Genomic DNA, 56,216 nt, shown 5'->3' with positions numbered 1-56,216 from the left:
TTACCCCTGACATCTCCTCTGTACCTACTCCCCAGCACTTTAAACCTGTGTCCTCTTGTGACAACCATTTCAGCCCTGGGAAAAAGCCTCTGACTATCCACACAATCAATGCCTCTCATCATCTTATACACCTCTATCAGGTCACGTCTCATCCTCCGTCGCTCCTAGGAGAAAAGTCTGAGTTCACTCTGTAGGTTTTCTATGTTTCTATGTTAAAACACTAAACCTACTTGTGGAGTGTGACTGAACAAAAGGCTCTATGGGATCAAATTTCAGTTCACAAGAAGAGTCATTAAAACTAAATGTTGACCATTAAAAGTCTTTTCAGTATTAATGAAAACAAAATATCCTAAAATGTGCTGTGTGGAGAACTCATGCTGTATTTTTTTGCACAGCAAAAGTATGTAGAATTTCTTACATGAGTGTTGCATGCATAAGGTTTGTGAATTTTGGTCTTTTGTATACTTAAGCATTGTTTAACTTGCCCTAAATGGATGTCTCAAAGGGAGTCACTGCTTCAAGTGGTGTGGCTACTTTGCCTTTGAATGGCAGATGGCAGACAGCATTAGTCACCATGCTTCTCTGATCAGATATTTTCCCATTGGTACCTGGGACAAGAGTCAGCGTGGTGCATCCCAAACCTCCAAAGAACGAAGGTCTTCCCTGTGACATCAAAGTTTGGATAGGATCTGACAGCAAAGGAATCAACACTCTGCACATTGGACCAGAGGAGTCACACTTCGTGCGACACACAATGAGACATTGCAGAGAGGCAGGCAGCCTACTGTGACACATGGCTAGCACTGGGCAATTCATCGACTGGAAGCTGTCAGTGCTGAATTTGCTCTGGATTAAGGCTAAGTCTTCCTGTTGAGACCCGAACATCGATTTCAATCCCACATCATTTCTTCTCAGTGAATGAACAAAAAGGTGCTGCAAGAGTGAGGCAATTGAAGTCTTTCCTCTGTTTCTAATCATTTTTATGCATAAGCACCTCATATACATAGAGGATCATGTATTAGCACTGACCATTCTTTTCTGTATCTAAACTATCACATAACATAGCAAAACCTTATGCTCTGCATTAGAATTTCCAGCCCAACCAGTTTTAAACAATTTTTGGGTACATAATGCAAAATATATGCAGTTCCACAGAAAGACAAATGGTTATAGATTTCCTTTTCCATGATAAATGAAAAATGTTCTGGGACCTCATGACATGAATTAACTATTGTTTAGGATCTCACTTGAGACCATTTTCAGGACTCCAAGATCAATACAAGTTCAATCAGTATTGTATTGATCTTGGAGTCCTGGAGTCCTGAAAATGGTCTCAAGTGAGATCCTGAACAATAGTTAATTCGTGTCACGAGGTCCCAGAACATATTTCGTTTATCAGGTATCTTGCCTTTCCTGTTTGTGTCAGTGCTGGCCCATCTGATGTCACCCACTGTGGATCTGACTCAGTTTCCTCTCTCCACCATTGCTGCCCGATCGCCTGGATATTCCTGATATTCTCTTTTGTTTCAGATTTCCAGCAACACCCTTGTTCCACCTGTCACAGTTCCAACATGTTCTTCAGTTTATTTTCTCTCTCTAACTGACCTATTAATCTATTAACTGACTACATTTATGTTACCGGGACAACCTTGATCTCCATTCTGTCACAGACACTCCTTTTGTTTTAACCACTTCTCCCTCTCCATGCAATTTTGAAGACATTTGTTTTCTCATTCTTCTAGCTCTAATGAAGGGTTGTTGACCTGAAATATTGACTTTGTTTCTCACGCAATAGATGCTACCTGGCTTGCTGTTTCTGACATATGCTATTTTTGTTTCACATTTCCAGGATCTGCAATTTTTTTTTGTTTCAATAATTCAAACCACTGCAGGTAGAGTATTCAAGTCTGACTCTTTAAACCTTCAAGCTGAATTGTGCAAAGTTCTCAGATACTTTCCTTCCATCTTTTGAAGAAAATCAGAAAAAAATCTCAGTTAATTATCATGATTATGAAGAGGGTATGTATGGTATCTACAGTAGATATTTGTATATTTTTTAATTTTAATTTTTAAAAAAATTTTTATTTACAGCGTGGTAACAGGCCCTTCTGGCCCAACGAGTCTGCGCTCCCATTTTAAACCCAAATTAGCCTACCCATACGTCTTTTTGCAATGTGGGAGGAAACCGGAGCACCCGGAGGAAACCCATGCAGACACGGGAGAACGTACAAACTCCTTACAGACAGCGACGGGAATCGAACCTCGATCGCTGGTGCTGTAATAGCATCGCACTAACCGCTACGCTACTGTGCCATATTGAGATTAAGTCACTCGGAAATCCTTAGGTTGTAGTAGAGCTTCCCTTTCTTCAGTAACCATCCAGGACAGTGGAGGGGAGTTTTATCTCATATCGATGGATGCTTTCTGATCAGAAATGAATGGCTGGGGACAGTAGTGGGGAAACAACTTACTCATTTTCACAACTGGTCACATCTCTTATAAAGAGATGAATGTGTTTGCGCAGGGAACAAGTGGTTAGAACCATAGAAGAACCATAGAACACTACAGCACAGAAAACAGGCCATTCGGCCCTTCTAGTCTGTGCCGAAACGGTATTCCGCTAGTCCCATTTACCTGCACCCAGTCCATAACCCTCCAGACCTCTCCTGTCCATGTATCTATCCAATTTATTCTTAAAACTCAAGAGTGAGCCTGCATTCACTACATCAGATGACAGCCCGTTCCACACTCCCACCACTCTTTGAGTGAAGAAGTTCCCCTTAATGTTCCCCCTAAACTTTTCCCCTTTCACCCTAAAGCCATGTCCTTTCAAACTTATCTTTCCTAATCTAGTTGGAAAGAGCTTACTCGCATTAACTCTGTCTATACCCCGCATAATTTTATAAACCTCTATCAAATCTCCCCTCATTCTTCTGCACTCCAAGGACTAAAGTCCTAACCTGTTCAGTCTTTCCCTGTAACTCAACTCCTGAAGACCCAGCAACATTCTAGTAAATCTCCTCTGCACTCTTTCAATCTTACAAATATCCTTCCTATAGTTAGGTGGCCAGAACTGCACACAATACTCCAAATTTGGCCTTACCATTGTCTTATACAACCTCACCATAACATCCCAACTCCTATACTCAATACTTTGATTTAAGAATGCCAGGATGCCAAATGCCTTTTTTACAACTCGGTTTAAATGTATTTCAGTTGGATATGCAAATGTCAAATTAAAAACATACTATTGATGTATTCCATAATCTGGGAAAATGCATTATTGCTTCCTCTGGGCTAATTTACAGAAGTAAGATATAAGATTAACTCTCGAGTAACCAAAAGCTGATTTATCAGCTTTCGGGTTAACTGTACATGATTCTAAAACATCGCTTTGTCAGTTTTAAAAAGCCCAAGCTTTCAGGTTTAAAAGCCAACCTCCTGAGAGCCTTCAGAGAGTACAATCACTCAGAGTTTGACTTTATGTGAGCAGGTTGCATTAATAAAAGTAAGAGTGGGTTGAAAAGAAATCAAACTTTTCAAGGTTGTTGAAACTTATTTAAACAGTGGTATTGTGCTTCAGAGAGCCATATAATGCTGCCTACCTTTATCTGTAGAGAGAAATATGTAGTTTTAACCATTGAAAAAAACTTGGAATGCATCAGAAGCTAAAAAAAAGTCCTACTGTGAAACAATTCGTAACAGAATTTGGAATTGGTGAACAGACTGCTTGTAGTTTAAAGAACTCGGCAGCTCTGATTTATGACACAATTACTCTTCTTTGAGTACTGCGAGTAGTGTGAAAATCAATGAAGACAACTTAAGGACAATGCAATGCTGGAATGATGGTTTCATACAAGTTCTTTTTAATAGACATTGAATGGGAGAAAAATTTAGCACTTTATCTGGACGCTGATGCAGTTTAAAAATATGAGATGGCATCTGTGAGACTAGCATTCAGAGGCTGAAGGTAAGTGAGGACAAATCAGCATTTGTGAGCTTCCAAGAGGAATTCACAGAAGTTATTGAAAATTAAGTTATAACCAGAACAGATTTACAATGCAGACAAAACAAGACTTCATTGGAGATGGTTACAACAAGTATTTGAGACCAAATAACATGCTTTGGGCCACTGTAGAAAAGATAAGTTAATATTCATGAGCTGTGCAAATGCAACCTGCTCACATAAAACAAAACTCTGTGTGATTATCGAAGCAAAAAGACCAAGCTCCTCACAGGAACTGAAGCCTCTAACATGTCCATGGATTATTGCAGCCAAAAATCACAGTGAATGGACTGTGACCATTTGAAAGAGTGGTTGGACAAGAAGTTTATTCATCATGACCAGGTGCATTTATGATTGAAAGACTGATCAAAAAAGGCTGTCCTACTGGTGGATAATGCCCCTTCTCATCTTCACAAATACTTCCTATATCAGAAGATGGTAGCAAATTTTACCACCAACCGTTGGAGCAGGGAGCAATTTAATATGTTGAAAGAATCTGGTTTATTGCAAAATTTGAAATACTTATGAAAGAAGCTGACTGTTCTGGATGTGATTTATGAAGTGGCCAGAATAAACCGAGAAACCAACCACGCAGACCAGATCAGGGAGCAAAATTTTTCCAGAGATAAGGAACAATAGCAACTTGGACGAGGAAGAAACTTCAGCAGAATCTGTCGAGTTAAAGGAAGCACACAAAAATATGAATGCAGTAAGTAGTGAGGACTGGCTAGCCAACACTTGTCACAGATTTGGATATTGGTTATTTTCTGACAACGTCATTGTAAGACGTGAACATGGGCAGACCACAATATTGAGTGAAAGGGAAGGAGAGGCGGAAGACCTGATTTTGCAGCATGGTGTTCCTCACCCTGTGTTCAGATGCCCTTTGGTTACATAAAGCAGCAAGACAAATATTGGGAAAAAAGACAAGTCAAGTAATGAAACAAACACAATTGAGTAATTCAATAAACAATATTCAACAAAGTGAAAATTGTGCCACAGTTTTGAGGTTGCATTATCTATGCTTTTGTATTATCCATGGAGGAACTCCTCTCCACTGTCCTAGATGGTTAAGAATTGATTACAAAAGAAATTTATAAAAAGTTCTAGTTTGGTTAATGTGTGTATTTTTGTACGTGTGTATATTCAGTTTACAAAGGGTATTATTCCTGCATATGAATATAACCTGAAAGAGAAGCTATTAAAAAGGAATTGTAGTCAGCCTACATCCATGTTAAGTTAAAGTATTGTCTTATTTGTAAAAATGTCAGTTTTTTCCCTGACAATGCAGAGCTGAACCTACCACTGTTGTGCAGCCATTAAAAGTATGCCAATGTGAACTGGGTCTGCAGTATTACAAAACTTTACTCAAGGTCATTTTGTCTCCAGACAAATGAAAGTACACTCTCTTTTAAGAGATTTTTTTAAAATCTTTTTTTTAAATTGCAGTGAATAAAGGATTTTTAGAAAGAAATGCAAATTGTATATGATGCTGACTTTTTGCTGATGAAATATATGGAAATGGAGAAAACATCTGATAGAAGCTTTGAATGTTTTTTAAACAGAATTCTGCCAAATCTCTGGCTGTAATTTAATCTCTGTGGTTTATTTAAGGCAGTGTGTCTTGTGTATATCTTCCATTAACAAATCCTTGCCAGAATGTAAGTGTATTTGACCCAGTCAGAGGCAAAAGTTCAAAAGGAGAGAAGTGATTAACGAGAAAATGGAGAAATTATCTTGTGACTGTGCTGTTTGAAGGCAAACAATTTACATGCTTTTTAAGAGAAACAATGACCCTAAATTTGCTGTCCAAGGGCAAAGCCTGTGACATTAAAGTGTTATTAAAGTAGAAATCCTACAACACCTTCAGATGTTCGTTAAATGCAAAAATCCAACCCCCATTGTCCAAGCTCCCATTACCTTTGTGGAAAGATCATTGCATGCAATGGTATGAGCTTATAGTTGTTGCATTAAGCTTGACACAAACAAATGCCAAATCTCACCTTGAATGTTTCACCAGGCAGAGTGTGAGGTTACAGGCGATGGAAAGTAAGGTCCTGCCCATGGACTGCCCTAATAAGCCTGACATGTTTTTGTAGCCAAAGGCCTTTTAACTGTTTGGAAATGTTTCTGATGACCAGAGACATTAGAAGGCAGCTGAAAAAAAGATTATTAATTAAAAATACCTGTTAAACTGCCCTTAATACATTCAGAACATGAATACAGAGTGAAATAAAGAAAACTAAATGAAAAGTTCCTTTAAATGAAGATTGGTGACCAATTCAAGTGAATGAGACCCTCCAGATGTGTCAGCTCTGACTGCATAAAGCTGAGGGGCCAGGTACAAGATGCACCTTCCAGATTGAGCATTGATTCAATGGTGAGTCCGGAGTGGAATGGGGGGTCAGATATACATTTATCTGACTTCCAGCATATTTCTGGCTTCTGTGCCAAAGTGTTCAGCTGCAGAAGTGTGGAATGTACTGCTGTGCACACTGCTACCAAACAGCAGTTCTCAGTGGAGTCGTTGGCTAGTCAGATGCGTGTTCCAGTCTCATCATATTAGACCGGAACATACCTTAGCTGCAAAGTGCTATAGAACATCTATTGGGCATGAATCTTTGTCCTTTTTCCCTCAGGTTTTAAAGGAAAACAGATGACTTTCCATTTTGTAGGGTTGAGGCTGTTGATTTGTTATTTGTGAATCACAAGCCCCCCAGTGAATTCACTTACATATGTTTACATTGAATGTACAGCACAGATTGGTCCTGTTGGTGTTTGCATTCTTTTCCTTTCTCTCCCTTTCTCCCCCATTCACAGTTTCAGCTCCCCATTGAAATATATCTGTTCCATTCATCTTAATAGAATAAATCCTGCTGGCAGTGGTAAACACCTGGATCTGCTGAAGGTCCAGTTTTGGAACCTGGTTTTGCTGTATTTACCCAGCACTAAGCTAGGGAATCCACTTCTGCAACTCCGTGACAGTCACTCCTGATGCAGGGTTGAAATCCTCAGTTGTATCAATGTCAGCAGAATAAGGATGTGAACATAGAACATAGAATACTACAGCACAGTACAGGCCCTTCGGCCCACAATGTTGTGCTGAAATTTTATCCTGCTCTAAGATCTATCTAACCCTTCACTCCCACATAACCCTCCATTTCTTTATCATTCATGTGTCTATCTAAGAGTCTCTTCAATGTCCCTAATGTATCTGCCCCACAATCTCTGCCGGCAGTGTGTTCCACGCACCCACTCACTCTCTGTGTAAAAAACTTACCCCTGACATCCCCCTTATATCTTCCTCCAATCACCTTAAGCTTTTATTGAAATGAAAGTTTAATACTTCAGTTTACATTTTTAAATTATTTTTATATGTTTGATATATTATATTGAAGTTTACTTTTTAAAAGAATGATGTACATCAATTTTAATGGCTTTTAATTGTCTCTGAATAAATCAGTTTTGACAAAAGCCAAAACTCCACACCCAACTTTGCCTTCTGCCATCTGCTGGCAGGGATTTGCAGAGCCAGGGGCCTCAACATGACATCACCGAGACCCAGTTCCTGTCTGAACCACCACCTGACTCCAGATGCTGAGTGTCATTGAGATGGGCCCTTGGCATTCTGCCTGGTGAATGCAGGTGGATGGAGATCAATGGCAACAATTCCAAATCTTTGGCCAGTTCCAGGAAGATCCAACCCAATGGGGCCATCTGGTAGCAAATTCCAAAATCTTAGCAACTCTTTGGGTAAGAAAGTTGACTTTGAACTTTTTTTAGGATAAAGTATTTTTTATTCTGTTGAAGCTTCTTCTGACTTACTACATCTGCCTTAAGAGCAAATTAAGTTAACCAACATGTCAAAAAAAAGGATGAAAATCAAATTTCTACCCATGTGTTCAGATAAATATAAAAGATGCAAGAGAAAATATCATTCTCAAAGAACTTTACAACCAATTCAGGTGTTTGGAAGTATACTCAATAGTAAGGCAGGGACCTATTAGCCAAAGAAGCTCCCACAAGCAGCAATGAGACAATGTGACAATTCTAAATTACATTCCAGGTGATCAAATACAATTCTAATCACTACAACACGTCTACTTTGGGGTTTCATGTAGGTAGGCAGTTTCCATAGAATTACATATTTAAAATGGGATCACATTTAATGTGGGAAAATACAAACCTCCCCACCTGACTTCCTTTATCGAAAAGAGTTAATTGCGTATTGACATGAAATGTCATATGTAATCAAACAAGTCCATCAGATATATAGCAGGGTTTCATTATAGTAGAACTATAGTGGAACTATCTCTTTTAACTCAACTGCTTCTGATTATTAGCATTTGCAAAGGCTTTGCGTACAGAACCCAGACATAGAGCCTATTTATTGTTGTATTTTGAATATAATAGACATGGATAGTCAAAAACCACATGGAGTCATTATAAGAAAAGACATGGTTAAAGGTAGCAAATATACTTCTCTCTCTCACACACACACACACATGCACACTCACTGTCTCTCTCACTCTCACTCTCTCTCTTTCCCCCACACCCCCTCCTCCATTCTTTCCTTGTACCTTGTAAATACATGGAGCCCTTGACCCTCCTATGGCAAACTGGGATGTTAACCTTTAGTTAATGTCTGTATATGTGGACCACAAACTGCCTCTACTCACTATACGGCTGCCTGGCTCCATTAATGGACATACAGTTAGCAACAATTTCTGCAGACATGACAAACATTATTTAAAGAACAGAGAATTCTCCTGATGTCTTAGTTGACATTTAACATAGAACAAACACTACCAACAAAAAATTATCTGGCCATTAATTCATTTCCACTTTCTGGAGTCCTACTGTCGGCAGATTGATTGCTTAGCTAACACGATAACTAACTGCACCCAGAAGATCATTCACACCATGAACTGCAGATTGAAACTAATTTATTAGTTGTGCAATTACCTGGGATATCCCAAAGCCTGGAGGGAAAATAGGCTGTCATTACTTAGTACATCAATTTCTCCTTGCAGTTTCTTGTACAGCGTATTTTTATTTTATAGTATTGTGAATAGCAATATAGTACAGTAATGTAGTATAGCAATATTGCTATAATCTAGTAATAACATGTAATAGTTTTACTGAAGAATAAGGAATTATATCCATAAATTAGGCCTTTCAAAGAAAAGCCTTGTGATTCTGAAATTATTAACACTATCCTGTCTATGTTTGATCTTTCTTTGATCCATTCACTAAGTCCATGGGCAATTAATCCAATGTATTGGACTGCATTGTTATAATCATTATTCCAGAAAATTTCTCTTGTTTTCTTCATGGCACCAAATTCAATGCCTTGAACACAAGAGAATAGGAACAGGAGTAGGCTACCAGGCCCTACTTCATAATGATCATGGCTGGTCTATGCTAACCAGATCCCTATAATCTTCAATGCCTCGATCTTTCAAATATTTTTCTATCTCCATCTCAAATATATCTAATGATCTGGGCTCCACCACCCTCGGGGGCAGAGAATTCCAAGGATACAGTTTTAAATGACCAGCCCTTTATTTTGAAGCTATGTTTCCTTGTTCATGACTTTTCCACTAGTGAAACCATCTCAACATCTACCCTGTTAATAATCTCCAAGGATCTCATATGTTTGAATAAGGTCACCCCTCACATTGTAAACTCCAAGAAATACAGACCCAAACTGTCTAGTCTCTCTCAATAGGACAACCTTTTCATCCCAGGAATTAGCCTGATAAATCTGCTTTGGACTGCCTTCAAAGCTACTATATCCAATATTCCAATGCTATACTTTAAATTAATTTTACTAGTTTATCCTTTTTTAGGTAAGGGGTCCAAGTGTGGCCAAACCCTGAGAAAACTTCCTTATTCTTAAACTTCAACCCCTTCACAAGAAAGGCCAACATGCCATTTACTTTCTTTGCTACTTGTTGGACCTGCCTAACTTTTTGTGACTCATGCACGAGAACACCTAGATCCCTCTGAGCTTAACTCGTTTGCAGTCTCTCACCATTTAGATAATAATCTGCCTTTTCGTTCCTCTTACCGAAGCGCGTGACCTCACATTTCCCCACATTAAACTCCATTTGCCAGGTTTTCACCCAGTCACTCAATCCATTTGTATCCCATTGCAGACTCACAATGTCCTCATTGCAACATGCCCTTCCATCTATTTTTATATCATTGAAAAACTTGGAAACCTTGGATTTTGTTCCCTTCTCCTAGTCACTAATGTAAATAGTAAACAACTGAGGGACAAGAACTAATCCTTGGGGTACTCCACTAGTTATATCTCTCCAGCCTGAAGAACCTACTAATTCCAAATTTCTGTTTTCTATGTGAGAGCTGTTCTTTAATCTATGCTAACGTACCTACTACAATACCTTGGACTCTTAATTTGTGCACCAGCCTCTTAAAGTACCTCTTGAGGTACTTTTAAGTCATGAAGGGTATTGTGGAACTGTCAAGGAACTGAGGGTCATAAAATGAAGATGATTGACAAAAGAACCAAAAATCACGTGAGGCAACATTTTTGATGCAGCTCGTGGTTAGGGTCAGGAATGCACGGCCAGAAGTATTAGTGGAGGCAGGTTCAACTATAGCATTGTAATGGGAACTGGATAAATATTAGAAAGAATTTCCAAGTCGTGGGAAGAGGATGGGGAAATGGGAACAGCTGGATTGCTTTTATGTGGAGCTGGTACAGTCTCTATGGGTCAAATGACCTCCTTTGGTGTTGTATGTATTCTGTGGTTCTAAGAGTTAACTCTCATTTGTGAAACTTTGCTTTGTGCAGTTTGGCAACAGTATTTCTCTACACTGCAATAGTGACTATCTTGAAAAATTGTTCACTAGATGTACAGCACTTGCTGATATATCAAGGTTGTGAAAATAGCCGTATAAATGAAAGTCTTTGTCCTTTTTTAAACTTTACTTCCAATAACAGGATGTTACAATCCAGTTTTGACGTGATTCTTTTTTAATATCTCTGATTTTCTTTTCCACTCTTTCCATTCCCATCATTGATCATAGCAAATGACTGGTCAGATCCTTGGTGTGGCAAGGTGTAAAATACATTAGAACAAAAACTCTTGCCATTGGATGACTATATCCAGCCTTTACTTTTATATTCATTCAACGGCTGTGGGTTTTGCAGGTTGAGCCAACACTTAATTGTCCATCACTGATTTCCCTTGAGAAGGTGGTGATGAGCTGCTTTCTTGGACTGCTGCAGTCTTTGAGGTGTGCGTATACCCACAAATACTATTTCCAGGATTTTGACCCAGCAACGGTGAAGGAACGGTGATATATTCCAAGTCGGGATGGTGTGTGGCTTGGAGGGTAACTTCCAGATAACTTTTATGCTTTTGCTCCCCTTGTCCTTTTAGCAGGTAGGGATTCATGTCCAACCTATTAATGCTTAATCATGTGTGCTATATAAATGAAACTGAATTGATGGCTTTGTGGCTAAGTTTGCGGATGATACAAAGATAGGTGGAGGGGCAGGTAGTGTTGAGGAAGCAGGGAATCTGCAAAAGGATTTGGACAGTTTGGGAGAATGGGCAAAGGAGTGGCTGATGGAATACAGTACAGGGAAGTGTGTGATCATGCACTCTGGTAGAAGGAATAAAGGCACAGACTATTTTCTAAACAGACAGCGAATTCAGAAATTGGAGGTGCAAAGGGACTTGGGAGTCCTAGTGCAGGATTCCCTAAAAGTTAACTTGCAGGTTGAGTCGGTAGTAAGGAAGGCAAATACAATGTTAACATTCATTTTCAGAGGGCTGGAATAGAAAAACAATGATGTACTGCTGAGGCTTTATAAGGCATTGGTCAGACCACATTTGGAGTATTGGGAGCAGTTTTGGGCCCCATATCTAAGGAAGGATGTGCTGGCATTGGAGAGGGTCCAGAGGAGGTTTACGAGCATGATCCTAGGAATGAAAAGGTTAACAGATGAGGAGTGTTTGATGGCTCTGAGCCTGTACTTGCAGGAGTTTAGAAGGATGAGGGGGAATCTCATTGAAGCCTACCGAGTATTGAAAGGCCTGGACAGAGTGGACGTGGAGAGGATGTTTTCAGTAGTGGGAGAGTCTAGGATCAGGGCACAGCCTCAGAACAGAAGGACGTCCCTTTAGAACAGAGATGAGGAGGAATTTCTTTAGCCAGAGAGTGGTGAATCTGTGGAATTCAATGCCACAGACGGCTGTGGAGGCCAAGTCTTTGGGTATATTTAAAGCAGAGCTTGATAAGTTCTTGATTAGTAAGGGCAACAAAGGTTACGGGAGGAGGCAGGAGAATGGGGTTGAGAGGGAAAAATAAATCAGCCATGATCGAATGGCAGAACAGACTTGAAGGGCCAAATGGCTTAATTCTGTTCCTATGTCTTATGGTCTAAAACAAATGCATGTCTTCTTAAGAAATTAGTTACATAACTTCATATTATTCTGAAATTTAATTTATAGTTTATTCATGGGGAGCATCTATTCATTGTATGTAGATTACACTCTTCTTATCTTTCAAGGGTATTGTTTTGCCAACCATGCTTTATATGCAATGAAAACCAAAGCAGTCATAATTCTATATTTACCAGGCCTTTGGGAATAAATACACTGGGTGCATTAATGTTCTATTAATGTCAGAGTTAAATCAGTTCCATTAATATTTTACTAAGACCTCACTAGCAACTGTTGGGTTATAGATCTCCGAAGATTCAGTGCAGATAGAAGATAAAAGTTACAGCAGAACTCTGGAGATATGCCATTTTCCATTCACTATTTTATCTCCTTTCATCCTATTGGCTGCTCCTGACTCAACATCCAAAAGATAGTGAACAGCGTGAGGTAAAAACAGAGCTCTGAATTTCCTTGCTGCCTCTGGAAATGATTATCGTTGTAATCCCGAGTGAATTGCAGTCACTCCTCGATGATGATGTGAAGGACTTTCAGGAGCTTATGACGGGCACCATAATGATCTCGATAAGTTAAATTGAATCGATGCATAATTTTATTTCCATTCTGTTAAGGAAATCAAAGGCTATTTGGTTTGGGCATTAACATGAGTGTGTCAAACAACTTTACTGTACAGCGGAGCAAGATTGAGGAGCTTCATGGCCCATTTCAGCCACTTCTGAAAAAAAATCACATTTTTCAGGTGAGTTACCAAACAACTTGATACCAACCACATATGCCAATATTGCTTCACGTGACCAAAAGCTTGACTGAAGAAGGAGACTTCAAGGTGTCTCCGAAGGGGTAAACTGCAAGGTTTAGGGTGGGAATTGCACAGCACAGTTCCAAATGTTGGAGTGATTAAAATGGGGGTGTGCAGGAAGTCAGTACTAGAGGTCACTACAGAATTGTAGTGCTGAAGGAGATAACAGAGCATGGACATGGAAGAGTTTGCAAACTTGGAAGGGAATTTTAAAATTGAAGTATTGCCAGACTCAGAGTCAGCTCAAAAAACAACAATAAATGGCTCTTCACTAAATCCTATTCACCCATCACCCCCTGTGCTCTCTGGTTTACACTGGATCCTGGCATGACTGGGTTTAGAGGAAAAGCTTCATCACCTTAAAGAATAAATAATGTTCAGTGGCATTATCCAAACGTAGATTAACATCCTGCAATTGTGGGCATTATTGACATTGTGAACCCATGTAAATCTCACTCTACTGAAGGGCCAGGAATTATGTCCCTATCTCTCTTCTCTCTATCCTGGTCATGAGACATCTGGTAATTTGTACCACAATGAATCCAAACACCTACAAAAGGCAAATTAAGAGAATCAAACCCAAAATGTTCCTGCATATTGAGGACAGATAAGTATTTCCACATTTCCTCAACTGTTTGCTGTGGGCACAATTCCAACTTGTGCACCATGGACACTATAAGGACCAATAACATGACAAAAATCTCAGGAACAATATTCAAGGCTTGAAGAATGTTGAGAGATCTGGACACAGATCTTCTGCACCATTATCTGAATAAAGGCCAGCTCAACATCACATGTTATAGTTACCACATCCCACACAGAGTGCAACAGTGACACTCAACTCCAGGCCAGATAAGCTATGGAGGGCTTGAAGCCAGAAGGACATCTTCCATACTTCGCGGTCATGATTCAACATTTTTGACAGTAGTATGGGCAACAACAAGGACTGCAATAGCAGAGAAAATTACTCAGATCTTGCCTGGCCTGTCTCATTCAAGGCAAACAAATTTCTAGCTGTAAGGAAGTTCATGTCCCATTTTGGCAAATTGCAGACTCGCTCACACCCACTATGACAATGAGAATAAATGGGAAAAGTAATAGTAAATGAAATAATTTTGGCTTTGACTGGAAGTGACAAAATAATAAGTGGTCTGGGGCCTTGTGGTTCATCCAACAACCTATATATTAAAAATTAAGTGAAAGAACTTCAACGAACATGATTCTCCACATGCATGCTCCTGAAGACTGATTAATCAACAGAACCTATGACTGAACAAACTGCTTCAACTTCTGTTTCCCACAGCTGTGCCAAGAAAAATGAATCTATCTATGCTCTCCTTCAGTCACTAGAGTGCATTGAATAGTAGCTTCATTAAATATATTACTGACATTGTTACACATTTGTAATCTTACGTTATTCTCTCTTACTGTTAACAATTTTTCAATCTCTTCATTCTCTAGGTCTCTGGGATCTTTTACAGAATTTTGATAATTGATCATTACTTTAGTGACTCTGATTAATGAAGCTTCCTTTTCAAAGTTTTGGTTTATAATATATTGCTATATAGGTATTCAATTCAGTATTATTATTAGTGTACCATTTGACGAGCTTCCTTTGCTCTACTGAAGTCCTTAATAGTTAACATCTTCACTCTTCTCAGTGTGCATGAACACATTTCATGCACATTGTAAATACATCACAAGTGTCCAGTATTACTTATTATTGAAATAGTTAGCGCGCTTTTACTTTTTTTTAGGATTACATTTAGAATTTTTAGAGTCTATTTAAGGAATCTTGCTCTAATATGTATGACACATATCTTCCAAGTTGCGCCTGCAACTTTTTAATGATGCTCTGTGTGAGGGATTTTTCTTTGTCATTTTGATTGGCAAAGTACTTGTATAAACTCTGTGAGCTATACTGGGTGAGTGAATTTGATCAACAGTTCATGTTCTCAAATCACTGAAAAAGAATCATGATTAAACATAATATGTTTCACTAACTTTTTTTTTCAATGTTTGAAATGTTAATGATAATGATATCACTGAGAAATATCTGAGGAGTGATTGCCCTTAATTTATATCCTTCATGCTGTTGGGCTCAGATGCACTTGCAGTAATAACCCACAGTTATGCTGTTCTGCCGTCATTTTTAACAGTTGAAAATAGTAAATAAAAAGCGAATGAAATAATAATTGCATGCTTAGTCTGGCTAACTGGTGGCCCATGTTGCTATACTATACATAAGGACTAAATTGCAAATTGTATGTGAAGTTAAAGTACCTGACTTAATAGCTTATTATGGCATATACAGTGGTATTTTTTACAATTTGCATCAATATTGAATATATATTTTTTAATTATGTCAATTCTTGCAAACTATTCTATTTTATTTTGCATTTGGAGTGTGATTTTCATTTCTGCTGTTTAAAGTTGACAGACAAAAATTGATGAGATTAATCATAGGTCATCCTGTCTGGTGCAAATGGGCCGGCAATATTGCAAAAGTGTTTGGGAATACTGACCTTGTCTTGCTTACCAGGGAATTATCAGATATTAGACACAAACCACCATCCCCTCATGCCTGATTCCTATTTTAGAAGCATAAGGGGGCCCGTGCATGTTCATTCAAGTTACTATTGGCATCCAGCCAAATGGAATCTCACAAACAAGGAAAAGCAAAACACTATGGATACTGGAAATCTGATATTACAAAATGGGAAAATTTGGGAATATCCTGAAGGTGAGGCATCATCAGCAGAGAGAGAACAGAATTAATGTTTCAAATTGACCTTGCAGTGGAACCAGAAAAAGTTAGGTGGAAGACTTCGTGGAGAAATTGGAAAGCATTGAAAATGTCCTACATCTAAGTGGTTCACGAAGCTCTGGAGATGCATGTTCAGTAGGCAATGGACATTGATACCCCTAGAGCTCATTGCCTGGAGTCAACATGTGAGCAATGCTGCAAGTGAACACCCTTAAGACAATATAGACATCTAATGTTTTGTTCTCAATGAGGTTCAGTTAAAAAAAATTCTCCCTGGACTATCTCGGCAGATGTCGTCTTCAATGAGAACTATTCTCCTTCCTCTTCTAGTAGCTTGTCCTAGTCTGGTCAATCTCCCCATCATTTTGCAAGGAGAATTTCTACCAATGCAGCAGTGCCTAGACTCAACTGGATTGTGCAAAAGCCTTAACCAAGAAATCAATCAGCTACTAAACTGCTAGTAGTTAACAATGAGTTTCAATAGTACTGGTAGTGTTTCCCTCCAGCTGCTGGACATGCATTCAGCCATGTCTATTCAGGAGAGAATATTAGCTCCAAAGCTGCAAAGGTGCATTAAATCAGCTTGTAATCTGCCTTGCAGTGGGCATTCAGTTCACGTGTGCTACTAATATTGTTCAGTGCAACATGCACCATATGATGAATACATTCTGTTGGTGTCATATTGAATCTCTAAGAGCTTTCTTACAGTCACAAAAGATATCCTATTTTCTTCTTCCCTCCCCCCTCTAAATTTAACTGCATATTGTTTGTTTCTGTTGCTGCTTAATGGGAATGAGTGTTGAATTGGTAAAAATATAAGAACTTAAAAAGTAGGAGGAGACATAGGTCATTTGGCCCTGAGATTCTGCTGTGCTATTCATTGAGATCATGGCTGATCTTCTCCATCCGTGTCATTTTCAGCACTGTCTCCACATCCCTTGATTCCCTTAATATCCAGAAATCCCTTCATCTCAATGGATGAGCCTCCATTGCCCTCCAGGGTAGACATTCTAAAGATTCACCCTCTACATGAAAGAATTTCTTCACTTCTCCAAAATGGCTCACTCCTTATTCTGAGACTGTAACCTATGTTTTTTTTTATCAGAGAGACTTTCCGAGAATGAGAGAAATTTTAAGTCCATTTTCTGTTTACATTTTCCTTATATGGTACAGTTAAGCACTGGAACAGACAACTTTGCCAGCCATTTCCTGGCATAACAATGTTAAACAGTATAAGATGGTCCTAAAACATTCCAGAACTTGCATTTCATGAACTGAATCTTTCTACAACCTTTCTGAGTTCATCAAGTTTAAACTTTCATAAAATTATAAAAATAGAACACAAACACATCAAATTTTAACTTTCCTTGTGCAAGCAGTAAGGAATTTGAGCAACAAATTCATGGTAAGGTTATAACTCTGGTATTTTTTTAATATAAACAGGCATGTTCACCTTTCAAAAATATTGAATCCCTTTTATTTTAAATGCCGCTTGTAACATTTGTTCCTTAGCTAAACCACACAAGGAACACTGTAGTTTACTTTTCCTTTTATTATCTTCCAAGATTACAGTTCTGCAGAATCTTGGCATTGTGAGTCTCACCATGACTCAGTATGAACATAAGATCATAATAAAAAGAAGCAACTGAGACACAGGGTGAGATTGGCCTGCTCCAGGTGTCGGAGGGTGGAGTTTTCCAAAGGGAACCCCATCCACTGTTAAAACCCTTTCCCTGTTTTCAGCAATCCCTCCCACCATTTGCTATGAGCTCCATCACTCTGACCTACAATCCTGCAATTTTTCCCTCATTTGCTCAGCCATGAGTCAGTGCATGGATGACGTAACAGCTGTTGACTTAATTGCTTAGAGGGAAGAAACCAGGACAACATTTTTTGAAAGTGAGGATATCCCATTTTTGCAATTATTTTGGTGATGTCTGATTTTGCACAAGGGCAAACTGTAGCCCACTATTCACACACCAAAAATGGGGGTATCCAATTTCTAGGGAATTCTATTTTCCCCAGTGGTGTTCATTCATGATGTTACATGCTTGCCTTTTGTATTTCCCACACAGATCAGATGTGCCCATGCTCAGTTTCCAATTGCTGCTATGGCTGTAGATTTCAACCATAAAAGCAATTATAGAACCTAAAGTTGTCATTGTCCCTTCTGGGCAATGAAGCCTTGGATGCCATGATTTCCACATCTCTAACTGATGTTCAAGGGATTAAGGAGAACTACCAAATGGTTCTCAGTCAGTGTGAAACAGTACCTTCAGGAAAGGAGCAGAAACTAGACAACAAACTTGGAAATGCATCTATGTTAAAAAATGTGTTCAAAATAGATCCAATGAGAGACAGCCACTCCAAAACTGCTCAACTAAATGTGTGGCAACCCAAGCATTATGTGTTAATAGGGAAAAATTATGATCGTCATAAATAATTACTTCCTACTAGATTAGCCATGCCGATTGGCTTAAATATTCTGTTTTTTAAACTGAAGTGAGCAAAAATAATTCCCATTCACTGAATGGTTTATAAAACTTTGAAGCAAATACTACAAAATGAGGCAGACTATCCCTTTTTTCAAACCCCACTGTGGAAACTAGAAACGACCATAAAATAGCATGTCTTATATTTCATCAGAGCGCAGAAGAAGGCTGTTTCGCTCATCAAGTGTATGTTATTCTCAGAGCACTCCCAACAGTCTCATTCCCCCATTAACCTCGCTTCAATTTATTCTCTGTCACATACCCAGCATAATGACAACACAAGCATATTTCACCAGAGATCGAGAGGTTTACTCATGGGGAGAAAGTGGTGAAATTCCTTCAGAACAGGGGTTGGGGAAGGTTTAACTATGGTCTTTAAAGTTATGGTAGCCTCATACAATGTTTTTAGCAAGGATCTTATTCTTTCAGCACACATTTTACTGACTTGGGGCCATAGATTTAAGGAAGAAAGATTAGAGGGGCATTGAGGAAAACATTTTTTTCACTGCAAGACTAGTGGAGATCTGGAACTCATTGCCTGAAAGGGTGGTGGAGGCAGAAACCTTCATCATGTTTAAAAAATAATTGGATGAGTATTTGATGTGCCATAACATCAAGCCTTACATCAGTGGTAGGAAAGTTATTGGAAGGGATTCTGAGATACAGGGTTCATATACATCTGGAAAGGCAAGGACTGATTTGGGATAGTAAGCATGGCTTTGTGCATGGGAAATCATGAGTTTTTTGAAGAGGTGACCAAGAGGATTGACAAGAGCATGGAGGTAGACATGGACTTTAGCAAGACCTTTGACAAGGTCCCACATTGTAGGCTGGTCCAGAAGGATAGAACACAAGGGATCTAGGATAAGCCAGCTGATACAAAATTGGCTTGGTGGTAGGAGTCAGAGGGTGGTAATGGAAGGTTGTTTTTCAGATTGGATGCCTCTGACCAGTGGTGGTGCTGCAGGGATTGTGCTGTGGACTCTGTTGCTTGTCATATATATTAATGATTTGGAAGGGAATGCAGATGGCAGAATTAGTAAGTTTGCAGATGACACCAACATTGGTGGTATAGTGGACAGTAAAAAAGGTTGTTTGAGGTTGCAACGGGATATTGATCAACTGGGAAAATGGGCAAGGGAATAGCACTTGGAATTTAACTCAGACAAGTGTGAAGTGATGCATTTTGGGAAGTTAAGTAGGGCAGGACATACACAGGACCCTGGGGAGTGTTGTTGAACAGAGAGACCTTTGGTGCAAGTACATAGTTCTTTGAAATTAGCAGCACAGGTAGATAGGGAGGCAAAGAAAGTGTATGGCATACTTGCCTTCGTCAGCTGAGGCACTGAGTACAAGGGTTGGGGGTCAGGTTATGGTTCTGCAAAACATTAGTTAGGCCGCACTTGGAGTATTATGTGCATTTTTGGACAACTAGAAATTAAAAACATGTAACAAGAATGGCATGGATTTCTTTTTCAAACATGGAAATTCATGTTTGATCAACTTTATTGAACCTTAGCAGAAATAGGAGATATCTTTAATGTTGTACATGTAATAAAATTGGATTTTCAGAAGGTTGATTAAGGTGAGGGCATGTGAAGCCAGGGGACAAGAAAGAGAAAGAACAACAAGCTGGCTATACAATAGAAAACCAGATAGAAGTGATGAAGGGAAGCCAGTCAGAATAGCAAAAGGTGAGACATGGTGCTCCTTTATCTGTCTAAACATGTGCCAGAGCAGAAATGCAGAATGTAAATGATTTAAACTGGGAATCAAAAATATGGTTTCAAGATTTGCAGATGTCACTAATTTGGGGTAATAGTTGAAACCAAAATGGTTTTGACAAAATTCAGGAATATATTATTAACACAACAGGCATGATGGTATTCAAATTTCAATAGAAGTTTGTGTTTCATTTGAGAATGAAGAATAAAGAGGTAACATACTGCTTGGATAACAAGTGCCAAAATGTTATTAAGAGACTCAGGGGAATATATGAACAAACTACTAAAAGTAGCAACACAAGGGTCATAGCAAGAAAAAAAACCGAACTCTGAACTTCATTTCTGGAAAGATAAAACTGAGAAGTGGAGAAGGTGTGTTAATCTTGTATCAGGTCTTATGAAACCACACCTGAAATATTGTGCAAAGGTCTAGTCTTCTACTACAAGTAAAGGATATAGAGGTGAGGCCTGGTTATCTGATCCAACAGGATCTTACTATATTTGTTAAATTAGTAGTTTGTAATGACAGGATTCATTCAATGAAGAAGGTGAGAGGAGGTTCAGATAGAACGTTACCTCCAAATATAGACCTGCTGCTTCTGTGATATAGATTTGACATACATAAGGTCAAAGTTAAATTATCAAACTACTATGTGTAGAACCTGCATCATACAGGTTCCATCTCTTTGTATCTGGTGTGAGCGTTCGAAAGAGTTCACCTTCAATGTTCTGTTGTAGGCAGTTCAAAAAATTTAAGGAAGGAGCATAGATCCACGGCTGGGAAGAAGAACTTAGGCATCAGCCCATTACTAGTAAATCAGTGCACTGGACGTGAACTTTACCTAGAAGTTCAATGGAATAGATTTAAAGATAGAGCAAAGTGAGCTCGTGCATGTTTAGTGCTAATGGTCGAGGATTAATTTCCAGACAAATGGTCTGCTAAGATGTCTGAATCTTCATAAGCAGTACTACTGCAAGAGAGCCACATAAAATAAGTACACAATAGGCTACTTCCTTTATTTTGATGCTAGTATTATCCTGAAATTGAATGAGTCACAGAGTTACACAGCATGAAAGCAGACCCTTTGACCAACTGGCACATGCCAACCAAGATGTCCATCAAATTTATGGTGCGGTATGACTTATTCTGAAGCACCATAGGCTTGAAGATGCAAAAGAATGTTCCACAAGTTTAAGGACAAGCCACTGGTCGCATCTACTCTCCACTCTCCCAGCATGCCTGTAAAGGAGGCAGGAGGAAGTCATTTAAATATCAGTAGTAGGCTCCCATGCCAATAATGCTGTGATTTGAACCTTTGCCAAAAGTGTGTAATTGAGGATGAAAAATATAATTGCATGAAATTAATTAGTCAATAGGTGAAGAAATATAATAACAAAGATTTATTTCTATTTATTCAGCCTTGTTTTGATCCAATTGCATTTTGTCTCCTATTTTTAATAGTAAATTGTGTTCCAAATTATTACAAGTAATTAAGACTGTTACTCCACTAAATGTCAATGTGACATTCTATAGACTGCGGTTTACACATCAACTTAACTGAGATTTTTGGAGACTGGTATATTTGTGTGATTATGTTTTCATTGGGAAAAAATTCTATTACACTTTATTTTTTAACGTGAATTAAATCAAACTTTGGTTGTTTAAACCATTTTGATCTAAGTTGATTTCAAACACACTGCCCAAATTTAGTATTTTTGATTGTACTGGGGTATTTCCTACATGTTCTTCTGCCTTTAAAAGTTTTTTACAGTATTAATTAAACATTTAATGCTGCCAACTCTTGCATTTTTTGTGTGTCTCAGTTTTGCTGAACTTCTTCCTATTGCCTTTCAAGGCTAAATCTGCTGTACTAAATTTGGTAATGCAACTGCTTAGGATTCCAAGGAATGTCTTCACCATGCAACCTAAACTGATAGGCTGTCAGATCCCCCTCTCACTGCTAACTGGCTGTTTATGTAATTAGTATTCAAAAAGCACTTGGAGCAGTGTCTGAGTGGTGCAATCTCACATCAATTATTCTTCACATTTCATGTTTGGTTGCTAAATCATATAAGGATTCACTACACTCTTGCTTGGCACTTCAGCACCTGCTGTTTGGGAATAGTTTAAAGAAGCTAGTTTTATTACTCAACCTATCAAGCATTGTCAAATCAATCTTTCCTTGGATATAGCTGGATTTCACTGTAACTGCAAAAGGGTGATTCAACTGGTGATTCTAGACTGTACAGCTGCAGCTTGGGCTTTCTTGGTTCACAAAATAGAAAAATGTCACGATTTAGAAAGCAAGAATACAAACGGCAGGTGAGCGAGGATCCAGATATTGATAACTTGCTGGCAAATCTTTCTCCGGAGGAAATGCAAGAACTACAGATAGAGTTGGAGGTCATGGATCCTAATTCCAGTGTGGCTGTCGGATTGAGACAGAGAAATCAGACGGAGAAGCAGCCAACAGGAACATATGATCGGGAAGCAATGCTCACCTACTGTGAGAAATCAACCAAGACACTGATAAAGAAAGAGTTGCCTTTTGACGTGAGTTTTTTGATGTATATTAATAACTAGTCAAAATCAATTGAAAGTTTGAGTACAGTAATTACAGTTTACAACACTTCACTTTTAATATTCTGCTTAAGCTTTGGTTGTTCAACAAACATTGTGATGAAGATTCCATGCCTGATGTTCTTCATTTACATTCTTTTATGATGGTTAACTTGCCTGATTTTTGTGTGTGTGTGTGTGTGTGTGTGTGTGTGTGTGTGTGTGTGTGTAAGAGAATGTGTATATTTGTGCACGCACGTATTTGTGTGCACATGCGCTCATACGTGTTTGTATATGTCTGTGTATGTAAAAGATTAATTTTTCATATCGAGAATAGATTTGAAATTTCACATTCATGAATAAAATGAGTTGAAGCTGTCTGAAATAAAATGAATGGGTAGTTTTACCATCTTTGCCGGATTAACATCAAAGTAGTAAAAGTAGAAATGATCCTCTTTAGAAGTAAGTAGTAAACTTGGATTGTGATTTAAGCATTAAAATGCATGTATATTGTAATTATACTGACAACTTCAGAGACTGTGCTAAATGTTTTGCCACCACAAAACAATCATGTGAGATTGTTACTGGTGTCTCTATTAAAACACCGTTAGAGTCCACCATCAGCTGAATTAAACCACTTAAACTGATTGGGACTTTGCAAAGTTTTACAATATCAAGAACAAAAGGACCCCAGTAATGTGTGTATTCTCAATTCAAAAACTCCCAAGGGATATCATCACTAAAAAAAATGAAGCTGAACTTTTCCCAGTGACCTGGAATTCTTTTCTCATTTTTGCAGGCTTTGCATGATATCATTCATTGACAAATGCATTAAGGTTTGGAACATCTACTATACTGATCAATACTCTTGACCATTTCGCCCACAACAGGAATGCAATCTACCAGATCTGGCTTAAACCAACCAGTATTTGTGGTAATTGCCATTGGTTCGAGAGGCTTGAGACATGGTCAGCCTATTAACTAGGCCTTGTGGTATTAGCAATTTAGTAAAGCTTCTGCTGTACCCCTAAGACCCTTGGGGAGTGGTAATGTGTGGGTGTTCCAGGTTCAAAAGCAGTAACTGTTTTCTAGGACTGATTACATTTTCATGGTCCTTAAAGTAAAAGCCACTTTCATTTTGGTCATCCATATGTGCTTACGTTAGGTAGGTTGTTCTTTCAACTTTCAAACAATAACTCATGAGCAGCAGATAAATAATGGTCCTGGCAATAAATGTTATGGTAGATGAGGGCGAGGATGTATAGGCAAGGTGGGAGGATGAGGGAGAGTAAAAGATATCGGTGTTGGATATTTTGAGCTTCTGTGAATTGCCAGCTTGTAACCTAAGAGCAAGTTTCCTGTCCTTTCTGGCAGATTACTTTTTGCAATACAAAAGGACAGAGCTCCTGAAATGCTTTACCCTCAGTAGTGTTGCTGAAAACTGGAGACATGTAAAAACTTTTTCTATGTAGAGCCTTTTGCAACCACAGGACATCCAAAGGCATATTCCAGTATTATAATGGTACCCATTTAAATGACTTGGGAATTCATCCAATTCCATCCAATTATACTTCAAAAGCTTTTTGCAAGGAAGAAAGTCATTTGGAGGTCATGGGATCCAAAGAACTGGTGTGGCCATGGAAGTAACCAATGGGGTAAAAGGTAAAATTGGAGGTCATGGAAGAACAGAGTGTGAAGGCAATTATTGGCAAAGTTGTGTATGAGAGTGTGAAGGTGGGTGGAGAGGCTTGGTCAATTGCCAAAAATGGGTTATTGAGTCTTGAGTCAAAGGCACTATGCCAATTCCCATTTGTGAGTCCTGTCTATAATTAGAGTCATAGAGTCATAAAGTACAGAAGCAGAACCTTTGATCCACTAAGCCTGCACTGGCCATCAAGCACCTATTTATAGTTATCCTACACTAATCCTGTTTTATTGTCCCCACATATCTACCATCTCCCCTAAGATCAAACCAATTGCTAATCTACTTCCCTTCATGTCATTGAGATGTGGGAGAAAACTGAAACACCTGGAAGAAATGCACTCAGTCACAGGGAGGACGTGCAAATTCCACACAAGCAGCAGAGAAGGATTGAACCTGCATTGCTGGAGCTGTGAGGCAGCAGTATTAGTGAACAGTCAGGAAAATATAGTCAATGGTGGGGATTAAAGAGTTAACTGCATTCAAAGATAAACAGAAAGGAAATTTGTGAGGTCCTTTTAAATTATATGTAGACACACTTTTAAGATCATAAATACATGTACAGAAATAAACCATATGATCCTTAGAGCCATCTAAGTATGATGAGTTTCTGCATTATATAGAGGCTGAAAGTCTCAAACTGAAGCGCAGCTGGATGAAGTACATTGTAAATTCATTAAACCTCACAGTTGTGGGCTAGCCATCCTAATTTGGAAAAGCTTCAGGCCATGGTCTTAAACAAATCATTTGATGGAATGCAGCCAAATTTTATTCCGTGGGAAACAGTTTATAAAAACCAGTATAGATGCTTCAGTTGCAAACTAATGCTCCCTCTACAACCATGTGACCAGTTACTTAACCCATTTGGAAAATTTGTGGTGGATGTTAGTGAGAAGGAACCCTCAATCTGATGAGGGCTCTATTTCAGAACAATATTGAGGTGCTACCAAAGATGCCATCTTCTGAAAGGGATGTTAAACAGGCCCACTCTTGAGAGTTCCTTTGAATACAAGCAAAAAAATCCCTTGGCACTCTTCGAACAGTACCAGGAAATTCTCCTACTTCTGTACATGACAGTTCTCCCTTATCCAGCACCATCAACATCATTCGCTCAGTTAATGGTTAGGACAATGGCCTGTGAATAAATTGATAATCACAAACAAGATGCACAATACTTTGATTGCATTTTTCAAAATGGCTCAACAGCAATTGCATTCTTTTTATCAGAGATCCAGTACCTTTAATGTGAGAGCTACTTTTTAAAATATGTTTCCATTTTGTTGGCATTCTAACTTTAAGATCTTCATAGTAGCTATTTCATTTTCATACCTTCTGCTGAAGGCAACAATATGCATAATGAGATGATGACATTTCCCCCTGCACGGATCATGGTTAGAGGTGGGTCATCCCTGAGATAGGTAGTGAAGGATGGGGTAACAGGCTTGTGTGGGGCATCTCCCCTAGGATTCAGGCTCTGCCCTGCTCTCTATGACCTTCCAATGTTTCTTCTTGCTTTCCTCATTCCAACATCAGCCTTCAGCACCTCCCTATTTGTGGTCACCACACTACAGGAAGGATGTGGTTAAGCTGAAGATGGTGCAGAAAAGATTCACAGGAATGTTGCCTGGGCTGGAGGGTTTGAGTTATAAGGAGAGATTGGATAGGCTGGAACTGTTTTCCCTGGAGAGAAGGACGCTGAGGGGCGACTTTATAGAGGTTTATAAAATCATGAGGGATAGATAATGTGGGGTAGATAATCACAGTCTTTTCCCCAGTGTAGGGGGGTCTAAAACTGGATGGCATAGGATTAAGATGAGAGAATCTGAGGGGCAACTTTCTCTCACAGAGGGTGTGAGGTACATGGAACAAGCTGCCAGAGGAGGTAGTAGAGACAGGTGCAATTACGATGTTTAAAAGACTTTCAGACAGGTGGATGGTTGGGAAAGGTTGAGAGGGATATGGGCCAAATGCAGGCAAATGGATTTAGCATAGATAGGCACCTTGTCAGCATGGATGAGTTGGGCCAAAGGGCGCGTTTCCATGCTATATTATTGTATAAATCTCTATGAATCTATGTATTGTTGTTGTGCACATTGCAGATATGTAAACTTGTTGTGTGGGTAAAAAAGGTTTTGGTTTTCATTAAGATCCACTGTCATTGGAGGTTGTGGTTACATGATGTGGTGGTATATATAACACTATATCAATTTGACATTGTGAATAAACAGACATTGTATTCAGAGGAGTGGACTCTAACTTATAATTTCAGAGTAGTGAGGCTTGGTATAAGGAATAGGGCTGGTTGGAAGATGGGCATACATTTGGATCCAAATAAAAGTCAAAGTCAAAGTTGAGTTTGTTGTCATATGCACAAGTACATGTATGCATAGGTGCAATGAAAAACTTACTTGCAGCAGCATCACAGGACATAGCATCATATAAGCAACATTCACAAGGAAAACATAAATTAAACATAAATTATGCACAGTTTTTACAAGAAAGAACACAATTAGAACAAAAAAACATGAAGTACATTTTTGTGCAAAGTGACATAATGAAACATTGTGAGCTTGTGTAAAAAGGTTGCAGGTTTTTAATTGGGTGAGTTGAAAGCTAGACTTCGACTTGTTTGGATGTGGAAATATTAATTTGTGCACTCCCCAGTTTTTGGAGAAGGCACTGGTAGCAGTTCAGATGCAAATCAAATCTGTAGCAAAAGTTCAGACAGAAATTATCCTCATGAGTAAAACTATTATACAGTGCAAATCTGGTGATGTATCAACTGTTTATGTTCGTAATAAACAGTGCACTGTGGCTCCATTACATGATGTTTATGAAATGACTTCATCACTTGGATAGTAGCATAAAGATATTGCTACTGAGTGCAGTGACACCTTTGAGTAATTTACTCAAGCCCTCTTTGTTGACACTCAGCTTTACAGGTGATTGGATCCTCCTTCCAGGTAACCTTGATATTACCTGTGCAAGATGTGTCAACAGACAATTTGAATTCATTACTGAGACTATTTCTATCCTCTACTAGAAGTCAACACATGAACTTATGGCAGGTTCTAGTGGGAAGCAGTCAAGTCTTTGAGGCCTAGTCAATTTTCTACTTCCAAATGAAAGAGCGTTGAATCAAGTTATAGGGTCCTACCATTGAAACCAATGCAGGCAACTATAATTGAACATTTGTAAGCCTCAGCTATGTTCTGAACTGCCGGGAGAGTCTGGAGTCATTAGAGTCATAGTCATACAACACGGAAACAGGTCCTTTGGTCCAACTGGTCCATGCCGACAAAGATTCCCATCTAAGCTAGTCCCATTTGCCCGCATTTGGCTCATAATCCTCTAAACCTTTCCTATCCATGTACCTGTCCAAGTACCTTTTAAATATTGTTAATATACTTACCTCAACCACTTCCTTTGGCAGCTCATTCCATATAGTGACGATCCTCTGGGTGAAAAAGTTGCCCCTCGGGTTCCTATTAAATCTCTCCTTTCTCACCTTAAACCTATGTCCTTTAGTTCCTGATTCCTGAACCCTGTGAAAAAGACATTCACCCTATCTGTCCCTATGAATTACGTCTAATTTGGACAATACAGAAATAAAGATGTTGTAAAATAAAATGGAGATGGGGTGGTGGGAAATCAAAAATCAGTAGGAATTTAGTGATGAGACCCTCAGGTCCACACCCCCGCCCTACTGTCTCTTGTGTTCAGCCACTCCAGGTAAGTAGGTTGGTGGTTCTGATTTGGCCAATAGTGGTTCCACCTATTTAATTTCAATAGGATTCACACATGGAAGGTAGAGCGTTAGGGGGTGAGAGCCTCATCACTGAAGTCTCATTGTGCCTTACTAGATGCCTTTCAGGTCCACATGGTCCGCTTGCTCAGCCCTCTGCATTCAGATGAGGGTGGGCAACTGGGGACTGTGGGCCAGCTGGTGGTACAAATCCAGCAGGATTCAGCCCACCATAAATTAACTTGAACACAAAACTAGAATAAAGATGAGAGTTAATGAATTTACATTAGTTAAAAAATTTCATAATTCCCTCTTCAATGGTAACATCTGAAAATTGAACAGTCTTTGCAAGAAACATATGTTCTCTGTCTAGGTTTGTTATCAAATGGCGCATGTGGGAAATTGTGAACAGATGCCAGAATAAAGCTTTTGATGTTAATGGTCCCAGATGTAGCTGTTTAGAATTTTTTCAATGGTATTGACTAGGTCCTTTTAAGGGAATGCGTCAGTATAATGGCTGTGGAAAGGATCTAACATAACATAATTTGCCATTGCCTTGTCAGTCAATCCAACACCCAATCCAAACAATCTCCACAGTATGTTAGTTTGTACTCTTATCATTGGAGACTGCAAAAGCCTGATGACAAATGGCACTGGTAATAATAAATTCCACAATGAGAAAGACAGGCTGCAAATTAAATATCAACTGCATAATGCTAGAAAAAAGTCTTAAGATGTAATTGTAGTATAGCAATGTGTATCTCCATATTTACACTTCTGAGAGAATATCTGATCTTAGAGCACTGGAAAACAATCACAATCATTATTAGTCTTTAAAACATTTGTTGATTCCAGTAATCTTGGCAAAAGAACTTGAAGTCTTGCCACTAGTTACATTCATTGTTATATTTCCTTGGAAGGAGAGATGCAAAGGATTTCAATGCAATCCTGGCTACAAAGCATAGATGAAGAGGAGCTTTACTGCAGGGTTATTTTTTGTAGATTTGGATCCATGTCCATTGACCAAAGAATCTTTCAGCTAAAGTGAATAAAAGGTCCTTGGTTCCAGTTATCCACCCTAAACTGATGGTTAAACACCTTGTTATAAACCCTGATACTGAATAACCATTGAAAAGGCACTGTCTTTTTGAGGAAGCAGAAGATAATGACAAAAGAAAATTAACTAAAACTGGGCAGCTAATGAAAGAGCAAGCTTGTCAGGACCTGACTGAGTATTTCTGCGTCCCTGTTTCATTGGTCTCTTCACCTACTCACTCCCCCTCCACTCTCCCCACTTCATTGGACCCTGCCCATGAGCCCCCACAAATCTCACTGAACCCCTTACCCACACTCTCAGCCCTTTCCCCCACTCCATACTCTTCCCTACCCTCCCACCTCCCTCACCTATTCCCTGTGATCCCCCCCAAACTATCACCTCATTCCCAACCAATAACCAAGAATCTTCATACATTTTCCCTTTGGAATCTTTTTTTCTAATCTATTCAGAACTTGCTGATGTGTCATGAAATATCTGGATATAGCTGTGGGAAAGATGCAGTGACTTTGCTCACTGTCTGGTGAACTGAGATATTTCCTATAACCCCTGCTCACTCAACTGGATAGTAGCCCAATTAATTACTAAAAGTGTATGGTTGATTGTTATTTTAATACATGTTCATGAAAGCTGATCCTGAAACTTCACAAATATTTTTCTTTCTTACTTAAATTAAATTAATTACATTCCTGTCTTCATTTCACTGAATGCTATTGAAGAGATTGCTCGTCATGGTTTTGACAGAGTCTTGGATATCTTGCAATAATATTCTTCAGTGGTGGACGACCATTTCTGAAAACTCAAGTGCTATTGCCAGTTCATTTTTTTGTGGGTACCAAACTATATTTAAGTTTGAAGAAAATGCTTCACAGGTTCCAGAATCAATATTATCTTTGCTTATTGTATGGTGCAAAAACTAGTTGAATATTTAATCTGCACAAATATGGATACCAGTCTATTATGATCTATTATCTAGTTTGTGTATATTATTTTAATAATTACTTCTGCTCTTGTCAGTTGTTGTTTGAAAGAGACTTAGCTCAATATTTATTTAACAATACTCAGAGGAAATGTCATCGTTTTTAGAATGATCTGTATCATTGCAATATATGTTAAGAATTTTTAACATGAGGAAATATATGATAAATATTTTCATTAAAATCTGAAAAATTGCATGCAGTTGAAAAGACACTGAGAATGGGAACAAAATGAAAAGGAGATGAACTGTGAGTTGTGCTTAAAGAAGCTGTATAGTAGGGAAAGAAAAATTACTAGAGTGAACCCATGCAGGTGTACGAATGTTAGATGGTGCAGATAAACTAAACTCTAATGGGTGCTGTGGAAATAAGGTCACTACAGATAAATGTAAATGGATTAAATTTGAATTTAGAAATGCATTGGTTAAATGTCCTTTACTCAAATAGTGGTAAATATTTCTGATTTCCCAGGTAGGGAAGTAAAGGAAGAAACATGGGTTTGTTATTGATACAAATAAATGTTTTAATGGGAGGAATTACAGAAATGGAATGGTAGGTTGCATTGGATTATAGTTACTTTGCTGGGTGTCCTTAGTTTTCTCATATTCGTGCAACAGTTAACTATTCTCATATTCTTACAACAAAAGCTTAAAAAAGAATAACATTATGGAATCATATTATTACAGCATAGAATGAGGTCATTTAGGCCATCAACTCTGCAGGCTTTGTATTTTTTGTTGATTGCAAATGTGGAGGTATATAACATTTCCATTCGTGGCAAGTTGAGCTTTTATTGACACTACATTGATATTACAAGGTGTCAACAGGAAATTTCCAATGGTAGGTATAAATTTTGTTATCACTGCATTGTTAAATTCACTTTGAGGTGGTTTTTATGTCAATACAACTTCTGTAAAGTAAAAGGGACAAAATATAATTATAAACAATGGGAGTAGGTTAGTTCTTTTTTTTCAAGATTCGAATTGATGCTCTGTCTCCATATTTCTTAATGCTTTATTCACCAATCTGCCCATCTCTGATGATTCACTATTTTTAGCATTTTGGTGAAGTGCATTCTGCAACCTTAGAACTCTAGGTAAAATCTTCCCGGATTCATTTTTAACTGGTTTACTCATTTATTGAGATTATGTTCAACTTCAGCAGATTCCACCATGAAAAAGAAACATTCTACTTTCCTTCATTATTTTAAACAGTCTGGGCCGATCCTTAATTTTCTTTTTTATCAAAAAGGACAATAGCCAAGTCCTTTAAATCTGCAAAACCATTCCAGAGGGCTGTTGGTAGACCCTGCCGCTCAAAGCTGAACCCAATACTCCAAGGAAGGCTAGCCATTACTGATTAATTACTTCACTCTAAACATTATGCTTTTCATGATGAAACACAGTATCCCATCAATATTAACATGCGTAAATTTTTTTCTCAGACTGTGAATTTTAGGTTGCAAGTGACCTGTTGTCAAATGGGAAACAGGTTGATGCCTAACAGCTGGGAAATCTGAGGAATTCTGCACTGCACTGCAAGACTCCAAGTGCAGTCTATCAGCATAAGATGGATGTCCCTAGGATAGAACTTAACCACGCAAAAGGCTGGAATTCAGCTTGTGCTTGGGGGCAGTGAGCTTCCATCTAATTAAATGCATTTTAAGTGGAAGATTGAAACCATTATGAAATGTAAAATGGTCCAGCATGTCCCATTAGTTAGAATTTTTTTCAACAGCTTTCAGTTAAACAGAACTGTGCTGAAAATTGATGGGGGTGTGAATTGATTACTGAACGATGAGGGAGTTGGAGCAGCTGGATGAATGAAAGGACCACTGTTCTACCTCATTAAACAATGAGATTTTGGAATTGAGAAAGAACTGGAAGAACAGTGAATAGGATGAATTAGAATGCAGGCATTAACGTCAAATTAGGTACAGAAGGAGAAATTAAAGGAAACAAAGACTGGATTTTGAAATAGAAAGAGAAGATTAATGAAAAGTAAGAACAAAATTTCTGACAAGTATTTACTGCCTGTAAAATGAGACTCCATATTTCACCCTTTTGGGTTGGAGATGTTGTTTGGCAGTATAAGCACATAGGTCTCCTAATTAAGCAGGAACTTGCACTAAGAGATATCTGCCCTGGCTTACTATGGCATATTTAATTCACAATTATTACATAAATCTAGTGAAATCATGAGAATCATATTGAGGTTGAGAATGAGCTGTCATATTTGCAAACTTAACGTTGGAGGAACATAATTCATTCACCGATGTGGAAGTTTGCACTTTATGGAGTTTCCCTTACTTTTCACAAGTTGCTGGATGTCATACACATCAGTAATAACAAGTGACATCAAGTCATTTTGGGATTATTAGCAGTACCAAGAGGTTGCAATAATCTGATTATGTCCTTCCTTTTTTTTGGAAATTATGGATTTGATTACTGCAGTACGTCTATCATTTTATGTCTTATCTTTTTAAAATAGAGGACATAAATGAAGATTGCAAACAAAATATTTCAAGATGTAGATCCTTAAGTGATGTGTGTCAGCACCAGAAAAGAGGTAGGGCATGGAATTAGGTACTGCTGACCGACCAATGCATCAATCTGACAACAATGTAAGTCATGTGTCAGGCTATGGACAGAATGATGTTAGGGAATGATGAAAAGGAGGTCTATGGAATTTGGAGTTATTTGGGGGTTTCTGAGTAGTAGGACCTGTATTCCGAATGTGATGGTGCTGACAGGATGCGATGTGGAGTGAAGACCTGGGTAGAGCACTGCATGGGGAACCAACAAGTTTTGAGTGTAAGGCCCTGAAGGTCCAGAATTGTCCCATGCACAAGGGTCCTACGTTGTAGAATATGCTTTACATGCACAGGTGGGCCCAAAGCACTTCCTTTATAATCTACTATTGTGCAGAGTGTAGATCACAGAGGAAGTGCGTTGGAGTGTGGATTGGAGATGGTGGAAGAAGATGACTGGTGATGAATAACAGAAATATTTGGTGAGTATGAAGATACAGGGGGAAGACAAGGATTGGAGGGGGTGGGGTGTGGAGTGAATCACAGGAGGGGTGAAAGTTCAGAAAAAAATTGCCCTTTATGATAGAATTTCTAGGTTCTGAAATGGAGCAACTGGTGTGAGAACTTTGGGATAAGGAACGCTGTGTAACAGAATACTGGAAGGATGTACTGGGGTGTGAACAGTGAGTGAGTTATTTGGTAGAGAAGTAATACATTGAATCTCCAGCACTTTCCCTCAATGTATGGAGTCTCTTTCTCCCTTGCTGCTGTGATCTTAGTCAGCAGATCCACAACAGATGAAATTACAGTGCAGACTGGTGTCAAACAAGGCTGCTTCATCACCGCAAGAGTTTTCTTAATCTTTCTTGCCATATGCACATTTCACTGGAGTACACAAGAGCTTTTGCCAAACAAAGGCCCTCTATGAATCTATCCCCACTGCACAACACCACCTCTGACAATAAGGGTCCACAATGAGATGCTGAAAACATAGATCAGTGCCTGTTTCTTTGGAGTCACGTCTCAACAATGACAGACATCAATGATGGAAAGCACCACAATGATGGCAGCACACACTTTGGCCATCTGAGGAAAAGAGTGTCTGAAGACTAAGGCCTCAGACCCACCACAAAGCTCACGGTTTGCTGGGCAGCAGTGATCGCTAATGTCTTGCATGCTTCTGAGGCATAGATTACCTGCAGCAGGAACCTGAAAGCACTGGAGAGACATCACCAACATAGTTTGCACAAAGTGCTGCATCAAGTGCACTAGCAGAATAGACAAACCAGTATCATTATTCCCTCCCCAATTTTGTGATCCTAATTACACTCAGTTGATTGTGGTTGACATGCCACATCATTCACATGTCCAATACCAGATTCCTAAACTTTATTCCAAGCTCAGTCATGGCAAAGGATCACCAGATGGACAGAGGAAATATTCAAGATTTTTTCAAAACCTCCTTGAAAATATGTAACATCCTCACTGACTCTTGAAGTGCTCAAAATGGAGAAGAAGCTTTTAGGATATTGTTGAGTGGCTCATGTCCACTTATTGGAAATACACAGAAGCCAAGTGTGGAGGAAGCACACCACCTCCCAGACTACATCTGCATTGTCAAGCATCTCCTGCCCCATCTGTGGCAAAGTCTCTGGGTCGCAGACTGGCCTCATCAACTACCTGAGAACACACAGGCTGGAACAGCAGCAGGTCTAAAGTGTGTCAGGAGTGGTGCAATTGCAAGTGATGAACAGTGAATGGGTTCTGAAAGTATTGTAGTTGTGTGTGTTGGCCCCTCATATGATTGGTAGAGGCATAGAGGGGTGTATGTGTGTATATGAGTGAGTGTGTGTGTTTGTGTGTGTGTGTGTGTGGGGAGGGGGGGGCTGGTATGGTTTCCGGCTGAGAATCTCAAAATTACTGAGGAAATCTTGTAAGAATCCTGACTGTTGAGTTGATTATACAGTAGTGGGGCCTAGACCTGGTCAAACTTGAATATGCATATTTTAGTAAAAGAGGTGAAGAAAAAAGAGATCCCTGTCGTATTAAAAAAAATTAGGAGGTTTAACTAATTAAAGCATTAGTTTGTGAATGCTGCTTCTGCAAAATAAATTCTACAGCTTGACAGGGAATTGGCTTTATGTTCTTTCATGAATGTACAGCATTCTTACTACGTTGGTATATAAACCGGGCCATTTTAAAGCCCATAGCAGGGTTATGGTTTGGAATTTAGCTACTGGAAAATCCTTGACTGCCAGTTAGGACAAGCTATAGGTGAATAGAACAGGTGGAAAATAGAAAGCTGTTAAAGGAATGGGTTGCAGTCCTGGTCAAAGGAACTATGAGGGAGCAGCAGTGCATGTGAAGGGATAGAATGTTGAGCAAGGGAAAGAACAGGGAAGGAGAGATAGGCGTACTTTGAAAGCCACAGTGTGCTGTCATCTGCCTTCGAATGGAACTGAAACAACTCCACCAAAGTAAATCTACTAAATATACATGCTTTAAGTATAAGCAACAAATATGGTGGAAATAATATGAAGGGCAAAACATAACAAAAAATAGTGAAGGGAAATGTTATTATTACTGGATATGCATGTTACATACCAGACCTGTAATGTGTCATATATAAAAAAGCATTTCATATACAACTTTATTCTTTACAGGTTCTTTTAGATAAGTTTTATCATACAAGATGTGTAAATTGTGGAAGCAATGGAGATGTTCTTAAAAACCCATTAAAGTATTATTGCAAAATGTACATAAAAAATTCAACAAATTAACTAGACATGACTTGCCATTAAAAAATCCATACTGGGTTTCTCTCATCACATCACATTTGCCCAAGCTACTGCAACTCTGTCCCTGATTATTGATTTTAGAACTTTTCTTGCTTCTAAGTTTAATCTGATTGGCATGTTGTTTTCAAGTATTGGAATTGGTTTATTATTGTCACTTGCACCGAGGTACAGTGAAAAACTTGTCTTGTGTACTGTTCGTACAGATCAATTCATTACACAGTGCATTGAGGTAGTACAGGGTAAAAACAATAACAGAATACAGAGTAAAGTGTCACAGCTACAAGGAAGTGCACTGCAGATAGACAATAAGATGCAAGGTCATAACAAGGTAGATTGTGCGGTCAAGAGTCCATATCATTGTATCAGGGAATCATTCAATAGTTTTATTACAGTGGGAAAGAAGGTTTTCTCTGCATATCTTCTAAAAAAAACAAATGTGTTACTTTTGTAACTTTCCGGTCATCAAGCATCATCCTTGAATCCATAGATGTCTGGAAAATTGTAGTCAAGGCCTCTGCAATTTCTTATATTACTTTCTTCATCAGTCTAGAATACCTCCCATCTGAATCAGGTGATTTATCCACTAAGTGCATCTGTCTTTCTAATATCACTTCTTTACCAACTCCTTGCCCACCTTGAACCTGAATTTATCTCCCCTTTATGAGACTCCAGCATCATCTTCCTTGGTAAAAGAATAACATAAAGTACTCATTTATTACCTCAGCCAAGTCGTCTCCCTTCATTTTTGGTCTGAGACAGACAGCATCTTTTTTCTTATACCCTTTTCCTAGTCATATGCCTGTAGAATATTTTTAGATTCCCTTTTATGTCTGCAGACAGTCTTTTTCATGCTTTCTCTTTGCCTCTCTTATTTTCTTTTATACATTTCCTCTGACCTTTCTGTAGTCAGTCCGTTTTTTGTTTTGTTAACAACATAGCATCTATCACATATTAAATTCTGCTCTATTTTACTCTTTGTCTTTTTACATGTACAGGGATCTCTGGCTTTAATTTCCCTGCTCACACAATATTAGTATATTAGTATTTTCCTATATGATTTTACCACTGAACCTACAAGTAGTTCCAGGCTGGTTCTGAGCTGAATGCTTATGGAAGCTTATAATGGCCCAGGACTTTATGGCCTTTGGCAAGCAAAACTGCTTGATTTTGACCTCAGAGTTATTGAAACTTTGAATCAATCCTCCCAGTGGGTATTCCTGGGAACCACTGGAATTTTTCCCAGTGAGGCTGAACAGATTCCAACCACTGCCATGAGCAAAGCCTTTAGCTACAGGTCTTGCCCAGTATCTGTCCTTTATGTTTGAAGTACAATGTTGGTAACTGTAACTGTGATATCCCTAGAGCTGAGAATCTCTCCAATCTTTCTTCATGCCTGTTCAACAGCATATTTGGCAAGACACCTCGCCCTGATTTGAAACAACCTCCTTCTTCTCCTTTAACAAATGGTCTTAGACCTGAAATGTTAACTGTTTCTCTTTCCACAGATGCTACTTGACCTACTGAGTGCTTCCAGTGTTTTCTGTTTTTGTTTCAGATTTCCAGCATTTGCAATTTTTATTTTGATGTTCACCTCACAAATGGCCCACCAGGGAACCTTCTGAAAACACTAGGGGATGCCTGTGTATTTTACAGTTAACTTGCGACCGTCAGGCATTTTAAAGTTCAGTCTATTGATGTCGGCAAACACAAAAGTCATTCCAGGTCAATGACAATCATTGGGGATATTGGTCGAAAGAGGAAGCTTAGACTGTAAACCTCATAAAAGATAGAAGCTGAAAGGGAATGCTATGAGCTATAATGATTGCAGCTTAATAGGGCAGCAGGCAGAGCTACCTGAAGATCATAGTCATCAGGTAAGACTGAGATGCACTGGTTTAAGCATCATAGGGACCAGAACTGTTTTTGGCTGTAAGTTTAAAGTGAAAGGAAACCTCATCTGTCTAAACTGATTCAAAGTCAAATTCAAGTCCAGAATATAATTTCTACTGTGGTAATTTTTTTTTCCAATTTCATCAATTAGACATTATATAATTTTGATAAACTCATATGGTTTAATACTGATCACTATTGATTTTGGTGCTGTCGGTGTAAAATGTGCATATTCTCCCTGTAACCACATGGGTTTCCTTGGGGTGCTCTGGTTTCCTCCAATATCCCAAAGACATGTGAGTTGGTGGATTACTTGGCTACTGTAAATTGCCCTGATGTGTAGATGAGTTGTAGAATCTGGTGAGAGTTGATGGAAGTGTGGGGATAATAAAATGGCTGAGTGGAGGATTAATGTAAATGCATGCCTGATGGTTGGCTCAGACTTAGTGAGCTGAAGGGCCTCTTTCCATGATCTCTATGACTTCATTATTATAAATGTCCTTTCTTTTAGGAAGGGAAAAGCCCAGATGATGCGTGTAAACAAGCCAAAACAAAAGAACCTGAAAATGAAGCAATCAAAGAACTGGACAATGAAAACGTGGAAAAAGGTGAGGAAATGCGTAAAACACAGGGAGAAAGAGAAGGGAAAGACAAGGAAAGGGGGCAGATTAAAAATCTCAAGGACAGAGAAACTGATGAGAAGATGAAGAGCAAAGAGACAAAAGATGCGGAGAAGGAGAAGAATAGGGAGGCAATTGGAAAGGGGAAAGAAGAAAACAGGAGGTGCAAAGAGGTCAAAGAAAAAGAAAAGGAAGAGAAGCTCAATAAAGTGAAAGAAGAACCAAAGGAAATCGCCAAAGAGGGAAACCACAGCAAAACAAAAACCGAGACCAAAGACATTAAGGAAAATGAAGACTGCCGGAGCAATTCAGCGACAAACTCTGGTAAACACTGTTCCACACAATGTAAGGATTCACCCAACACAGAAAACCTGGAAGTGAAAAACCAAACAAAAGTTTCAGAAACACAAGCTACAACTCCAACCATTTATGATGATTCAATAGAGAAAGTTAAGAACAATGATCCTGGAGTAACTGAAGTAAACTTAAATAATGCAGAACGAATAAACAATGAGATCTTAATACGCTTTGCTGATGCACTGAAAGAAAATACTGTGGTGAAAACCTTTAGCTTTGCCAACACTCATGCAGATGACCATGTTGCATTTGCTGTTGCTAGTGTGTTAAGGGTAAACAAAAGCATAACAAACCTGAATCTGGAATCAAACTACATCTCTGGCAAAGGAGTCATTGCTATTATGAGAGCTTTGCAGCAGAATAATGTCTTGACAGAATTCAGATTCCACAATCAGCGTCACATTTTTGGAGGACAGGTTGAGATGGATATTGCCAAACTTTTGAAGGAAAACACCACCCTTCTTAAGCTGGGCTACCATTTTGAGTTAGCAGGGCCACGTATGACTGTGACAAACTTACTGAGTAGAAACATGGATAAACAGAGGCAAAAACGTTTACAAGAGCAGAGACAGGGGCAAGTAGGGGATAAGAAGCAGGGGTTGGAAGTTCCAAAGACAACTGGCATGCAGAAATCACCAAAACCTTCTCCACAGTCTTCTCCCAGAAGTTCACCATGGTCATCCCCTAAACCAAGTCCAAAGAAGGCTGCAGCTCACACAACTCCTCCTCCTCCCCCTCCTCCTCCTCCTCCACCACCCCCAGGACTGTCTGAAAATGCCAACTCTGTGACACAAAACCATAAATCACAAAACAAGAGGACTGTGGAAGGAAATGACCAGACCAAGAATTTAAGAAATTCCTTGACACCTGTATCTGAAAGAAAGCTGGAAGATAGACCACCAGCTCAAGAACGAAATTCGAGAGATCAGCTATTGGCTGCCATTCGACAGAGCAACTTGAAAAACTTGAAGAAGGTAAATAATTCCATTCCTGATTGGTTGCATTTCCAGAAGACAGAGAACTTGATAAGTTCATTGTCTGGACAATATGTTTTATTATAGAATCTGAAAGGAAATATTTTAAATCAACTGATTGTGTGCACATATATTTTAAAAAATGAGAAAAAAATGTTTATTTTTTTAGGTTATATAGCTAATTATTTGAGGTGATCATGAGTAAATTCATGCAAGACGTTCTCTAATTATCTTATTAATACAGATTAAAGTTAAAAATCCTGAGTTGTGAAGTTAAAATACAAATTCATAAAGTTCAAATATGTGTAAAGGAATGGAATGGCAGGATTATGGAACAAGATTAAACCCTTATTTTAGTAGTGGTCATAAACATTTCAAAATTGTTTTAATGCATATTCATATTCCAGCACATCAGCTGGGAGCATTTCTTGCGCACTCTTCAAATGCATTAAGTTATATCGGCATACCTGAGGATGTATGGATCACACAACTTGTAGAAAGGGGAGCAATAGATTGGAAATCAAAGAGTAAGCTTTTGGAAACAGGTGTTAAAGTGGGAAGGTGGAGGGAGCTGGTTATAAGAATGAGAGGACAAGAGTGAGCTGAATGAGTAATGTTTGATGGGGTATAGGTGGAATAAAATTACAGCATACGAGCCCAGATTGAGAAAAAAACAGAGGTTTGAAAACGAGGGGAAAATTACTTTGATAATCTGGGACATGGTAGAGAGATTGTGGAGTTGGAGGGTTAGACATTAGAGCAGGAGCCAGAATAAGAAGCCACTACTGGATACGCTCTGCTATGTCTGGATAAATAAAAATGAACCAAATGACATCATCTTGTTAAACTTTGCAGCAGAAGAGAGTTATTACCCTAGTTATATACAAGCCATATATTCAAGGAATCCAGTTGTTTGGAGATCATGTTCCAAATCTTTGCTCCAAGGAGAGCTATGGAAAAATTACACTCGTTCGATTGTTGGGAGAAGCACTGTTTAATAACACCTAAAACAGGCTATAAACACAAAATATCTGAATAATTCGGCAAATGTTTGTTGGTTTCTTTTATACTAAAAGTGACCATCTGAATGAAAATCATTTCTTCTCATTTAATGCTGGATATGGATGGGGTGATTGCTCCAAGTAGGGCCATGATGAGAAGCATTTGCAGCTGCAGAGGGAAGTTTGCCTGTAAATTCTCAGCAGTGTATAAATAGCTGAGGCTAATTAAAGACTAATCGTTATTGCTGGTGAATGGTTGACTGTTCAGTTGTGATTGCTGAATTTAAATGTGACATTTGGCCCAACATTTTGACAGTTTTAAAATGCTTGTGCATTCTTTTCTTAATGGTTGAATGAAACACAGTGACCACAAAGTTCCATGGCTTCTAACCTCCTTGGCTTGGAAGGATAAAATCAAAGCAGATATTGGGCAGATAGAATGCCATTAATGGAATGACTTAGTTCTCACAAAACCTCATTTGTCAAAATGTATCAGCTTCCTTTTTAAAGAGCATGTACCTAAATTTTTAAAAGATTTCAGGGAATTGAGGCACTGGTAACTGGCATAGAAAAGGAGATGAAACCTAGTGCAGATCAACCACTAATGGCTTGAGGAGCCGAGGGACTTATTCATGCTTCTATTTTCTTATGTTCTTACCCTTTGATGAGAATTCAGGAATTGTACAGCCAAGATATTCACATTTTCTGCAATAACCAAGGTATTTTTGTCATTTCATTTTTCTAAAGTAAAGATGTATATGATTTATATCAATGCAAGACCCTGGCATTGAATTAGTAATATTTTGCCACTATAAAGCCTAATTTTTAAAATATCCCTGCAGCCACCCCATTTGGAAGTCTGGAGCCATTGGCTCCAAAGGATTTGTTAACCCTTGGTCCCATTAGTTTACTCAGAATTTTACTCCAGTGATATTAATTGTTTTAAATTGCTCACACTCTTTTGTCCATTGATTGTCTTTATGATATAGTTCTGGTGTCCTCCACTATGAAGATTCTCCATTCCCTACCTCAGCTTCAGGAGACCAACATTTACTTTTCTTCCTCTTCCAGTACTTGTAGAAGCTCTTGCAGCCTGATGCTAAAATTCTTAGTAGTTTGCCAACAATTTGATGTTATGCTGAAAAAAATGTGTGCACATCGTGCCCTTCCTGAACCACTTAAGAGTCCCAGTGGTATTAAACAGAACAGTGATTTTGTATCTTGCCTTTAGCAACAAAGTTAATGATATCACTAAAAGCAAAAACCAGGCAGAACTCGTTCCTCATCATCATAGGTAAAGATCTCAATTGCAAACTGTGCAGGGAATCTATTAAGTAAATTCCATAGGATCAAAACTGTGATTCCAATGAAGAACTGCCTATGAAAGGAAGATGCATTGAAGAAACTGTTTGAACGTTATAGGAGCAAAGAGTTTTGGTTTACACCAGAAATTGATTTAGTGATAGACGAGAACACATTTGGGATTGGCACAATATTATGCATTTGTGGTCTCAGCTCTCCTCTAATTGCGAAGTCTACCTTCATTAGTCCAATAAGATTGATCTATACCATCTTAGATTCATCATTCATTTTAAATTGAAAAATCAGGTTATTGTTACTAGGCTCTGGATAACAGAAAATCAAACAATATTGTGACAATGGTAATAAAAGCACGGATCTTTATGTCGAGTGTGTATTAAGATAATTATCCACTGATCTTTTGACAATTTTTCCACATACATGATTTGGGAATGAACTACATTTAAGAAAAAATTAAAATCCCCCCTGTTATCTTGTGCAGCACCTGTTAAGAACAAAGAAGTTATTGGTTACAAGAGTAGTCGTTGAAAGTGTGTTTCTATTACAAAAGTAAACTAAACCTAATCAATGATTTTATGTGTGGCTTCTTACAGACATCCACCCGTATAAGAATACAGAAACATGGAAAGCCTTGAGTGTGTCATGCTATTGAATGAGACCATGGCTAATCATTGATCAATCCCAATATACCTGCCTATGTCCTACATTCATTAACTCTTTTAATTATTAAAAATCTATAAATCTTAGATTAAAGAGTCAATGAGTTACACAGCATGGAAACAGGCCTTCGGCCCAACTTATCCATGCTGACCAAGTTGTCCACCTGAGCTATTCCCATTTGCCTGCATTTGGTATCCTTTTCAACATTTCCTATCCATATTCCTGTTGACATGTCTTTTAAATGCTGTGATTGTTCTCATTTCCTCTGGCAGCTCATTCCACATACGCACCACCCTCTGTGTGAAAAGTTGCCCCTCGGGTCCCCTTTAAATTTTTCCCCTCGCACTTAAATCTATTTCCTTTAGTTTTAGATTCCCCTCCCCTATGAAAAAGATTGTGACCATTAGAACCAGCAACAATTGGTGCTGGTGGGATGAAAGTTCCAAATGTCGGTTACCTTCCGCGTGTAAACCTGTTTCCTAATTTTACTCCAGTAATGTCTGGTTCTAATTTTTAAACAATGTTCCTTATTCCCAGCCACCAGAAGTAGTTTTGGAGTAAAATCTATCCTCATCATCTATCCTCTCTTGCTTGTTTTGTCTTGAAAACTTTGATCAAGTCACTCCTTGACTTAGAAGTCACTTCTGAGTTCGAAGGAATGCAACCTTTGAAATAGAACATTGTGAGTTCAAGTCCCACTCCAGCAATCTAAGCACAAGTATCTAGTGTGTTCTTTTGAAGGTGCTGTCTTTCAGATGAGATGTCAAACTGAACCTCATCTGCCCACTCAGATGGATGTAAACAATCTATTAGCATTACTTTGAAGAATTGTACAAAAGTTATCCCTGGGTCTGGCATTTTTATCGCTCAATCAACAACATTAAAACAGATTGCCTGGTCATTTCATATTGCTGTTTGTGGGAAAAAGCAGATGAGGCTCAGTTTGGCATCTCATCTGAAAGATGGCACCTTCAGAAGGACTGCAATCAATACTGAGCACTATGGTTTTCCATCTAGATTCCAGCATCTGCAGTCCTTTATTTCTCTAGTATTACTGCACACTATTGTTTTGCCTAGATTTTTTGGGCATAGGTTCTTGTCTGTGGGAGCTTGCTGCCTGCAAATTGGCTGCTGTAGATCACACATTAACGTAGTGACTACATTTCAAAAGGACTTAATTGCCTATCAAATGCTTTATGATGTTCTGAGGGCCAAGAATATAAACAATTATATTTCAATTGGTTAAAACAAATGGTTAAAACAATGACAAATGGATTGGAAGAGAAAGTCAATAAAAGCCTTGTTCTATTTAAATGCTAGGTTGATCAAATGCAATGTTTTTTTATTTTCTCTGTTCTTGAAGAGGAATTTGAAGGTGAATGAAGTAAGCATTTGATTTTTGGTTATGTTAGACACAGTCAGGGACTATAAGACAATGCAGGCAAATAAGGATAGGCTAGGATAGCAGATTTTGGATGTGTTTTTAGAGGATGGGAGGTTTACCAGGAGAGCACTGTAAGAATGAAACTGGAGGTTACAAGTATGAGAGTTTCATGCATGGATGGGGTGAGCTGTGAGAGAAGATTGATGACCTCATAGAGGTGGGAATAACAGGTGTTTGCAAGGGAGAACATATGAGTTCAGAAGCTCAGTCTGAGGTCAGCCAGGTCACTAATCACCAACAGCCTGGTTCAATCTGACAGTGGTCAGGAAAGGGTTCACAGCAGTGACAAAAATGTAAAATATGGTGAGACTGGGGATGCTGGCATCAGTATTTTCACTGCTTTTTCTAAACAATATTGGAGTCTTTCAGGACCAGGTGGCAGAGTTGTAGTCTAGAGAGGCAGTGAAGGAATTGAGAGTGGTAACAAAGAGGATGAGCTAGGAGTGGCGAATGTCATTGACCCTGAGAAAATATCCAAGGCATTCTTCATGCCTTATAATGTCATGTATGACAAATGAAAAGAGGATCAGGAGTTTTAAGTGCATTACAAAAAAACCTACCAGAAGATGTTATGGCTGATCATAATTAGTTTTAGATTTATTTACAATAATTAAGATAAGATAAAATATCTTTATTAGTCACACGTACATCAAAACACACAGTGAAATGCATCTTTTGCATAGCATGTTCTGGGGGCAGCCCTCAAGTGTCGCCACGCTTCCGGCACCAACATAGCATGCCCACAACTTCCTAACCTTTACGTCTTTGGAAAGTGGAAGGAAACCAGAGCACCCGGAGGAAACCCACACAGACATGGGAAGAACATACAAGCTCCTTACAGACAGTGGCTGGCATTGAACCCGGGTCACTGGCGCTGTAAAGTGTTACACTAACCATGCCTTTTTCAGAATTCTTATTAATGGCATTAACAACTACAATCTAATAAATAATAGTGGATTTCTTGCAGACATGAATAGAATTTACCTCGTCATTTAACTTATTAGGGACATTATTCTGCAGCATAATAAAATATGACATTTTCTCTAAATACAAGAAATGTATATTGCACTGTTCTGCGAAATAGATTTTGTTAGCCGTTATTTGCTGCAATCCAGTGAAGATGATTTTGGGTCTTATTAATGGAAACAGATAAGAAATTGATGGGAGCATCTTTGCTGTCCTGCATTAGTTTTCTTTCTTTTTCAATCTTTTTATTAGTTTTCAGATTAATACAGATTAATATATAACATCAATGTTTGTACATGTAATACAAAGAGATCAGGAGAACAATCATGGCATAGATAATCATAAAGAACAATAAAATATAAAATAATCTGTAGATTCAATGATCTCTTGGTAAATGAATATAATATAAAAGAAAGGAAAGAAAAAGATTTATTATATAAATTAAAAAAAGAGAAAAAAAACCCAAATCAATAAGAAAAATTATAAACAATATATCAAACCAAACTAAGCTAAAAACAAAAATTTCAAAACAAACAAACAAAACAAAAAGACTGGACTAAAATTTCTCAGTAGAAACAGAGCAATATTATGTCATCAACTCCGTTCCTCTAAGTTGGAAAGTTATTGAAAGGGGATCTATATCATGTGAAAGTGCATTAGTTTTCAAAAAGGGACATCCCTTCACACTGAGTGGTGCTCCAAGAATCTGGCACTGGGTCCTGCACCTGAACTACCTTCTGCTGAAAGGATTAAAGGGACCAGGGAGCAAGGCAAAAATGACTAAATATTTAAGTGTCATATTTGTAAATTGTTTGATGGGGACACCTCCCTAACAACCTGAACTATTGTATTTATTGTATGTATTGTATTTATTGGCTAATGCCAATAAATACATCAAACCATGGCAAAAAGAATAGAATCTAAAGAGAAACTGCCTTGTCAATTACAATTGTATAGTATAAACAAATACTGCAAGAGCCAGACAATGACCCATACTTTGCTCTACCAATAAAGGTGAGAGTGACAGCACACATTGTTATTACAGAGCAAATCTGACATCCACACATGTGCAGTACACCCTGCTCCTCTATTTTTTGTAGATTTACTGATGGAATTTGCAAAGGGATCACTGTGATGATGTGAGCTTAATCTAATTTACTACCATTTATGCAGAAGGCATGAAGAAAAGTTTGGGATTCATGAGTTATTGCTGAACAACTTGTAGAGGCATGAAAAATTAAGTTAATGATTGTGAAGCCTTGTTGGCTCAGAAGAAAATTAAAGTTGCAGATTTTGTTTATAAAATATTTCTATTTTTTGCTTTTGTCCCTCATTTAAACACGCTTTTATGTCCAACTGTTTATTTTGTTTCACAATGATTTAAATGTAATCTAAACATTCTGTTTCTTTGCTTGGGAATCTGAGATTCTCATTCAGGATTCATCAGTCTAATTGGTTGAAGAGCCTCCTTCTTGCCATCCAACTTATAGACCTCTGATCTCCTGCAGAAAGCACCACACCTATCAGGCGCTGTATGCAGGATGTGTCTGCTGACAAGCCCATGGAGCCCACAAGCGCATGAGTCCAAGCTCTCTGGATCAGAGAGCAATGGAAAGTGCCTCTCTCTCTCAGATCTCTACCTTGTACTGCCTCACAGTTACTCTTTACTTCCTATATATACATGTAGACTTGTTATTTTGGCTTCTAATCATTTTACAGAAATGTTCATCTGCCAGTTTCCAATTTAGTACCATTGTCTTCTCTTGTACTTCTGGCCTATAAATTCAGCAGTACATGTTTTTAAAAGCAAACTATAATCTTTCATTAACAATGAGCTCTAAGTTGATTTGATGATATTATTTAAAAAGATTTTCTAATGTAAATACTTTCTTGATTTTAGGTTGAACTTCCAAAGTTGTTGCGGTAAGAAGATGTGCCATTGCCTGCTGTTGAAGTTGCCCCATTAATCTTTACATGACTCAAATTCATTATTGTAACTGAAGTTTCATTGTTATTTTCATTCTGATCATTTGAAGGACTTTTATTGTTGTATCACAGTTTGACATCCTGTGAAAGAATAGCAATCTTTCTGAGAGCACCTTCAAGCATACAGTATATTGCTTAATCTCATCTCTCCATCTTCTTACTAATTTTCATTGCTGTACATTTCTAACAACTCTTTCAGTATTTTTATTTCTATTGCTCTGAGTTCTTTAATAGCAGATTTCCTGATTATTTTTGGTGGTTAGTTATTTCTTGATGTCCTCATTGCTATCCTTTACACTATATACATTTTACCACTGCTTTGAATTCATATCTTTTATAAAATGCTTATCTTGACTACATTTAGAATCTGATTCAAGTATTCTCTTATGATTCTATTTTACCACAATAATTGCAAGCACAGTTTTAACCTCCCTCCTTCCATAGAACAATGACTTGCTAAGCTTATAACCTGCTTCATTAGCCCTCCAAGTTCAACATGCATCTGTTTACCTTCCTCCACCCCACCCACTCTGCAAAGTAGATCTGCTTGTTGGATGCCTGGTAGTTTTAAACCCATAATGAAATCCTCAAGCTGGCCCTCTATGGTCAGAAGTAAGAATATCCAATGATTGTTAAATGGTCCCTTTAGAAATGGGTACTGTAAGATTAAAGACCCATGCCTGGAATTTTGTCAGCTCTTCCAAAGATGAGTTAAATAGTCAGTCCATGGTGACTTTGTTTGTGGGACTGATGCTAGGCAATGTAACAGCTTAGGAAGACCTTACCTCATGAATAATATTTACATGAGGGATGGTCTTCCCTTCATCCACTCTGCCAGTGCCCTGTACACAAAAGAAATTTGATAGGATTGAGGCCAGGGCTGGATCCTGGGAGTTGAAAGGGAGAGTAGCCCATAGGATAAGCCATAAGGACTGTGGAGTATTGATTATAAGAATGGTTGGAGGAGGGTCGGCTGCCAGGTATTGGTAGTAGTGTGGAGGTGGGGAAAGGAGTGGTGGATGGAGGTAGGTGCTACAATCATCAGTGATCGATGGGGGCCAGTCAAGCTAAGGAAGCTACAATTGGGGCTGAGGTAATTAATTAAGGGATGTGTTCATTGGTTGTGGGGGATTGCCAGTGGCTGGATGAGATTGGGTATAGGGGGTTGGTGTTGGGTGGGATCAGATCAGGACATAGAGGGAATTAGGTTGGGAGACTCATGTGTGGAGAGATTGGGTATGGGGGTTCGTCTTGGGTGGGATCAGATCAGGACATAGAGGGAATTAGGTTGGGAAACTCATGAGTGGAGAGGTTGGGGCAAAGATCATGAGTTTGGAGAGTTGGGAGATCACGTCCTTATGGAAGGGGTGAAGAATCCAGAAAAAAGCTGGGTAATGTATTACTTAAAGGGAACCAAATTGAGTTCCTGCAGTAGCTTGGGAGGTCACCTTACATTGCACAGGAGCAGGTTTCACAGGTATATTGAAAGCCTACTTCTGCGTGAGTAGCTTGCAAATGGCACATGTCACTCATACATCACTGAAAGTCCCAGAAATAGTGTCCATTACTGTGTTGCAGTGCGTGCCATTGCCCAACACTGTGTACGAATGGGGCCCTCTTTGTATTATGCATCAGATACACAGAAAATCCCCAAACAAAAACCGTGGACTTTGCAGTCCCTGTTTTATTTGTCATAAAAATCAGATTGCTTGGCACAATAAAAAGTGTCACCACTTGGTATATTTTCTAGGCAACATAGTCTTGTTTGCAATGACTATTTTGAGTAAAAAAATAAGAGCAATGTCTTAATCCTTAAGGAATTGTAAATATTTGTCTTTGTTGGTTTTCTGTGTTGTAATAGTTTAATATGTAATATGTGAACATTTGTAAATGTATGCTTAATGCGAACATGCTATCAAGATGTACACAAGCAACAAAACAATCACGTAACTTCCATTCCAATATTGTTATAAACACTTCACCGAGAATACAATAAACAGCAAAATACAAAGGCTGCTGGTTCTTCTAATTAAAAGCATCATTTTTCTTGTATATAACTATTTGCCTGGTTTTATTGTCTCACTCATTGGTTGGCTTTTAGCATCCTTTGCTTATGACTTGCTCTATATGTTATTGGTGGTAATGTGAAATACAGAAAATATAATCTCCTTGCTTACCTTTATAAGTATTAGACCACATTTAATTTATATGTAAAACACATAACAGGAAGTATGTAACAATAACTCACATAATGGACTGTTTAACTCAAGCTCAGAATCATTCTTGCCCTTTTAATGTATTTTGAAACTGAATTAAATATCCAAAGTGATGGAAAAAGTATTTATGCAATTATCTGTTGTGAACTTTGCCGAATAAAAATAATTGAATTCCACGAGAAGAAATCAACGCAAAATATAAAGCTCAGTAAATCCTATAATACCCAAAATGCACGAAATAAATGTTGCCTATCAAGTAAAATATGAACTTGTAATTTTAACATTGCAGATATTAAAATTTTGGAATATAAATTGTACACAGTCAGATTGTTGCTGTAACATCAGATGTAAATAATTTCTATAAAGATTTTCTAATGTGTTTATAGCATATTACTGTGTATTCTCATCATAATGAAAGTGTAATTAGACATCAGATTCCAATTTTCTGTTCAACTAATGTTTATGGTACAATGTTGCTTAGAATATTCTAGCCTAAACACATTTCTGCTTAAAATATCTTCTATCAAAAATGTGATGTTATGTGATTCAGTTTGCAGGCAATAGAGCTAGCATGTCCAAATCTTGACGTACAATAACAAAAAATATATATTTTGCAATGATTTATGTATTGACAAATATTATCAACTTATAATTTCAAAAAAGAGATCATAATCACATTGCTTTTCTTGAATAAAATATAAGGTAAATGCAGTATCATGGATCTGGGACTTAAAGGCATTTTAATCTCTTTTCCAAAGATATGTGGAGAAATAGTATCACTTTTTGATTGAGAAAGTAATTTGTAGTGAAGTACTTTGAAATGTCATGAGGGATATATGTGTTTTTCTAAAAAAGCATGCTCCTTGTTTCTTTGCAACTACTTAATAATAGTGGCTACATTTCAAAATAGTCAATTGATTGTGAAGATCCTAAGAGTGAGTTAAGGCACTAAGTGAAAACAGCTGTTTTCTTGAATTGCTTTATCAGAATCGGTGTGTTACCTGATAGTGACTGAGTGCTCTAACTAATCAGTTCTGGTATGCAGGCTGAGAGAGCTTAATAGGCTAGGGAGCCTATTTCAACAAACAGAACTACCATCCACATTTTTCAGTGTATCTTGCTTACTGCCAATGCTTCAGTTAGCATTGTTGCAATCCTTCCCTTCAAAGGGCAGAAAAATATTTCTCCTTCCTGAAAGTTAGATGATGCAGTGGTGAGTAAGTCTGGAAATTAAAATCCCCCAATGGAAACAATGTTGCAAGGGAAGGGCACTTGGTTTTTATCTATTGGGCAATATTGTTTTGTAACTCTATCTCCCTGGCCCTCTTTGGATATCATTCTCCGTGCAACTTCAGTAAGGTGCCCTTTAGGAAGATGAGGGGTACAATCTGTGCCAGAGAAAAATAAATCCTTAGTGTTATGCTAACTGGGAAGTATCACAATTTATTGATTTTTCAATGGGCTTCACGTTTCCCTTAAAAACAAATTTCTGATCCATCTCACTACTTATTTGGTTCTGACAATGAAAGCATCTGACATTGAAGTTAACAGGCAAGGTCATGCAATTTACCACACAATGTGAAGCCATTTTATTTGTGTGTGAGAGAGAGAGAGAGAGGGAGCGAAGGATGGTTTAGCTCTCAAGGAGAGGGGACTAAAATAAGGGAAGGTCTGGAAATTAATAAATAATTAATAAACAAGGTAGAAGGAACAAGAGAGGAAGATAAAGAGCTGAAAAATGGATTACAAAGTAACTCTGTGTAAGTCATTGCAAGGAGTCCTGCAAATAAGGGACAAGATGAGAGCAAAGAACAACACAAATGTGATATTAATTTATCCTTGCTGCTTTATTATTATAGAATGTATCAAAATATTGGCACCTGCTGATCCTCTAGCTATAGCACGTGAAAGAATTTAATTCATCTTGACTCATTATTTCTCTGAACTTAATTGAAAATAAACAACATTAATAAAATTCACAGTTTTATGTGATAAAGACTTTCATTCAGAAAAGGACGTCACGAAGAAGAAAAAACATATTGTCATGAATCAGACTTTGGTTCAGCTTTAATAGTAAAAATAGAAAATGCTGGAAATACTCAGCAGGTCAGGCCACATTTGTGGGAGGAGAAACAGAGTCAACATTTCAGGTTGAAGACCCTTTGTCACAACTGTGAAGGAGAGAAGAGAAGCTCGTTGATCTGTAGGGGTGGTATCTCTGATAGAGCAAAACTGGGGTGACCTTGGGGATAATTTGTGAACAAAGATCCCTGGTCAATAAGAGAATAAGAATATCAACAAAAGGACATAGCTAAAAGAATGCAGAGCATGAAGACATACCTGTCAGGTCAGGCTGGGAATGTCCTCTACTTACAGAGAGGAAATAAAAGCAAACAAGCAGAGTCAATATTGCAGAGGGACAACTGATACAGACAGAGAAATCAAGTTACCTAGAATGTATTATTGAGCCCTGAAGGACAGCATGCCCAGATGGAAGATTGGGAGCTGTTCCTCCAGTTTGTATTGGGCCTCATTGTAACAGTGCAGGAGGTCACAGTCCAATAGGTCAGAGCTGGAGCTGGAGAGGAAATGAATGAGATGCAGTCAAGGGATTTGTTAACAATAGTGGAGGGAAAGCCATAGTTCAGGAAGAAAGAAGACATTTCAGAGGCATGTCTTTACATCATCTTTATAGTTGTGGATTTTAATGCAACTGGACTATTTTTACAATGTTAACTGAAGAAACATTTACTCATTCATCGCATGATTTAGAGGATGCCAAGAATTATGGGGTTAATGTCAGCTAAGTCAACCTAGAATTATCCTAACTTGTTGATCCAAATTGAGTCAGTACCAAGTGATGTTAATCAGCCTATTGAATAAACATTGTTGTAGCATTCATTTAAGACTGACTTTCCCTCATTCAGACCCAATATAGAGTAATACCAAGCATGGATACCCAAATCATTTCACTGTCCTACTTGAGAGGACTAAATGGTTGGTGATCTGCATAAAAGTGGAAAATAATAGATGACTTAAAAAGACTTGTTTGTGCCAATACTTGATTCACTGTTCGGACATGCATGAGTTCATTGCAGAAATGAACTAACTTTACACTGCTTTACACTCTTTTCATCACAGTATTCGTTTTAGTAATTTAGTTCCTGAAAACTGCTCAGAGATTGCAAGAAAAAGATAGTATCACTGAAATGCCTATATTTGGGCATTTTTTCTGCGACTCAAAAGTTCATTCCTTTGCCATGTCAAATTATGGGATGGAGGCCAATTTTCTGTCTTGTTACCACTGGTAAAATAAAAACAGAAAAAAAATAGCGAATGACGTGACTATTATAAACTAGGAGAAGGAGCAGACTCAGGGGAATGGAGAAGAAAGTACATGAATGTTTATTTTCCTTTGGGTTACATTGAAATCATGGAAGAAATGCAACTGCAAATTTGCACCTCCCAACACAAAAGCAACATGGGAATCAAAACTAAGCTTTTAATAGAAATTGAATTTTTTTTCAGTCAGAAAAATAAATCTATCTTAGTTAACACTTTTCACCATACAAATAAACAACGCAGCTTTCAAAATAGGCAAAAAGTCTGATAGGAAATTGTGTGTAGCAAGAGTTGCAACAAAATGGTTGAAATGATTTTGTCACTATTTAAGAGTATAGATGCACAAAAAAACAAATGAAAAGTCATGGCTAACTGTGGATGGTAAAGTTTATGTGGAGGGAGATTTTTGGATGCAATCAGAAAAGAGAAGTCAGAGTGAATTAAGAGGGAGATTAAAATTTTCCAGTATGGTAAGATGACAGACTGAAGGTAAATATGTTATGAAAAAACTTGGAATGGTATTTAGAGTGGCAATACATAACAGATTTATGGAGGGGTAAGAGGGCTAACACTAAAGGAGGCATCAGCAGGAGAGAAAGATAAAGTGACACCAAAATTCAGTTATATATAAAGAAGTATTTTGATGACAGATGAGGTAGGTAATTCCAAACTGCCAGTTGACTTCTTCTCCTCTGAGAAACTGGCAGAGTCCAAATGAAAATCAGGGAGGAGCCATCTCAGCCAGCCTACTTTTATCTAGTGCAGCAAATGCTGTATACATTGGGTCCCTTCAACACTACTCTGGAGCTCACAGGTGAAGACTTAGAAATTCAGCCAACAGCATTGGCTGTCAGGTAGGTCTTAAAAGAAAATGGGGGAAATCAGGAAAGGGTGACAAAAAGAAGTTAGACAAGCTGGCAGGCAGTCATTTGGGTGTCAAGGTGTAAGATCAATTTGGATAGCTGAGTGGTCAATCGGGATATTGGGATATCGGGATGGGAGAAGTCAATCAAGATTTCATAAATGAGGTTCATCAGTCTGGAAATAATCAGGAGGAAGATATTAGGGGCATCAAGATGGGAAGCAAGTAGGAAATCACTTGGGACCTCAAAAGAGATAAATTTGGAGTATAATGTGCTGATGTGACTATCTATAACTCATTGACATGATCAACCAGGGACAACATTACAGCTAAAAATTAAATGTTTCTTCTTGCTGTCTTCTGTTCCCTAATATAGAAAAGGTAAGCATAATATCAATTATGTTAAAATACATGAATAAGTGCTGGGTTCAAAATTTTTTTTCAAATGAGTAGTACAGGAAAGTGATGCTGAAGTAAAGGGTTGATCATAATCTAATTGAATGATGAAGCAGATAACAGTGGTTGAAAGGCCTACTCCTGCTTCTACTTCTTATGTTCTCATGAGGCTGACCTTTAGTTGTCAAATAGAAACAGTGGCCAAATCGAGCTTATAGCAAGCTGATAGTTCTGCAACTTACAAAGTATGTTTTGCTAAGTGTCCTATTTGTTTATTTAAATTGTGTTTATGCTTTTAATTAATGAACAGTAGCTAAATGTTTGTTAACTGAAAATATTAATAAATTTATTTTATCAGAGGCTTTTGAAAACATTGAAGGGGGCCCTTGACAGCACCGGATGGTGTGGGGCTGTGCTGGAGCCTCACTATGCATTGTCTAGAGGCCTGGTCACCACTTGCAGCCTGCTCTACTGCTGGGCCAATCACGGAAATGACAACTCAAGGTCATGGGCAGCATGTGACTGTCAAAGATAGTGCAACCACAGGGCTAGCATGGGAGATGAGAGAGGACAACTGGTCGAATCAAATATGATCTGCCCCATTAACTTTTCATTTGTTCACAGCTGTCTATCTGATGTGCTGAATTTTATGCATTTTTGTAGGTATTTCAGACGTCCAGCCTAAAGAAAAACAATCTGTGTCTTAGAGTGAGAAAAGTTGATGTGCTAAAATTTGAGCACAGTAGTATTAAATATCATTCTTGGAATATTAAATTATAGCATTTAGTAGACCCTGTACTTCAAGATACCACTGCTGCTTCTGAATTAAACATAATCCTGTATTCTACATTTAAGAATGCTTCCTGTGGGAATGTGTTTCAATCTTGTCAGCTCAGATATCAGAATGCATAAGTAAACACCAACTGCTGAAAGAAAAAAATAGACTACCTTTGCCACTTATCTGGATTTGGGTTATGCTGACAGAGATCTGTGTGTTTAATGAGTCACAAATGCTGCCTGGCACCTTACACAAAATCATTGCAGATGGAAGATGAAACTTTCAAAATGTCAAATAATAATTGTAAAAATGCATTAACGTACTTGCACAGAGGACTGTGAATGACAGAAAAATGTTTCTGTACTCCCATGAATTTCCACTCCTAATTAAGTTGTTCCTCTAGCCCCAGATTTTTCTTAGATTTCAAGCTTGTCTGTTGATTATATAAGTATTGGTTTGAACATAGAAGATGAAGCATGGAATCACAAGAGGATGAGAATGTACTTATATCATTGTTTTATTTCCTTTATCTTCTGAGACCTTTTCTTCTGCATGCTTTTGAGCTGAATTCTCTCTCTTAACTTACGTTGATTCTGGTTGTCTTAATTTCTTTCCTTCCACTCTGCTAAGTATCAACCACTATATCTTCTGTGATTGGTGCACGTGTTACAAAATACTCAGGGACAACAATAAGACCTAGAAATTCATCTGTACTGGAAAAAGTGAATTAAACAAATCATGCACAATGGGTTAACATGTTTTGTAGAAATGTCCACTGATGTAATATTCTATTGTGTTAGAGGCACAACACATCAATAGAAGATGTCTTACACAGAGTCATAGAGTTGTACAGCACAGAAGTGGGCCCTGTGACCCAACTAGTCCATGCTGACTATGATGCGTATCAACACTAATCCCATTTGTCCACATTAGGCCCAATTATGGGGATCCAAGGAAATACCAGACCCTAGTACCTTGAAGAGACCTATCAGCAGCCATTTCACACCACTGGACCCTTCTGACTAGGACCCTGTAACCCTGGTCCTCTTCACCAAAGTAAGCCCCATGTTTGTGGTGAAGGCCTGCCTATGCATGAGTGGCCCGTTCTATCCAAAGACCACATAGGCACAAGAGTATTTGACATAAGTGGCATCTAGAAACATGTGGTACTGGGCACCTCTGGCTATCTTGGTGCATTAGAATGTCATTATCACAAAGGACCTGGAAGCAAAGTTGGGAACACCATTATAGATAAATCATCACGCAATCTTATATCATGCAAAAACATCAATAGAATATTTAATCTGAGATCTCTCAAAATCAGTCTAACTCTACTATATGTTTGATGGGCAATACAATAGTGTTAGAAAAATGCAATCATGTAGTTTTTTTCATCCAATCTACTTGTGACTAAAATTTAACCCTGACCCATTTCTCACCTGAAGGTGGCTCTGACGACAAGATTTATGGACATCTGTCTTCTATAATACTGTGGTAATAGCTGATCATCATATTTGACTCAATACAGAAGAAGTCAGCAGACTATTCAACAGTGATTATTGTCACAGCTGATGCACTCATTTTCCTCTCCAGTCCCCAGTACCCTATCCAGGCTGTGCCTGAAGCTAAATAATTTTACATAAAGCATTAAAACATTTCAGGCAAGATTCCATAGTGCCATATGGAAGAAATTTACCCTTACACAAACATATGGGTGATGTGTGCTGTATTCTAGTTACAAAATATGATTCCATTTACATCAGTCCAATTGAGTTTTAAGAGTAATATTCAAAGTGCATATGTTATTAC

The 56,216-nt window shown here is 38.3% G+C and overlaps 1 protein-coding gene across 1 annotated transcript; it reads left to right on the top strand.

The window, feature by feature from the left end:
* Positions 1 to 22,235: 22,235 nt before the first annotated feature.
* Positions 22,236 to 49,090, top strand: LOC127580837 (leiomodin-1-like). Its single transcript, XM_052034772.1, has 3 exons — positions 22,236 to 22,783; positions 37,997 to 39,436; positions 46,728 to 49,090. The coding sequence occupies exons 1-3, from the start codon at positions 22,517 to 22,519 to the stop codon at positions 46,752 to 46,754; spliced, it is 1,734 nt and encodes a 577-aa protein (XP_051890732.1). The 5' UTR covers positions 22,236 to 22,516; the 3' UTR covers positions 46,755 to 49,090.
* Positions 49,091 to 56,216: the final 7,126 nt, after the last annotated feature.

This window comes from Pristis pectinata, chromosome 20, assembly GCF_009764475.1.
Source record: "Pristis pectinata isolate sPriPec2 chromosome 20, sPriPec2.1.pri, whole genome shotgun sequence".
In the NCBI taxonomy this organism is placed as follows: Eukaryota; Metazoa; Chordata; class Chondrichthyes; order Rhinopristiformes; family Pristidae; genus Pristis; species Pristis pectinata.
This window is presented reverse-complemented; position numbering and strand designations above follow the sequence as displayed.

Bases quoted from the DNA above. Each gene is read 5' to 3' on its own strand.
- LOC127580837 (XM_052034772.1), top strand. From the start codon at position 22,517: ATGTCACGATTTAGAAAGCAAGAATACAAACGGCAGGTGAGCGAGGAT. The intron at 22,784-37,996 runs GTGAGTTTTTTG...CCTTTCTTTTAG, and splicing joins AGAAAGAGTTGCCTTTTGAC to GAAGGGAAAAGCCCAGATGA. The intron at 39,437-46,727 runs GTAAATAATTCC...TCTTGATTTTAG, and splicing joins ACTTGAAAAACTTGAAGAAG to GTTGAACTTCCAAAGTTGTT.